The 72,089-nt window shown below is 43.2% G+C and overlaps 1 protein-coding gene across 1 annotated transcript; it reads right to left on the reverse strand.

Annotated features, from left to right (window-relative positions):
* Positions 1 to 11,428: 11,428 nt before the first annotated feature.
* LOC126229247 (uncharacterized) lies at positions 11,429 to 25,369 on the reverse strand. Its single transcript, XM_049942305.1, has 2 exons — positions 24,046 to 25,369; positions 11,429 to 11,734 (listed from the first exon to the last, which is right to left on the reverse strand). Exons 1-2 carry the CDS (start codon positions 25,367 to 25,369, stop codon positions 11,469 to 11,471), a joined length of 1,590 nt encoding a protein of 529 aa, XP_049798262.1. The 3' UTR covers positions 11,429 to 11,468.
* Between the last annotated feature and the right edge of the window lie 46,720 nt (positions 25,370 to 72,089).

Genomic DNA, 72,089 nt, shown 5'->3' on the forward strand with positions numbered 1-72,089 from the left:
AATATTTCCTTTCATAGCAATTAAAAAGAGTGATAAGGCACAAATACAATATTCATGTTATCTATTTTGTTTGTATATCTTCTCTTCCGCAGTCTGTGTTTTACTATTCATATTGAGATATATTCTTTTGCGTCAGTATTAAAAGTATTATTTAGAGAAGAATTTCGACTCGTACGTTGCCGAGCTACTTGATTGTCTGACGCAATTCTTTGCGTCGCTGCTTTGGCAACATCATATTCAATGTATTAGTCGACTGATCTTTGTTTTTTGTTTTAGCAATTATTTGCTGTCCGTTGTGACAACACAAATTGTTTGTGCACTGTCCCTCACTGGCAATATATTTTAGTTTCTATGTTTTATTACGTCCATAATTCAGTTTTGTGTACTTCGCCAACTTTGTTTTAATCAGAACGTTTTAGAAAAAAGCGAAATGACTCTGGTATAAATAAAAGTTTTATTACAGTCGCTAGAAATGGAATATTTCCCAATATTACATAGGACACCTGGTACTTACATTAAATGAGATATTGTTATACAGTAAATTTTATATGAAATTTAGGTATCTTGTCCACATTTCATTCTCAACACTGTGGCAACTAAAATCGACCATATGGATTTTGCACAGAGCAAAACTTAATCATAGCTAACACTTGGTTCAAGAATCATAAAAGAAGGTTGTACACATGGAAGAATCCTGGAAATACTAGAAGGTATCAGATAATATAATGGCAAGACAGAGATTTAGGAACAAGGTATTAAATTGTAAGACATTTCCACTGGCAGATGTGGACTCTGACCACAAGCTATTGGTTATGAACTGTAGATTGAAACTGAAGAAACTGCAGAAAGTGGGAATTTAAGGAGATGGGACCTGGATAAACTGATTAAACCAGAGGTTGTACAGAGTTTTAGGGAGAGCATAAGGGAACAATTGTCACAAATAGGGGAAAGAAATACAGTAGAAGAAGAATGGGTAGCTTTGAGGGATGAAGTAGTGAAGGCAGCACAGGATCAAGTAGGTAAAAAAACGAGGGCTTGGATAACAGAAGAAATATTGAACTTAATTGATGAAAGGAGAAAATATAAAAATGCAGAAAATGAAGCACGCAAAAAGGAATACAAACGTCTCAAAAACGAGATCGATAGGAAGTGCAAAATGGCCAAGCAGGCATGGCTAGAGGACAAATGTAAGGATGTAGAGGCTTATCTCACTAGGGGTAAGATAGATACTGCTTACAGGAAAATTAAAGATACCTTTGGAGAAAAGAGAACCACTTGCATGAATATCAAGAGCTCAGATGGAAAGCCAGTTCTAAGCAAAGAAGGGAAAGCAGAAAGGTGGAAGGAGTACATAGAGTGTCTATACAATGGCGAAGTACTTGAGGACAATATTCTGGAAATGGGAGAGAATGTAGACGAAGACAAAATGGGAGATACAATACTGCGTGAAGAGTTTGACAGAGCACTGAAAGACCTGAGTCGAAACAAGGCCCCGGGAGTAGACAACATTCCATTAGAATTACTGACGGCCTTGGGAGAGCCAGTCCTGACAAAACTCTGCCACCTGGTGAGCAAGATGTATGAGACAGGCGAAATACCCTCAAACTTCAAGAAGAATATAATAATTCCAATCCCAAAGAAAGCAGGCGTTGACAGATGTGAAAATTTCCGAACAATCAGTTTAATAAGCCACAGCTGCAAAATACTAACGCGAATTCTTTACAGACGAATGGAAAAAGTAGTAGAAGCCAATCTTGGGGAAGATCAGTTTGGATTCCGTAGAAATATTGAAACACGTGAGGCAATACTAACCTTACGACTTATCTTAGAAGAAAGATTAAGGAAAGGTAAACCTACATTTCTAGTATTTGTAGACTTATAGAAAGCTTTTGACAATGTTGACTGGAATGCTGTCTTTCAAATTCTAATGGAGACAGGGGTAAAATATAGGGAGCGAAAGACTATTTACAATTTGTACAGAAACCAGATGGCAGTTATAAGAGTCGAGGGACATGAAAGGGAAGCAGCGGTTGGGAAGGGAGTGAGAGAGGGTTGTAGCCTCTCCCCGATGTTATTCTAGCTGTACATTGAGCAAGCAGTAAAGGAAACAAAAGAAAAATTCGGAGTAGGTATCAAAATACATGGAGAAGGAATAAAAACTTTGAGGTTCGCCGATGACATTGTATTTCTGTCTGAGATAGCAAAGGACTTGGAAGAGCAGTTGAACAGAATGGATAGTGTCTTGAAAGGAGGACATAAGATGAACATCAACAAAAGCAAAACGAGTCTAATTAAGTTGGGTGATGCTGAGTGAATTAGATTAGGAAATGAGACACTTAAAGTAGTAAAGGAGTTTTGCTATTTAGGGAGTGAAATAACTGATGATGGTCGAAGTAGAGAGGATATAAAATGTAGACTGGCAATGGCAAGGAAATCGTTTCTGAAGAAGAGAAATTTGTTAACATCGAGTATAGATTTAAGTGTCAGGAAGTCGTTTCTGAAAGTATTTCTATGGAGTGTAGCCATGTATGGAAGTGAAACATGGACGATAACTAGTTTGGACAAGAAGAGAATTGAAGCTTTCGAAATGTTGTGCTACAGAAGAATGCTGAAGATAAGGTGGGTAGATCACGTAACTAATGGGGAGGTATTGAATAGGATTGGGGAGAAGAGAAGTTTGTGGCACAACTTGACTATAAGAAGGGATCGGTTGTTAGGACATGTTTTGAGGCATCAAGGGATCACAAATTTAGCATTGGAGGGCAGCGTGGAGGGTAAAAATCGTAGAGGGAGACCAAGAGATGAATACACTAAGCAGATTCAGAAGGATGTAGGCTGCAGTGCGTACTGGGAGATGAAGAAGCTTGCACAGGATAGAGTAGCATGGAGAGCTGCATCAAACCAGTCTCAGGACTGAAGACCACAACGACAACAACAATGCGACTATTTTCAGCAACTTTTGCAATCAGAATAATTGCTAATTTTGAGGGCATAGAAATTAGTAAGCTAAGATATTTTGCATACTTTCACTCTGTGATATCAAATGGAATAATATTTTGGAGCAACTCAACACTTAGGCAAAAAGTATTCACTGCTCAAAAGAAAGTGCTTTGAATAATGTTTGCGGCTCATAGTCGCACATCTTGTAGGCATATGTTTAAAAGATTAAGAATTATTACAATAGACTCACAGTACATTTACTCAGTAATGAAATTTGTTCTCAACAACATGAACCAGTTTAAAATCAACAGTGACCTTCATGATTATAATACCAGAAGAAAGAAGATTTACACTGTTATCTACTTAACCTATCTTTGACACGAAAAAGGTAAAAATATGCTGCTGTAAAACTTTTCCATAAATTACCAGATGAAATAAAATATCTGACAGACAGCAGTAATAGTTTCAAAAATCTTGTCTCTTTGACAACTCCTCCTATACCATAGATGAATTCTTGAACAGGAATAAATAAATCTATAGGTATAATATACGCTTTTTGTGCCATTTAACAGAATGGGGTAGGCAATAAAAGTTTTAAGCTTAAAAAAAAAGAAACTTGATTCATGTGTGCATTTCTTATGCACTTGATACATTCCGCATCATAACAGTTACTGTGAGATTCCTCACTGGAACTTGACATAAACATTGTGTGTGTTATTAATGTAGTTTCTTATACATATTTTAGGCATGGAAATACTGATAGTTACACTGTTTACATTTTTGATGGACATTTTAAATGTGAAAATAACACTTTGACGCTTGACATAGGCATTGTGTGTGTTTTTATCTTCTTTACTGCTAAAATTATTTATGATCATGTTTACTTTTGTGCGTAGTGCCATTTAGGCATAAGATGAAACATCAGCTGTGTGCTTAGTATCTTATTTAAGTAAAACACATGTGTTTTGTACAGTTGTACATACATGCACAGGTGGAAATAATGTAAGTTAGACACTACATGTTATCAGAGATATTTTAGACATAAATGTTACACATCGTGTCCTTGACATAAATATTGTGTTGCTGATGGATTCTTCACATATGTCTTCGACGTGGAATTATTGTAAGTGACGCCCTTTATGTATTTTAGATGTGGAAAAAACATTGTGAGACCTGACTGACGCATACACTGCGTATGTGTGTTGCTGTCATATATTTTGACATACACTTTAGATGTGGAATGAAAATTGTAACACTTGACAACTGTGTACATGTGTGTTTGTGTGTGTGTGTGTGTGTGTGTGTGTGTGTGTGTGTGTGTGTGTGTGTGTGTGTAAGTGTGTGTGTGTGTGCACTTACATATTTTTGATAAATAATAGGGACAATTTGACATGAATATATTTAATTTGAGGGCTCCATTACACCTTACATCAAGTGTGGTACAAAGGATTGAAATAAGCTTGTTGACAGATGGTGATTAACTTTAAAGTTAGATCACTAGCGCCAAAATGCAGATGTATTGTCAATATCTTTACAATGTTTCTGATAATTAATCGAATGCTTTTGAACATGGGACAAAATACCACTTGTTTGGATACTTTTAATCATTGCACTAAAAGCTGTTCCAATATTTTTCAGCATGACGCCATGGTACACAATTCAGATGAAATTTACATATTTTAGATGCATGATTTGGATGAAATATTATTAAGTAACACCCTTTACATATTTTCAGTAAATAATTCACATCGTTTAGGTACTTTTGAACATGGTGCTAAATTCAGATCGTTTATATACTTTTGAGCATGTAATCATAATGACTGGCAGACAAGTTGTTGTTTTCACTGCCTTAGATTTTTTTTTAATTTCCCACAAGCACAATTGAGCTAGTTCTGCCATTTTGCAATTTTTTGAATTTCCCATCTCACCATTATCTGTTTTTTAATTACCTGCCATGCCGTATTGCAATTTTATTAAATTTCCCATAATGCCACTTAATATTTTTGAATTTCCTACTACTGCCATCTCATATTTTTTTGGCGATTTCGCTATTGGTGGTTGCTTGAACTGTTGAACAGCTTTGCCACAGCCATTCTACTATCAGTGCTTGGTTAAATGGTTAAACGATATGAAGATTCGTTATGAACTATAATGGGTGATTCACGTTAATGAATATCATGGAAGCAATGTTTTATCACACAGATTCTTTAAAGTTCTTATGTTTACTCATCATGGTTGAATTCTCCAGGCTGTAGTGTGTAACTACTTGTAAACTGTTTAGAAGTGAGCTCTCTTATACTTTGGTTGCCCTCAGATGGCTGCTGTTGCAGAGTAATTTTCTTGTTATGGTTGTAATTGATGAAGTGGGGCACTTTCCAAAGAAAAGGTTAACCAACATTTAAATTTATTGTGAAATTTATTCTGATTAACAAGGCATTCTTCTTCAACATTACAAGGTTAGTTTCTTTGGTGTTTTCTCCGTATGTGACATTTTAATAACGCAGTAGCACTGCTGCACTCGAAATCACTTTCATGTCAAGTACCTTATGTTAGAGATGATGACCACTGACGACGGTGCTGTGCACAAATATGCATAGCATGCGATTTTTTAATGCAGCGATGATGATGTATCCACGTCTGTAACTTAGCTAACTACTGTGTTTGTTTAACACTACATCTGATGTCGTTGTAGTACGTTCATGTAGCTCTCTTACCTTAGTATGGTGTGTTGTTGTATTTTTAGATGCAGTTGAGAATTGGCAGTGCGTGAAACTAGTGGTGGAAGTAACATCCTTCTTCGAATAGTATGGGATTGCTTGATTTGAGGGAGCACCATGTTACGTGAGGACCTGTTTATATGGATATCACTGAAATGAAGTCATTGACGATGGTTATGAGGACATTGCGATTTTCCAGTTTCTAGAAGAAGAGCACCGAGCCATTAGATGAGGTATTGTGATTTGATGATGGGTGAGAGTGGGCCCACATTTGGTTAATTGGGATCAGTAAAAGGAAAGACACTGATAGCCTAATAATGATAAACAAAATACATTCCCTAATACTGGTCATGATAAGATATTTACATCATGTAACCCAGTATAAGTGGAAACATATTATTTTCCTTTCAAAATGTTAGGAGGTGCACTATAAATTGATTGTTTTGAAGTCGTAAGGCACATGAATTAGTTGAGATGAAGCGAGGCTAGCGAGAATTTTAGTGATCAGTATTGTGTTTGAAGACAAGCAAAAGGCAGAAGCTGGAGCACTGAGAAAATGTATAAATTATAAAGATTCCTTACATAAGTGATCACCCACTGTGAGCCACCAGTTTGAAGTACCAACATGTGGGTAGAAGACAAGTGAAGGTGTGCAATGTTTTGATGAGTGCAGTATTGTGGTAAATTGCTTGGACTAAGTTTGCTTCTTCGTTGAATATGAGCTAGTTTACTGAAATTTCGAGTGTTTAATTAATGATTTGAAATCAAAGGTGATGATAGATATTTTGCAGATCTTGATTAGTTTCCTGATACTTATCTTCACAGTGATGTCAAATTGCGTTCCTCCATTTACCAGCTATATAATAATCGGGTGTACTGAAATGATAATGCTACAATTTTGTAGGTTTATGCGTAAGTAATAATTTTTTTAGCAGTGTAGTTTGTTTTCTATGGCTATCAAAATATAGATGATACATGTGTCACCTATGTATGGTGTTATATAAATTATTTTGTTACTAAGAACACATTTTGTTGACATACCCAGCGAATACTATGGTACTCTGATATCGCTTGACACTCTCTTATTACGACTAAGAGTCATAGACAGGTGGTGACATTTTTTTAAGTATACTATGTGCTCAATGATTGTTTTCTTCCCGACAGATCGAGGAATGACTCGTTTAATTTGTTCTATTTTACTATACCAGATACAGATTTTTCTTTACAGGCCCTGATCGTTCTAGTGGCTACAGTGAGTAACAATGGGTGTTAGAAGGGTGAACAATGATACTGAAATTGTTTTGTGTAAATAATTATGTAGTTAGCTGTGCTCCACCATTGGTTAGTTTGAATATGTTGAATCACTTCAGATTTCTCTGGGTAATGGCCTCTTGTTAGCTGTGTTGTAAGCATGTTTACAATAAGTGGCACGTAATGCTCGTTCCACGTGTAATATTTAAGCTGTTATTACCTTCCAGTTTTTATTTGGGTACAACAGGAACGAATCATTACAGTGAAACTTGTGAGACAGTTGGCACGTGCACGTTCAGTGATAGTGCCAGGCACAGTCCTACCTTCACTTGTATTTTACTTTATTTCTATTGACCATTTATTACAATATACTAGTGTGAAGCATTGGGACAACATTATTATTACTAAAACTGAGTAATTGCTCTTAATAGTTCTGTTTCTTTGTTGCATGATATGTGGAAGAGGAGAACGAAGGGAAATGAAGAAATGAGAACGAACAAACGCACAACCAGAAGGTACGTTGACGACAACAAACTGAGAACAGTAAATAGCTGATGGACAGGTATTCCTTAGCGAAGCTCCATTCCAGGTATAAGAATGATAACAGTTAGATTGCCTGATGGCGAGTCTAGATACAAGTCCACTCCCAGGCAATCATCAAGCTGTGTTACTGGAACTTGACTTCACAGAGTAACATGTCTTCAGTGTAAGGCATTATGCACAGCCTAGTCTGGATAACAAGTTGCCTCTCTAGTGACATCCCCAGCCATTTAGGAGTCAGAGATGAACCAGTTACACCCTTGTGATGAACAGCCAGGAGCTGTCAAAACAAGACATCAACTAAGAACAGAGACTCCTATGCCATTGGCACATTTGAATCCATCTAACTTCAAGTAGTTGGCTGACGGACTGTCATACGATTCGATTCATCTCCAAGTTACTACTTCAAACCTACATCCTCCTGAATCTGCTTAGTGTATTCATCTCTTGGTCTCCCTGTTTGCATGCTACTGACATGTCATCTCCTGTAAATCATTCAATGGTCCACCTAACGCCATTCTCCACATCCATAATTGGTGGCACCTTCTGTCATCATAATCCCTAAAGTGCCTGTGATGTGTCAGTGCGTATGATGACCCAGTGTGTGTTGAGAGTGAAAGGTAAGTATTCCGCTCGTTCTTAGAAAACCATTTTGATGCTAGGATGTTATATTTTAGATATACCACTTTAAACGGAATTATATAAAACAGATTTTTCCATCAAGTTATCGTATCTCAAACACTGACTTAAAATTATCAACGTAGCTTCCGTTTTATTTAAAATTCCTGTTTGTCGTTCTTATCTTAAGGTTGTTCCTAGGTTATTTCAAGCACTGACTTGGAAATTAGCAGCAGATTCTTTTTCTTTATTGTATCCGACATACCTTGATTCTTTAAAAGATAAGAATGGCGCTTGCCAAGTTATTGGAATGTCGTACACAACATTAAAAAGTAAAATGTTTCACACAATTTCTTTTTAAATGAGAGAGGAAGGGACGAAGTGCGTCTGCTTTTCGAATCGAACCACTAACCAGCTCAAGCAGGTCAAGCTTTTACACTTTCCTCAACACACTACTGACTAATTGTCTCCGCTTCCCCGTACCTCTCATTTTGCAATGATATTAATTTTTCTGGACTCAGCATTTAAAATGAAAAACATCCAAAGGTACAACTTCTTCAGACATGTGTAAGATGCACCTCTTTCAGATAAAAAGAAAAAACACTCCCCCTTCAGACCACGGGTGGCCTACCGGGACCATCCGACCGCCGTGTCATCCGCCAAGGAGGATGCGGATAGGAGGGGCGTGGGGTCAGCACACCGCTCTCCCGGTCGTTATGATGGTATTCTTCACCGAAGCCGCTGCTATTCGGTCGAGTAGCTCCTCAGTTGTCACCACGAGGCTGAGTGCACCCCGAAAAATGGCAACAGCGCATGGTGGCTGGATGGTCACCCAACCAAGTGCCGTCCACGCCCCACAACGCTTAACTTCGGTGATCTCACGGGAACCAGTGTATCCACTGCGGCAAGGCCGTTGCTCCTTTCAGATAACATCAGTAAATTAAATTAAAAAAATACTTAGGTACACTAAGGTGACAAACGTCATGCGGTAGAAATATGCACATATACATTTGGCTGAAGTATCGCGTTCACGAGGTATAAAAGGACAGTGTACTGGGGAGCTATCATGTGTACTCAGGCGATTCGTATGGTTTCCGACGTGATTAGGGCGCGCGACGGTTATTAACAGACTTTGAACGCACAATGTCTTCACTTAACGACCTAGAGCAGCGGTGATTGCGTAGAGTTGTCACTGCTAACACACAACCAGGACTGCGTGACATAACCTCAGAAATCAATGTGAGATCTACGAAGAATGGACCAGTTACGATAGCGTGGCGAAAAGTGTTAATGGTCTATGGCAGCAGACGGCCAACCCACGTGCCTTTGGTAACAGCACGCTTCTCCTGGGCTTTTGGGTATATCAGTTGGATCCTAGACTAGAAAACTGTGGTCTGGTCAGATGAGTCCCGGTTTCAGTTGGTAAGAGCTGATGGTGGGATTACAATGTGGCGCAATTCTCACGAACCCATGGACACAAGTTGTCAACAAGGCACTAGACAAGCTGGTGGTGCCCCCAAAATGGTGTGGGCTATGTTTACAAGGAATGAACTGGGTCCTCTAGTCCAACTGAACCCATCATTAACTGGAAATGGTCATGTTCGGCTACTTGGAGGCCACTTACAACCGTACTTGGACCTCATGTCCCCAAACAATGATGCACAGTGTCACCGGGCCACAACTGTTGGCGATTGGTTTGAAGATCATTCTGGACAGTTCGAGCCTATGATTTGGCCACCTAGATCGCCCGACACGAATCCCATTGAACATTTGTTGGACATAATTGAAAGGTAAGTGCGTGCGCAAAATCCTGCAGCGGTAATACTCTCGCAAATATGGACTGTTACAGAGACAGTTGTTGTTGTTTTGGTCTTCAGTCCAGAAACTGGTTTGATTCAGCTCTCCGAGCTACTACATTCTGTGCAACCCATCATCCTTATGAATCTGCTTAGTGTATTCATCTCTTGGTCTCCCTCCACGCTACCGTCCAATACTAACTGGTGATCCCTTGATGCCTCAGAGCATGTCCTACCTACCGAGCCTTTCATCTAGTCAAGTTGTGCCACAAATTCATCTCCCCAATTCCGTTCAGTACTTCGTCATTAGTTACGTGATCTACCCCTTTAATCTTCAACATTCTTCTATAGAAACACATTTGGAGAGCTTCTATTCTCTTCTTGTCTAAACTATTTATCATCCGTGTTTCATTTTCATGGCTGCACTCCATACAAATACTACCAGAAAAAGACTTCCTCTCACTAAAAACTGTACTCGATGTTAAGAAACTTCTTTTCTTCAGGAACGCTTTCCTTGTCATTGCCAGACTACATGTTATATTCTCTCAACGTCGACCATCATCAGCGGTTATTTTGCTTCCCAAATAGCAAAACTCCTTTACTCCTTTAAGTGTCCCATTCCCTAATGTCATTCCCTCAGCATCACCTGATTTAATTCAACTACATTCTAATATCCACGATTTGCTTTTGTTGATGTTCATCTTATATCCTCCTTTCAAGACACTGTTCAGTTCAACTGCTCTTCCGGGTCCTTTGCTCTCTCCGACAGAATTACAATGTCATCGGCAGACCTATGGCGGTATGGCTCAGTATTCCTGCGGGGACTTCAAACGACTTGTTGACTCCATGCCAGGTCGTGTGGCTGCATTATATCGAGCAAAAGGAGGCCCAATACGGTGTTAGAAGGTAGCCCATGGTTTTTTTCATATCAGTGCGAGCAGGCACGCAAAGAATAATTTCGTTTCAAGTTGGATTTTCATGTCACACAACATTTACAAGAAACTGCCAGAAAAGGGTAATTTCTAGACAGTCGAAGACAGAATCTCAGGTTTCTCCATATACAGTGAGAGAAACCAGATGAGCCATGACTGGGCAATCAGTTATTTACAAAGCCTCAATGTAATTTTAAACGTAAGATAAAAATAGGCGTGCGTTAAAAGCTTCGCAAGAATCTGCAGAAAGGACGAAGTTCTTGTAAGTGTATACTAAGAGTAGATACTGTTGCCTTCACTTTACAGAACGGCACTTAAAGTAATTCGCGGTTAACATTAAGTTCTTGTACTATCTTCGTCTTTGACATAGTCTAATATCACAAAATTTTTCTTGTTTAATTTGTGAAGTGCACGTTAATAAGGTATATATGTGTAAATCTTTCACCTGTTGGGTAGAAGAAATAGAGACTTACATCTTATTTTCATATAGATTTAATTTTATTTATTAATTATTTAATGTCATTGCAGAAATGAAGATCATATTAGAAAATAGGGAAGCAGTTTTACATGAATCACAGTAATTTTGTCAAACCAGCTAGCTTCTACATTGATAACTTATGACAGGGTTTAGCACAACGAAAACAATCCTTGGAAAAAAAAAACCCTTGTGGAGATTACAATGTGGATTCCGCAGCCGCGGCCTGTACATTGACTCTCTTTGCCAGATTTCTCTCGGCAGATGAACACAATTCTTGTCCTGGACCGATGACATCGGGGTTCCACCGTGCTAATAGTCTCTCCCTGAGCAGAGGGAGAGTTGCATTGTTGCAAACGAATAAAACGAAAAGCAGTGGACCCTGTAACATCGTAGCTATATGGACATAGTACACGTACTGCGCTATGCCTTGTGCCTGGTGGAAGCCAATTCTAACAATCGTGCCTATGCCACTTAAAGTGACAGTCTTAACTGACATGTAAAGAATTAGTGTCTTTGAGCCAAACGCCTCTTTACTATAAATTTTGAGCTGCAGCATGGAATTACGAGTACGTCGGTACATGTATCCCACCAGTCCGAGACAAACCATATTGTAAGTTACTGACAGAGAAATTCCCGCGATGAATATTATACGACTGTGCAACAGGTAATATTCGCTCGTTCTTTCCAAAGCAATGGTTGCCGCCAGTACTACGCCCCAGGGTATTAGCGAACACAACAGCTGACGGCGGAATACCTTCCTTACTTCAGCACGTTCTAGGTCGCTAGGAAGCCTGAGGTGACGAACGCATGCGTACATTTGGTAGCAGAACGAGTTGAGCCAGATACAGTTCAGAAGAGTTAGTGCGCTATCGATCTGCACCGTCGTAGATAAGTCGGGGACACCGGCCATACGATACAAGACCTCAGAAAACAAGATCTGGACCATACCTGTTATCTGAAAGGACAAGAATATCTTTCCGGGCAAGTTACGTAAATTGGGAAGATACACGTACACTGCGGCAGTCAAAAATCGGAAGAGAATATTCACTGCTACAAACGTTATTTCTAAAGGTTCTAAGCCCTCGATTTTAAAATCCTTGTACTTCAAGGTGCTACTGTTTAGACTGTCTTTGTAGCTCAGTATTCTGTTTGTCGGCTTGTCTTCGCCCTGTACATAATATCCACAGTATGGTGAGTAAAATCCACGGTGGTCCATGGGGGCGCGACATGCGTCGAGATAACTTGTGGAAGCAAAATCGCGACACTTCAGCAGGAGAATAGCCCTGCAAACAGAGCAGACGGCGTCGGTTGCGTTGATCTGCGGGCAGGGTTGGTCGTCAGGACCACCGAAAACGCAGCGGGCATCGCGCACAGACTGAATCATACTGAAGGGGACATCCTGACAAATGCTGACAGAGTTGACAGTCATCCAGGCGAAGAGGCAGAGGTTGACGTTGGCCCTCTGCGTGTAGGCCAGGTAGCTGGTGACGGGTATGTGGGGCGACCCCTGCGACAGGTCGTGCCACAGCTGCACACGGCACTGCTCGCGCCGCTTAGTGGTTTCCGGAGGCAGGTCTTCCAGTGGGCACGTGGGGTGGTCCAGGGCGTTGGCCAACAGCTGCATGCAGCCAGTGTCCACGGACAGCGTAGCGTTGCTTTTGTCCTCCAGCTGCCACTCCTCGCCTGCAAGATCAATGACAGCAGTTGGGTGGTGGTTCTCGTCGTACGCTGAATGTGCCACAAATGCGGACAACTTTACACCATAAACGGTTATCGTATTATGCATGTCGCTACCAAACAATCACATATATGAGTATCTCAACAAAGCACGTCATTCTTACACTGCCAGCTGGTGTGAATTGAATAAGTGTTCTTCAGTATTCTCAGACACTTACGATGATTATATGAAGCTGGTATCTGTTGCGAAAGAACAGTTACCACTGGTGACCGTGCAGCGTCTCTAGAATAAAATGATAATTAAATCGAAACCCTTAGCTGTCGATAGGTGTTGTTGATATACATCAATGGGGACACCTGAAGATATGTGCTCCGACCAGGAGTCAAACCCGGGATGTCCTGCTTACATTGCAGATGCTCTATCCGTTTGAGCCACCGAGGGCACAGAAGATAGTGCGAATGCAGGGACGTATCCCTTGCACGCTTCCCGTGAGACCCATATTCCCAACTGTCCACAACCTACATTCGTAGTGTTCCTAATATGAGGGTCACTCCAAAAGAAATGCACGCAACTTTTTTTTAAATTCATCTTTTATGCTACATGTCTGAAAGTTTCACAGTGTGTAGATACATTCTTTAGGAACAATATTTTCATTTCTCTACATAATTTACATCCCTCTCAACTGCCTTACGTCATCTTGGAACCAGCGCCTATATACCCGCACGGTAAAATTCTGGACCAACCTGTTGGAGCCACTGTTTGACAGCGTGCACCTTGTTCTACGAAGAGAGTCTTTCAGTTTCCCAAAGAGATGATAGTCACATGGAGCCAGGTCGGGACTGTAGGGCGGGTGTTTCAATGTTGTCCATCCGAGGTTTGTGATCGCTTCCATGGTTTTTTGACTGATATGTGGCCGTGCATTGTCGTGTAACAGCAAAACATACTGCTTTTGCAGGTGTGGTCGAACACGACTCAGTCGAGCTTGAAGTTTCTGCTGTGTCGTGACATGCATCAGAATTTATGGTGGTTCCTCTTTGCATGATGTCCACAAGCAAGAGTCCTTCGGAATCGAAAAACACCGTAGCCAAAATTTTCTAGAAGAAGGTGTGGTTTTAAATTTATTTTTCTTGGGTGAATTTACATCATGCCACTCCAATGATTGCCTCTTGGTCTCTGGTGAAAAATGAGGGAGCCATTTTTCATCGCCTGTCACAATTCTTCCAAGAAATTCATCTCCACCACTCTCGTACCAAAAGTTCGCTGCATAGCGTTTTTCTTGTTTCTTTGTGAGCCACTGTCAACATCCTGGGAACCCACGTGGCACAAATCTTTTTTAACGGCAACACTTTCAGTATTGTGCAAACACTTCCTTCCCCTATCCCAACGTAGCGTGACAATTCGTTCACTGTGATGTGTCTGTCAGCAGTCACCAATTCGTTAACACTCTGCACATTGTCTGGGGTGTGTGCAGTACGAGGCCTGCCGCTGCGAGGACAATCCTCAATGTTGCCGTGCCGGCTTTCATCACCTAACTTGCTTGCCCACCGACTAACTGTACTGCGATCGACAGCAGCATCTCCATACACCTTTCTCAACCTCTTGTGGATGTTTCCAACTGTCTCGTTTTCACAGCACAGGAGTTCTATGGCAGTACGTCGCTTCTGACGAACGTCAAGTGTAGCAGCCATCTTGAAGACATGCTGTGACGGCGCCACTCACGGGAACAGGTTGAACTAAGTTTGAAAACAAAAGTATGTATCTACACACTGTAAAACTTTCACACATGCAGAATGATAACTGTATTTTTACAAAAATAGTGTGCATTTCTTTTGGAGTGACCCTCGTAGATATTTGCCCATTCAGTGGTATCTGTTCTTTCGGGAACATATACCATCTTCATACAGTTAAAGGCTACCCAGCCACTGACCTCCTTCTGTGCAAATGCGCACACTTTGCCCGAACTCTTACGGGACTCGTCAGGCTGGCGCGAGTAATGAGTGAATGGGCAAATACCTATTAGGAACACTACAAATGTAGGTTGTGAACAATTGGGACTGTGGGTCTCACAGGGAGGGTGCAAGGGATAAGTCCCTGCAGTCGCACTCTCCCCCGTGCCCTCGGTGGCTCAGATGGACAGAGCGTCTGCCATGTAAGCAGGAGATCACGGGTTCGAATGCTGGTCGGGCCACACATTTTCAGCTGTCCCCGTTGATGTATATCAACAACACCTGTCGGCAGCTAAGGGTTTCGATTTAATTTTCATTTCATTTGGGTTGAAGTTGTTGTTTGTTGTATTTTGTTACTATCCTGAAACTTTCTACGCTGACAGCGAAAAGGTGACCAGTTTTAAATTAATTTTAATTACAGTGTGGGTATATAAATGTAGACTAAAGAATCAACTTGCTTAAAATAATGAAGGGTAATTATTCAATCACTAGAAAGAAGGAAACTCATCGTCCACATACTATGAGCTATAATTTTGTACCGCCATTTTTGGTCCATTCTTCACAGCTGCAACTGCTAGTTTCAACAATCAATTCTAATTATGCTGCAGTCCTCTTCTAAACTTTACAGCACTTATTAATTCGTACTCTTTCAATATTAATATTTGATAACATGTCATTTAATGTTTCGAATACATCATAATTAATTATTCATGTTTTGTAGTAATAAGCAACATCCTTTGTTTCGTAAATGGCCTCAAAAACTGTAGCTGGTAAGAAAATTACAAGCACAATTGGTGCACGTTCATATTCAAATACTATCACAGAAAAGCTTGCAGAAACTCTTGAACTGATAAGGGCTGTCGAAATCACGTGTTGTTGTTGTGGTCTTCAGTCCAGAGACTGGTTTGATGCAGCTCTCCATGCTACTCTATCCTGTGCAAGCTTCTTCATCTCCCAGTACCTACTGCAACTTACATCCTTCTGAATCTGCTTAGTGTATTCATCTCTTGGTCTCCCTCTACGATTTTTACCCTCCACGGTTCCCTCCAATACTAAATTTGCCATCCCTTGATGTCTCAGAATATGTCCTACCAACCGGTCCCTTTTTCTAGTCATGTTGTGCCACAATCTCCTCTTCTCTCCAATTCTATTCAGTACCTCCTCATTAGTTATGTGATCTACCCATCGAACCTTTAGCATTCTTCTGTAGCACCACATTTCGAAAGCTTCTATTCTCTTATTGTCTAAACTATTTATCGTCCACGTTTCACTTCCATACATGGCTACACTAAATACAAATATTTTCAGAAAAGACTTCCTGACAAATCTATACCCGATGTTAATAAATTTCTCTTCTTCAGAAACGCTTTCCTTGCCATTGCCAGTCTACATTTTATATTCTCTCTATTTCGACCATCTTTGCTCCCCAAATAGCAAAACTCATTCTATAAGTGTCTCATTTCCTAATATAATTCCCTCAGCATCACCCGATTTAATTTGACTACATTCCATTATCCTTGTTTTCCTTTTGTTGATGTTCATCTTATATCCTCCTTTCAAGACACTGTTCAGTTCAACTGCTCTTCCAGGTCCTTTGCTGTATCTGACAGAATTACAATGTCATCGGCCAACCTCAATGTTTTTATTTCTTCTCCATGGATTTTAATTCCTACTCCGAATTTTTCTTTCGTTTCCTTTACTGCTTGCTCAATATACAGATTGAATAAAGTCGGGGATAGACTACAACCCTGTCTCACTCCCTTCCCAACCACTGCTTCCCTTTCATGCCCCTCGACCCTTTTAACTGCCATCTGATTTCTGTACAAATTGTAAATAGCCTTTCGCTCAATGTATTTGACCCCTGACATATTCAGATTTTGAAAGAGAGTATTCCAGTCAACATTGTCAAAAGCTTTCTCTAAGTCTACAAATGCTAGGAACGTAGGTTTGCCTTTTCTTAATCTATTTTCTAAGATAAGTCGTATGGTCAGTATTGCCTCACGTGTTCCAACATTTCTACGGAATCCAAACTGATCTTCCCCGAGGTCGACTTCTACCAGTTTTTCCATTCATCTGTAAAGAATTCTTGTTAGTATTTTGCAGCTGTGGCTTATTAAACTGATCGTTCGGTAATTTTCACATCTGTCAACACCTGCTTTCTTTGGGATTGGAATTATTATATTCTTCGTGAAGTCTGAGGGTATTTCGCCTGTCTCATACATCTTCTTCACTAGATGGTAGAGTTCTGTTACTTCAGAATCTCATAGGGAGTTGTAAATGCACGGAGTGGTCTAATAGGGCACTGATTAAATTATAAATTATAAATTATTCGTAAAAGCGCTGCACACGAAAAAGTATGGTCGCCCTACAGTGTCCTCAGTGCAAGATGAGCTGGCGTTTTACACCACACTGAAGCTGTCAGCCATTTCGCATTTCCTATCGATATATGATTTGAGGTCCATTCTTAAGAACTACGAGGGTTGGAACTTTAATAGAGGCAAATATTTATTTACAACTTACACAAAGCAGACACTTGTTTCGAAGTTTTCCTGTCCTTGTGTATAACCCCTTGCCAGCAATGTGGAAGTCGTAGGGCGCATGCGGCAGCGCCAGATGTGTTGATACACCGAGTGGAGAGGTCTGCTTCCTGACGAATCTCTGTGACAGTTCTGAAACGAATGCCATAAAGAGGTTCCTTCATCTCAGGAATCAAGCCCCATCGATCGACCAAATCAGTCGCAAGCTGTGCCACGCGAGACCGGACATTCTCCTGCAAAATGATGGGCGGATCTGTGCTGAAAGTGTAACCGCTTCTTTGTCTAAGCTGTTCATTTTTGAAACACAGCCTGCAATCCACCGCAGTCACAGGACTTAAGCCCCTGTGATTTCAACTTGATTCCTAACGTGAAGGAAGCACTACTTGGCAATCGTTTCAGACCTGTTACAGAGATTCGGGAAATAGACCGCTCCTCTCGATCTATCAACACAACTGGCACTGCTAAAACTATCCTACAAGTTCCACCTCACTGACAACTGGTTACACACAATTCTGGTGACTACTCTGAAGGACCGTAAAGCTTTGAAACATTTAACAAGTTGGTTTGTGTGTACATCCTGCGTAGCAAGCATATAAATACTTATTTTGTAAATAAAACTGCCTTTTCCTGCTGCTAGTTACTTTATTTATCCCAGACGCGTTTCGCCTTCTCCTGCTCTAAGGCGTCTTCAGTGGTATCTATGACGACACAGTTTTGTTAGTTTTAGATTATGAAACAGATCTCTTCGTGATTTATTGTAAAAAAAAAGTAATTACTTGCGATTTGCTGATCTGCATGTCCTCACATCTAGCATGGAGGTCGCTCTACCACTTTTATCACTGCCGTATAATCACATCTTTGTGTTCTCGCCTTCCACAAACTGTTCACCGTGTTTCTCGCTCTTTTTCGTGGTGGAATATTGTTCTTTTGCCACTCGATACAACTACACTCCTGGAAATTGAAATAAGAACACCGTGAATTCATTGTCCCAGGAAGGGGAAACTTTATTGACACATTCCTGGGGTCAGATACATCACATGATCACACTGACAGAGCCACAGGCACATAGACACAGGCAACAGAGCATGCACAATGTCGGCACTAGTACAGTGTATATCCACCTTTCGCAGCAATGCAGGCTGCTATTCTCCCATGGAGACGATCGTAGAGATGCTGCATGTAGTCCTGTGGAACGGCTTGCCATGCCATTTCCACCTGGCGCCTCAGTTGGACCAGCGTTCGTGCTGGACGTGCAGACCGCGTGAGGCGACGCTTCATCCAGTCCTAAACATGCTCAATGGGGGACAGATCCGGAGATCTTGCTGGCCAAGGTAGTTGACTTACACCTTCTAGAGCACGTTGGGTGTCACGGGATACATGCGGACGTGCATTGTCCTGTTGGAACAGCAAGTTCCCTTGCCGGTCTAGGAATGGTAGAACGATGGGTTCGATGACGGTTTGGATGTACCGTGCACTATTCAGTGTCCCCTCGACGATCACCAGTGGTGTACGGCCAGTGTAGGAGATCGCTCCCCACACCATAATGCCGGGTGTTGGCCCTGTGTGCCTAGGTCGTATGCAGTCCTGATTGTGGCGCTCACCTGCACGGCGCCAAACACGCATACGACCATCATTGGCACCAAGGCAGAAGCGACTCTCATCGCTGAAGACGACACGTCTCCATTCGTCCCTCCATTCACGCCTGTCGCGACACCACTGGAGGCGGGCTGCTCGATGTTGGGGCGTGAGCGGAAGACGGCCTAACGGTGTGCGGGACCGTAGCCCAGCTTCATGGAGACGGTTGCGAATGGTCCTCGCCGATACCCCAGGAGCAACAGTGTCCCTAATTTGCTGGGAAGTGGCGGTGCGGTCCCCTACGGCACTGCGTAGGATCCTACGGTCTTGGGGTGCATCCGTGCGTCGCTGCGGTCCGGTCCCAGGTCGACGGGCACGTGCATCTTACGCCGACCACTGGCGACAACATCGATGTCCTGTGGAGACCTCACGCCCCACGTGTTGAGCAATTCGGCGGTACGTCCACCCGGCCTCCCGCATGCCCACTATACGCCCTCGCTCAAAGTCCGTCAAGTGCACATACGGTTCACGTCCACGCTGTCGCGGCATGCTACCAGTGTTAAAGACTGCGATGGAGCTCCGTATGCCACGGCAAACTGTCTGACACTGACGGCGGCGGTGCACAAATGCTGCGCAGCTAGCGCCATTCGACGGCCAACACCGCGGTTCCTGGTGTGTCCGCTGTGCCGTGCGTGTGATCATTGCTTGTACAGCCCTCTCGCAGTGTCCGGAGCAAGTATGGTGGGTCTGACACACCGGTGTCAATGTGTTCTTTTTTCCATTTCCAGGAGTGTATTTCACTGAAACTGTTGCAGGAGAGCACCTGTTTGCCGAGTGATGTGTGGGAGGGCGTAGTCATGGAGAATGTGTACACCCTTGCTGAACATTCCTCTTCTCCGGTTCTGAATTGCCCGTTTGAGTTTTTTTCAGAGTCTCACAGTACCTTTCAGCATTAAATGTGGTCCCAGCGATTCAGCTCCGACGACGAGGTGAAAGAAGTCCATAACTTTCTAAACAGCGTCTACAAAAAATCATCGACAGAAATGGTGACTATGTCGAAAAATAGCTAAATGTTCAAGCCGTAAACAGATGTAAACCATTGTAGAAATAAACAGGTCTATGTAAAAAATAGGAGACCTTACTTTTGGGATTACTCTCGTAACCTTTAGTCGTTGGCTGACGGACTGTCGTATGATTCGATTTAGCATGGTCTTTGCATGCTACTGACTTATCATCTCCTGCAGATCATTCAATGGCCCACCCAACGCCATTCTCCACATCCATAATTGGCGGCATCTTCTGTCATAATAACCCCAACAGTCCCTGTGATGTGTCAGTGTGTACGATCAAGTGTGTGTTGAGTGTGCAAGGTAAGTATCCCTCTCTTTCTTAGAAAAACGTTTTGATGCTAGGATGCTATATATTCGACATACGACTTTAAACTGAATTATAGCAAACAGTTTTTCCATCAAGTTATCGTATCTCAATCACTGACTTAAAATTATCATCGTAGTTTCCGTTTTATTTAAAATTCCTGTCTGTCATTCTTATCTTAAGGTTGTTCCTAGGTTATTTCAAGCACTGCCTTGAAATTAGCAGCAGATTTTTCTTTCTTTAATATTTCCGACGTATCTTGATTCTTCAAAAGATAAGAATGGCGCTTGCCAAGTTGCTGCAATGTCGTACACAACATAAAAACGTAAAAGGTTTCACACAATTTATTTTTAAATGGGAGAGGAAGGGACTAAGTGCGCCTGCTTTTCGAATCGAACCACTAACCAGCTCAAGCAGGTCAAGCTTTTACACTTTCCTCAACACACTACTGACTAATTGTCTCCGCTTCCCTGTACCTCTCATTTTGCAATGATATTAATTTCTCTGGACTCAGCATTTAAAATGAAAAACATCCACAGGTACAACTTCTTCAGACATGTATAAAATGCGCCTCTTTCAGATAAAAAGAAAAAACACTCCCCCTTCAGACCACGGGTGGCCTAACGGGACCATCCGACCGCCGTGTCATCCGCCAAGGAGGATGCGGATAGGAGGGGCGTGGGGTCAGCACACCGCTCTCCCGGTCGTTATGATGGTATTCTTGACCGAAGCCGCTACTATTCGGTCGAGTAGCTCCTCAATTGGCATCACGAGGCTGAGTGCACCCCGAAAAATGGCAACAGCGCATGGTGGCCGGATGGTCACCCATCCAAGCGCCGTCCACGCCCAACAGCGCTTAACTTCGCTGATCTCACGGGAACCAGTGTATCCACTGCGGCAAGGCCGTTGCTCCTTTCAGGTAACATCGGTAAATTAAATTAAAAAAATACTTAGGTACACTAAGGTGACAAATGTCATGTGGTAGAAATATGCACATATACATTTGGCTGTAGTATAGCGTTCACGAGGTATAAAAGGGCAGTGTACTGGCGGAGCTATCATGTGTACTCAGGCGATTCGTATGGTTTCCGACGTGATTAGGGCGCGCGACGGTTATTAACAGACTCTGAAAGCCGAATGTCTTCACTTAACGACCTAGAGCAGCGGCGATTGCGTAGAGTTGTCACTGCTAACACACAACGAGGACTGCGTGACACAACCTCAGAAATCAATGTGAGATCTACGACGAATGGACCCGTTACGATAGCGTGGCGAAAAGTGTTAATGGGCTATGGCAGCAGACGGCCAACCCACGTGCCTTTGGTAAAAGCACGCTTCTCCTGGGCTTTTGGGTATATCAGTTGGATCCTAGACGACTAGAAAACTGTGGCCTGGTCAGATGAGTCCCGGTTTCAGTTGGTAAGAGCTGATGGTGGGATTACAATGTGGCGCAATTCGCACGAACCCATGGACACACGTTGTCAACAAGGCATTAGACAAGCTGGTGGTGCCCCCAAAATGGTGTGGGCTATGTTTACAAGGAATGAACTGGGTGCTCTAGTCCAACTGAACCCATCATAAACTGGAAATGGTCATGTTCGGCTACTTGGAGGCCACTTACAACCGTACTTGGACCTCATGTCCCCAAACAATGATGCACAGTGTCACCGGGCCACAACTGTTGGCGATTGGTTTGAAGAACATTCTGGACAATTCGAGAATATGATTTGGCCACCTAGATCGCCCGACACGAATCCCATTGAACATTTGTTGGACATAATTGAAAGGTCAGTGCGTGCGCAAAATCCTGCAGCGGTAATACTCTCGCAAATATGGACTGTTATAGAGACAGTCGTTGTTGTTTTGGTCTTCAGTCCAGAAACTGGTTTGATTCAGCTCTCCGAGCTACTCTATTCTGTGCCACCATCATCCTTATGAATCTGCTTAGTGTATTCATCTCTTGGTCTCCCTCCACGCTACCGTCCAATACTAACTGGTGATCGCTTGATGCCTCAGAGCATGTCCTACCTACCGAGCCTTTCATCTAGTCAAGTTGTGCCACAAATTCCTCTCCCCAATTCCGTTCAGTACTTCGTCATTAGTTACGTGATCTACCCCTTTAATCTTCAACATTCTTCTATAGAACCAAATTTGGAGAGCTTCTATTCTCTTCTTGTCTAAACTATTTATCATCCGTGTTTCATTTTCATGGCTGCACTCCATACAAATACTACCAGAAAAGACTTCCTCACACTTAAAACTGTACTCGATGTTAAGAAACTTCTTTTCTTCAGGAACGCTTTCCTTGTCATTGCCAGTCTACATTTTATATTCTCTCAACGTCGACCATCATCAGCGGTTATTTTGCTTCCCAAATAGCAAAACTCCTTTACTCCTTTAAGTGTCCCATTTCCTAATGTCATTCCCTCAGCATCACCTGATTTAATTCAACTACATTCTAATATCCACGATTTGCTTTTGTTGATGTTCATCTTATATCCTCCTTTCAAGACACTGTTCAGTTCAACTGCTCTTCCGGGTCCTTTGCTCTCTCCGACAGAATTACAATGTCATCGGCAGACATATGGCGGTATGGCTCAGTATTCCTGCGGGGACTTCAAACGACTTGTTGACTCGATGCCAGGTCGTGTGGCTGCATTATATCGAGCAAAAGGAGGCCCGATACTGTGTTAGAAGGTATCCCATGGTTTTTTTCATATCAGTGCGAGCAGCCACGCAAAGAATAATTTCGTTTCAAGTTGGATTTTCATGTCACACAACATTTATAAGAAACTGACAGAAAAGGGTAATTTCTAGACAGTCGAAGACAGAATCTCAGGTTTCTCCATATACAGTGAGAGAAATCAGATGAGCCATGACTGGGCAATCAGTTATTTACAAAGCCTCAATGTAATTTTAAACATAAGATAAAAATAGGCATGCGTTAAAAGCTTCGCAAGAATCTGCAGAAAGGACGAAGTTCTTGTAAGTGTATACTAAGAGTAGATTCTGTTGCCTTCACTTTACAGAACGGCACTTAAAGTAATTCGCGGTTAACATTAAGTTCTTGTACTATCTTCGTCTTTGACATAGTCTAATATCACAAAATTTTTCTTGTTTAATTTGTGAAGTGCACGTTAATAAGGTATATATGTGTAAATCTTTCACCTGTTGGGTAGAAGAAATAGAGACTTACATCTTATTTTCATATAGATTTAATTTTATTTATTAATTATTTAATGTCATTGCAGAAATGAAGATCATATTAGAAAATAGGGAAGCAGTTTTACATGAATCACAGTAATTTTGTCAAACCAGCTAGCTTCTACATTGATAACTTATGACAGGGTTTAGCACAACGAAGACAATCCTTGAAAAAAAAAACCACTTGTGGAGATTACAATGTGGATTCCGCAGCCGCGGCCTGTACATTGACTCTCTTTGCCAGATTTCTCTCGGCAGATGAACACAATTCTTGTCCTGGACCGATGACATCGGGGTTCCACCGTGCTAGTAGTCTCTCCCTGAGCAGAGGGAGAGTTGCATTGTTGCAAACGAATAAAACGAAAAGCAGTGGACCCTGTAACATCGTAGCTATATGGACATAGTACACGTACTGCGCTATGCCTTGTGCCTGGTGGAAGCCAATTCTAACAATCGTACCTATGCCACTTAAAGTGACAGTCTTAGCTGACATGTAAAGAATTAGTGTCTTTGAGCCAAACGCCTCTTTACTATAAATTTTGAGCTGCCGCATGGAATTACGAGTACGTCGGTACATGTATCCCACCAGTCCAAGGCAAACCATATTGTAAGTTACTGACAGAGAAATTCCCGCGATGAATATTATACGACTGTGCAACAGGTAATATTCGCTCGTTCTTTCCAAAGCAATGGTTGCCGCCAGTACTACGCCCCAGGGTATTAGCGAACACAACAGCTGACGGCGGAATACCTTCCTTACTTCAGCACGTTCTAGGTCGCTAGGAAGCCTGAGGTGACGAACGCATGCGTACATTTGGTAGCAGAACGAGTTGAGCCAGATACAGTTCAGAAGAGTTAGTGCGCTATCAATCTGCACCGTCGTAGATAAGTCGGGGACACCGGCCATACGGTACAAGACCTCAGAAACCAAGATCTGGATCATACCTGTTATCTGAAAGGACAAGAATATCTTTCCGGGCAAGTTACGTAAATTGGGAAGATACACGTACACTGCGGCAGTCAAAAATCGGAAGAGAATATTCATTGCTACAAACGTTATTTCTAAAGGTTCTAAGCCCTCGATTTTAAAATCCTTGTACTTCAAGGTGCTACTGTTTAGACTGTCTTTGTAGCTCAGTATTCTGTTTGTCGGCTTGTCTTTGCCCTGTACATAATATCCACAGTATGGTGAGTAAAATCCACGGTGGTCCATGGGGGCGCGACATGCCTCGAGATAACTTGTGGAAGCAAAATCGCGACACTTCAGGAGGAGAATAGCCCTGCAAACAGAGCAGACGGCGTCGGTTGCGTTGAGTTGCGGGCAGGGTTGGTCGTCAGGACCACCGAAAACGCAGCGGGCATCGCGCACAGACTGAATCATACTGAAGGGGACGTCCTGGCAAATGCTGACAGAGTTGACAGTCATCCAGGCGAAGAGGCAGAGGTTGACGTTGGCCCTCTGCGTGTAGGCCAGGTAGCTGGTGACGGGTATGTGGGGCGACCCCTGCGACAGGTCGTGCCACAGCTGCACACGGCACTGCTCGCGCCGCTTAATGGTTTCCGGAGGCAGGTCTTCCAGTGGGCACGTGGGGTGGTCCAGGGCGTTGGCCAACAGCTGCATGCAGCCAGTGTCCACGGACAGCGTAGCGTTGCTTTTGTCCTCCAGCTGCCACTCCTCGCCTGCAAGATCAATGACAGCAGTTGGGTGGTGGTTCTCGTCGTACGCTGAATGTGCCACAAATGTGGACAACTTTCCACCATAAACGGTTATCGTAATATGCATGTCGCTACCAAACAATCCCATATATGAGTATCTCAACACGGTGTGTTATTCTTACACTGCCAGCTGGTGTGAATTGAATAAGTTTTCTTCAGTATTCTCAGACACTTACGATGATTATATGAAGCTGGTATCTGTTGCCGAAAGAACAGTTACCACTGATGACCGTGCAGCGTCTCTAGAATAAAATGATAATTAAATCGAAACCCTTAGCTGTCGATAGGTGTTGTTGATATACATCAATGGGGACACCTGAAGATATGTGCTCCGACCAGAAGTAAACCCGGGATGTCCTGCTTACATTGCAGATGCTCTATCCGTTTGAGCCACCGAGGGCACAGAAGATAGTGCGAATGCAGGGACGTATCCCTTGCACGCTTCCCGTGAGACCCATATTCCCAACTGTCCACAACCTACATTCGTAGTGTTCCTAATATGAGGGTCACTCCAAAAGAAATGCACACAACTTTTTTTTAAATCCATCTTTTATGCTACATGTCTGAAAGTTTCACAGTGTGTAGATACATTCTTTAGGAACAATATTTTCATTTCTCTACATAATTTACATCCCTCTCAACTGCCTTACGTCATCTTGGAACCAGCGCCTAAATACCCGCACGGTAAAATTCTGGACCAACCTGTTGCTGCCACTGTTTGACACCGTGCACAAGGGAGTCATCATCTTCAAACCTTGTTCTACGAAGAGAGTCTTTCAGTTTCCCAAAGAGATGATAGTCACATGGAGCCAGGTCAGGACTGTAGGGCAGGTGTTTCAGTGTTGTCCATCCGAGGTTTGTGATCGCTTCCATGGTTTTTTGACATATGTGGCCGTGCATTGTCGTGTAACAGCAAAACATACTGCTTTTGCAGATGTGGTCGAACACGACTCAGTCGAGCTTGAAGTTTCTGCTGTGTCGTCACATGCATCAGAATTTATGGTGGTTCCTCTTTGCATGATGTCCACAAGTAAGAGTCCTTCGGAATCGAAAAACATCGTAGCCAAAATTTTCTAGAAGAAGGTGTGGTTTTAAATTTATTTTTCTTGGGTGAATTTACATCATGCCACTCCAATGATTGCCTCTTGGTCTCTGGTGAAAAATGAGGGAGCCATTTTTCATCGCCTGTCACAATTCTTCCAAGAAATTCATCTCCACCACTCTCGTACCAAAAGTTCGCTGCATAGCGTTTTTCTTGTTTCTTTGTGAGCCACTGTCAACATCCTGGGAACCCACGTGGCACAAATCTTTTTTAACGGCAACACTTTCAGTATTGTGCAAACACTTCCTTCCCCTATCCCAACGTAGCGTGACAATTCGTTCACTGTGATGTGTGTCAGCAGTCACCAATTCGTTAACTCTCTGCACATTGTCGGGTGTGTGCAGTACGAGGCCTGCCGCTGCGAGGACAATCCTCAATGTTGCCGTGCCGGCTTTCATCACCTAACCTGCTTGCCCACCGACTAACTGTACTGCGATCGACAGCAGCATCTCCGTACACCTTTCTCAACCTCTTGTGGATGTTTCCCACTGTCTCGTTTTCACAGCACAGGAGTTCTATGGCAGTACGTCGCTTCTGACGAACGTCAAGTGTAGCAGCCATCTCGAAGACATGCTGTGACGGCGCCACTCACGGGAACAGGTTGAACTAAGTTTGAAAACAAGAGGGAAGGATGTATCTACACACTGTAAAACTTTCACACATGTAGAATGATAACTGTATTTTTACAAAAATAGTGTGCATTTCTTTAGGAGTGACCCTCGTACATATTTGCCCATTCAGTGGTATCTGTTCTTTCGGGAACATATACCATCTTCATACAGTTAAAGGCTACCCGGCCACTGACCTCCTTCTGTGCGAATGCGCACACTTTGCCCGAACTCTTTCGGGACTCGTCAGCTTAGGCTGGCGCGAGTAATCAGTGGATGGGCAAATACGTATTAGGAACACTACGAATGTAGGTTGTGAACAATTGGGACTGTGGGTCTCACAGGAAGGGTGCAAGGGATAAGTCCCTGCAGTCGCACTCTCCCCCGTGCCCTCGGTGGCTCAGATGGACAGAGCGTCTGCCATGTAAGCAGGAGATCACGGGTTCGAATGCTGGTCGGGCCACACATTTTCAGCTGTCCCCGTTGATGTATATCAACAACACCTGTCGGCAGCTAAGGGTTTCGATTTAATTGTCATTTCACTTGGGTTGAAGTTGTTGTTTCTTGTATTTTGTTACTATCCTGAAACTTGCTACGCTGACAGCGAAAAGGTGACCAGTTTTAAATTAATTTTAATTACAGTGTGGGTATATAAATGTAGACTAAAGAATCAACTTGCTTAAAATAATGAAGGGTAATCATTCAATCACTAGAAAGAAGGAAACTCATCGTCCACATACTATGAGCTATAATTTTGTACCGCCATTTTTGGTCCATTCTTCACAGCTGCAACTGCTAGTTTCAACAGTCAATTCTAATTATGCTGCAGTCCTCTTCTAAACTTTACAGCACTTATTAATTCGTACTCTTTCAATATTAATATTTTTTAACATGTCATTTAATGTTTGGAATAAATCATAATTGATTATTCATGTTTTGTAGTAATAAGCAACATCCTTTGTTTCGTACATGGCCTCAAAAACTGTAGCTGGTAAGAAAACTACAAGCACAATTGGTGCACGTTCATATTCAAATACTATCACAGAAAAGCTTGCAGAAACTCTTGAACTGATAAGGGCTGTCGAAATCACGTGTTCTTGTTGTTGTTGTGGTCTTCAGTCCAGAGACTGGTTTGATGCAGCTCTCCATGCTACTCTATCCTGTGCAAGCTTCTTCATCACCCAGTACCTACTGCAACTTACATCCTTCTGAATCTGTTTAGTGTATTCATCTCTTGGTCTCCCTCTACGATTTTTACCCTCCACGCTTCCCTCCAATACTAAATTTGTCATCCCTTGATGTCTCAGAATATGTCCTACCAACCGGTCCCTTCTTCTAGTCATGTTGTGCCACAATCTCCTCTTCTCTCCAATTCTATTCAGTACCTCCTCATTAGTTATGTGATCTACCCATCGAACCTTCAGCATTCTTCTGTAGCACCACATTTCGAAAGCTTCTATTCTCTTATTGTCTAAACTATTTATCGTCCACGTTTCACTTCCATACATGGCTACACTAAATACAAATATTTTCAGAAAAGACTTCCTGACAAATCTATACTCGATGTTAACAAATTTCTCTTCTTCAGAAACGCTTTCCTTGCCATTGCCAGTCTACATTTTATATTCTCTCTATTTCGACCATCATCAGTTATTTTGCTCCCCAAATAGCAAAACTCATTTACTCCTTTAAGTGTCTCATTTCCTAATGTAATTCCCTCAGCATCACCCGATTTAATTTGACTACATTCCATTATCCTCGTTTTCCTTTTGTTGATGTTCATCTTATATCCTCCTTTCAAGACACTGTTCAGTTCAACTGCACTTCCAGGTCCTTTGCTGTCTCTGACAGAATTACAACGTCATCGGCCAACCTCAATGTTTTTATTTCTTCTCCATGGATTTTAATTCCTACTCCGAATTTTTCTTTCGTTTCCTTTACTGCTTGCTCAGGATACAGATTGAATAAAGTCGGGGATAGACTACAACCCTGTCTCACTCCCTTCCCAACCACTGCTTCCCTTTCATGCCCCTCGATCCTTTTAACTGCCATCTGATTTCTGTACAAATTGTAAATAGCCTTTCGCTCAATGTATTTGACCCCTGACATATTCAGATTTTGAAAGAGAGTATTCCAGTCAACATTGTCAAAAGCTTTCTCTAAGTCTACAAATGCTAGAAACGTAGGTTTGCATTTTCTTAATCTATTTTCTAAGATAAGTCGTATGGTGAGTATTGCCTCACGTGTTCCAACATTTCTACGGAATCCAAACTGATCTTCCCCGAGGTCGACTTCTACCAGTTTTTCCATTCATCTGTAAAGAATTCGTGTTAGTATTTTGCAGCTGTGGCTTATTAAACTGATAGTTCGGTAATTTTCACATCTGTCAACACCTGCTTTCTTTGGGATTGGAATTATTATGTTCTTCGTGAAGTCTGAGGGTATTTCGCCTGTCTCATACATCTTCTTCACTAGATGGTAGAGTTCTGTTACTCCAGAATCCCATAGGGAGTTGTAAATGCACAGAGTGGTCTAATAGGGCACAGGTTAAATTATAAATTATTCGTAAAAGCGCTGCACACGAAAAAGTATGGTCGCCCTACAGTGTCCTCAGTACAAGATGAGCTGGCGTTCTTACACCACACTGAAGCTGTCAGCCATTTCGCATTTCCTATCGATATATGATTTGAGGTCCATTCTTAAGAACTACGAGGGTTGGAACTTTAATAGAGGCAAATATTTATTTACAACTTACACAAAGCAGACACATGTTTCGAAGTTTTCCTGTCCTTGTGTATAACCCCTTGCCAGCAATGTGGAAGTCGTAGGGCGCATGCGGCAGCGCCAGATGTGTTGATACACCGAGTGGAGAGGTCTGCTTCCTGACGAATCTCTGTGACAGTTCTGAAACGAATGCCGTAAAGAGGTTCCTTCATCTCAGGAATCAAGCCCCATCGATCGACCAAATCAGTCGCCAGCTGTGCCACACGAGACCGGACATTCTGCTGCAAAATGATGGGCGGATCTGTGCTGAAAGTGTAACCGCTTCTTTGTCTAAGCTGTTCATTTTTGAAACACAGCCTGCAATCCACCGCAGTCACAGGACTTAAGCCCTTGTGATTTCAACTTGATTCGTAACGTGAAGGAAGCACTACTTGGCAATCGTTTCAGACCTGTTACAGAGATTCGGGAAATAGACCGCTCCTCTCGATCTATCAACACACCTGGCGCTGCTAAAACTATCCTACAAGTTCCACCTCACTGACAACTGGTTACACACAATTCTGGTGACTACTCTGAAGGACCGTAAAGCTTTGAAACATTTAACAAGTTGGTTTGTGTGTACATCCTGCGTAGCAAGCATATAAATACTTGTTTTGTAAATAAAACTGCCTTTTCCTGCTGCTAGTTACTTTATTTATCCCAGACGCGTTTCGCCTTCTCCAGTTCTAAGGCGTCTTCAGTGGTATCTATGACGAAACAGTTTTGTTAGTTTTAGATTATTAAACAGATCACTTCGTGATTTATCGTAAAAAAAAGTAATTAAGTGCGATTTGCTGATCTGCATTTCCTCACATCTAGCATGGAGGTCGCTCTACCACTTTTATCACTGCCGTATAATCACATCTTTGTGTTCTCGCCTTCCACAAACTGTTCACCGTGTTTCTCGCTCTTTTTCGTGGTGGAATATTGTTCTTTTGCCACTCGATACAACTACTTCGTCGTACACTGTTTTTCACAACATAAATATTGCGACTCCATTACGTGTTTCATCTTCTTTGGTATGATTACCTATTTGTTGCCAACCTAACGAAGTATGTGTTCGAGACTAACTTCTATTTACGATGTTTATACCGTGTGTGTGTGTATGAGTGAGAGAGACTTTATAACTCACATATAGTCGCTGGGTGCATCCACTTTCCGAATGGAAGGTAACCTGAGAATTGAGGTAATTACTTCTACTGCAAGGGATCGTGGCAGAAAGACAAAACTCTCAATTAAAGCCGGAAAATTTCGACTGAGAAAATAAATGACCATCAAGAGAGACGGCAGAAACAGAAGTAACAAATGAAACTGGCAAAAGTGATCAGAGCGGTTCTAGGCGCTTCAGTCTGGAACCGCGCTACCGCTACGGTCGCAGGTTCGAATCTTGCCTCGCGTATGGATGTGTGTGGTGTCCTTAGGTTAGTTAGGTTTAAGTAGTTCTAAATTCTAGGGGACTGATGACCTCAGATGTTTAAGTCCCATAGTGCTCGGAGCCATTTGAACCATTTGAAAAGAGGTCAGAGCAATTAACAACCAAGAAGTGACATCACATAGCGATGTCGATTTTAAAATAGTACTAGGTGACGAAACCAAAGTCAGTATTGTGTCATCAGGGACTGGAAGTCGATCAGGCTGGCACAGAAACAAAAGTTCATGATCTAAACAAATGTTAATAGGGGCGATTATTTGTCAACTACGATGAATTATACCTTAGCGACGCCGGTTTAAAACTGGTACTCGATGACGAAACCAGAGTCACTATTGTGTCGTCAGCAACCGGCTATCGACCAGGTTGGCTAAAGAAACAAAGGTGTGTGATCTAAAAATTGTTAATAGGGATGATTATTTATCAACTACGGTGAACTATACCTCGGTGTGGTTGCAAGTATCGAGAAAAACAGATCGTAAGTTAATGTATTGGGTAAGTCCTATATGAGCTGGAAGTGACCTGCTGCAGAAGATGAACTTTGATATGACGTTGGAAATGCAGTAGAAGGGATTTCTGAGTCCAAGGAACTATCAACACATGGACTTTGACTGATTCTGTATTGCCAAAATAATTTTTAAAAGCCATATAAGGCAACTGCATCAATACATTAAACGATTACACGTATGAGAAAAAAAAAAAAAAAAAACACGCACCACGAAGGAATTATCCGAATGGGACAGAAATCGGTAGATGTGATATACATGTAAAGATCAGGAAAATTGGGCTATTTATTCAAGAGCAATAGCTTCACAAATTGAGCAAATCAATAACAATCTTTGCTCCTTATGTAAGCATTTATTCGTCTTGGCACTGCACTGACTGTTAGAGTTGTTGGACTGCCCCTGAGGGATATCGTGGCAAATTTTGTCTGATTTGCGCGTTAGATCGTCAAAATTCCGAGATGGTTGGAGGGGCCTGTTGTTGTGGCTGTTTTGTTGATGGAGAATTCGTGTTTTGGGTCTTGAACGTAGTAACCCGAGAGTGTTACTTTATTGTGATAGATCCTAGTGTATATCCACGGAAGATTCGCTTGTTCCTACAGCGATAATACGCCCTAGCGTTTTTTAGATATAGACCACGAACACTGAATGTACCACATAGCTCTCACGTATTGTTGTTCGTCGTGTCGAGTGACCACTCAACCTAGGGACTGTAATGGGACGGCTAATGTCAAAACCCGCAGAACGTGTGAACTTTGAACAAATGTAAAATTGTGTGGTTAAAAGTGATGGTGGCGCCTAGCTCCTTTTTTCCTTCTTTTTTGTTTTGTTTTGTTTTTTAGTGCTGTCCGTCAGTGGTATTGTAAATTTTTTGCTTGTAATCGTACGCTACTACGATTTCGCTTCTACGGCTTATATTTGAAACAAAGAGGAAAGGCGTTAAGTATACAGCAGTTGGAAAAAGTCGTCCTAAGGAAGGCAAAGATAATCAATATTTTCCATATAATTGTAACTGCGATGAAATTGTCACAAAGAGATTAATGAAGTTACGACTGTCTAGTTGTCAAGAGGAAAACTGTTATTCTTAATTGAAACTAAATGAGAAGCATACTTCGGATGTTCTATTCGAATAATTCGTTTATTACAAAAAGTTCTCTTAAACGGGAAGATACACAAAAGTGTAAAAAGTTACTTTTTTTGATCGCAACAGAAAAATAGAAGAAAGCCAGTAAAGGTGGTAAATTACATCGGTGGTCTTAGTTGTAACGTAATCGTGATACAGTATCAAACAGATACAACAGAAGATAGTAGTTTTCGCTGGATCTAACTTTCTTTACGTAACAAGTTTACTTAAGTAAATTTACTATTGGAGCTGACACACGACCGTAGAGCGAAAAGTTTTATTTTCAGTATAGAATCCATTATTAAATTTAAAGGAAATTAGCCTATGTAGACAGCACGATTTATTTATGAAAGTATACGATAGATAATTCACAGTGCAATCAGCTTTAAATAGTTATAAGTTTTGTATATCGGTGCAATTAATTCCAATCAGCTAGAGTTCATGTTACCCACACGTTTCTCTAACGCGAGCGATTCCGTATACATTTTCCCATACTTTGAATTTCACGCATACATATGAGAATTACTTAAGAATTAGGGAATCCCTTATGATAGCAAGACAGTCAGATGCGTCACCTTTAACAGTGCTTATACGTATATTATTTCAGTTAGAAGCTACACTGAAGAGCCAAATAAACTGGTGCACCTGCCTAATATTGGGTAGCACAGCCACGTGAATGCAGAAGTGCAGCAGCACGACGCGGAAGGACTCGACTAATGTCTGCAGTAGTGCTCGAAGGAACTGACTCCATGAATCCTGCAGGGCTGTCCCTAAACCCGTAAGAGTACGAGGGGGAGGAGATCTCTTCTTATCAGCTTCCCAGAAATGCTGAATAATGTTCACGTGTGGGGAATTTGGTGGCCAGCGGAAGTGTTTAAACTCGGAAGTGTTCTTGGAGTCACTGTGTAGCAATTCGGGTTATGTGGGGTGTCGCAGTGCCCTGCTGGAATTGCCCAAGTCTGTCGGAATGCACAATGGACATGAATGGATGCAGGTGATCAGACAGGATGCTTATGTACGTGTCACCTGTCAGAGTCGAATCTAAACGTATCAGGGGTCCCATATCACTCCAACTGCACACGCCCCACACCATTACAAAGCCTACACCAGCTTGAATTCATGAGGTTGTCTCTATGCCTGTACACGTGCATCCGCTCGATACAATTTGAAACGAGACTCGCCCGACCAGGCAACATGTTTACACTCATCAACAGTCCAATATCGTTGTTGACGGTCGAGGCTAGGAGTAAAGCTTTGTGTCGTGTATTCATCAAGGGTACACGAGTGGGCCTTCGGCTCCTAAAGTCCATATCGATGATGATTCGCTGAATGGTTCACATACTGGCACTTGTTGATGGTGCAGCATCGAAATTTGCAGCAATTTGCGAAAGGGTTGCACTTCTGTCACGTTGAACGATTCTCTTCAGTCGTCGTTGGTCCCGTCCTTGGAGGATCTTTTTCCGGCCGCAGCGAAGTCAGAGATTTGATGTTTCACCGGATTCCTGATATTCAAGTTGTTGTGCTGGCAGAAGAGCCAACATCATGTTAGTAGTGGAGGCCGAAATGCACGCGTTTTAGCTCACGCAGGCTGGCGTGAGGAGGGAAGAACTATACTGACGTGAGGTCTGGAACATGACGAGGAATTAGAATTCAGAAAGCGGACGTAATTAGTTTGATACTTAACCTTAATCCATTAATGATGAACGTCGCTCTTGACGGTACATGAGTCACAATATTATCTGTCCAGAAGACATAGTAACTGAATATGGCGTCTTGCTAGGTCGTAGCAAATGACGTAGCTGAAGGCTATGCTAAACTGTCGTCTCTTCAAATGAGAGCGTCTGTATACAGTGAACCATCGCTAGCAAAGTCGGCTGTACACCTGGGGCGAGTGCTAGGGAGTCTCTCTAGACTAGACCTGCCGTGTGGCGGCGCTCGGTCTGCAATCACTGATAGTGGCGACACGCGGGTCCGACGTATACTAACGGACCGCGGCCGATTTAAAGGCTACCACCCAGCAAGTGTGGTGTCTGGCGGTGACACCACACAAGTCAAACTCGTGAAATGGTCATACTAGAAAATCCACAGTTCGTCGCTACCTCTGAGATGACGTGTGCTGTCGCTCGTGCACCGACTATAACACTACGTTCAGACTGACTTAAATTTTGATAACCTACCACCGCTCTAACAACTGCGCCAGACACTTGTCTTTTATAGGCATTGCCGACCGCAGCACCGTACTCTGCCTGTTTACATATCTCTGTAATTGAATACACATGCCTAGACCAGTTTCTTTAGCTCTTCTATGTATTTTCAAGTACCTGGTTGTACAGGGCTAAATGTACACTCCTGGAAATTGAAATAAGAATACCGTGAATTCATTGTCCCAGGAAGGGGAAACTTTATTGACACATTCCTGGGGTCAGATACATCACATGATCACACTGACAGAACCACAGGCACATAGACACAGGCAACAGAGCATGCACAATGTCGGCACTAGTACAGTGTATATCCACCTTTCGCAGCAATGCAGGCTGCTATTCTCCCATGGAGACGATCGTAGAGATGCTGGATGTAGTCCTGTGGAACGGCTTGCCATGCCATTTCCACCTGGCGCCTCAGTTGGACCAGCGTTCGTGCTGGACGTGCAGACCGCGTGAGACGACGCTTCATCCAGTCCCAAACATGCTCAATGGGGGACAGATCCGGAGATCTTGCTGGCCAGGGTAGTTGACTTACACCTTCTAGAGCACGTTGGGTGGCATGGGATACATGCGGACGTGCATTGTCCTGTTGGAACAGCAAGTTCCCTTGCCGGTCTAGGAATGGTAGAACGATGGGTTCGATGACGGTTTGGATGTACCGTGCACTATTCAGTGTCCCCTCGACGATCACCAGAGGTGTACGGCCAGTGTAGGAGATCGCTCCCCACACCATGATCCCGGGTGTTGGCCCTGTGTGCCTCGGTCGTATGCAGTCCTGATTGTGGCGCCCACCTGCACGGCGCCAAGCACGCATACGACCATCATTGGCACCAAGACAGAAGCGACTCTCATAGCTGAAGACGACACGTCTCCATTCGTCCCTCCATTCACGTCTGTCGCGACACCACTGGAGGCGGGCTGCACGACGTTGGGGCGTGAGCGGAAGACGGCCTAACGGTGTGCGGGACCGTAGCCCAGCTTCATGGAGACGGTTGCGAATGGTCCTCGCCGATACCCCAGGAGCAACAGTGTCCCTAATTTGCTGGGAAGTGGCGGTGCGGTCTCCTACGGCACTGCGTAGGATCCTACGGTCTTGGCGTGCATCCGTGCGTCGCTGCGGTCCGGTCCCAGGTCGACGGGCACGTGCACCTTCCGCCGACCACTGGCGACAACATCGATGTACTGTGGAGACCTCACGCCCCACGTGTTGAGCACTTCGGCGGGACGTCCACCCGGCCTCCCGCATGCCCACTATACGCCCTCGCTCAAAGTCCGTCAACTGCACATACGGTTCACGTCCACGCTGTCGCGGCATGCTAGCTGTAACTCTTTGTCAAGCCGTATATTCAATTTCAGAACTGCACCTTAATCCTGTCACTGTAGAAGAAATTCAAAAAATCATCATGTCTCTAAAAAGTACGAATTCTGCAGGGGTTGATAATATATATTTATTGCAATATTCTTGTGTGTGGATAAGGGACATTCTCTGTCATATTTTCAATGCTTCCCTTCAGAAAGGTTCCGAGTAGACTTAAGTATGCCATTGTGAAGCCCCTGTACATAAAGGGTGATAAAGCTTAACTAACTAACTATCGACCTATCTCTTTGCTGACAGCTTTCTCCAAAATTCTAGAAAAGCTAATACATGTAAGAATTACTGATCATCTAATGAAGAATGAAGTTCTCAGTAAGAGCCAGTTTGGCTTTCAAAAGGGCCGTTCAACAGAAGATGCAGTCTACGCACTTGCAAATGAAGTCCTAGAAACTCTTAATGAAAAAATGCTAGCACTTGGTGTCTTCTGTGATTTATCCAAAGCGTTTGACTATGTTTATCACCAGATTCTCTTGCAAAAAGCAAACGTAGTAGGAATAAGTGGTGTTGCAGGCAATTGGCTACAGTCGTACCTCCAAGACAGAAAACAAAAAGTTGTGTTGAATAGCTCGAGTGGAGTATGTGACACTTCCTCAGATTCTGAATGGAGTTCCATTACATGTGGAGTGCCCCAGGGCTCAATTCTTGGGCCACTATTATTCCTGATTTTTATAAATGATCTACCATCAAGTACAAGCCTGCCATGTAAATTTACATTATTTGCTGATGATACCACAATTTTTATGAGCAGTAGAACAGACAACAATCTTGAGGAACTCATTAATCACATACTCTCAGATAAGGTTAATTGGTTCAAGGTGAATGGTCTCATTAAATTCCAGTAAGACCAGCTTTATTCAATTCTGTACAAAAACAGAAAAAGAGAGAGAGATAAGTGTGACATGTGGTAATCAACCAATAGTTAGAATGGAATTAACAAAATTTCTTGGAGTGCACATTGACAAGAAAATGAACTGGTCTTCACATATTATTGATCTCTGTAAGAGGCTTAGCTCTGCTACCTATGCTTTACGGGTTGTCACTACATGTGTTGAACCTAACACTGCAAAAGTGGCATATTATGGCTATTTTCATTGTCTCATTGAGTACGGAATTATTTTTTGGGGCAACCAGCCATTAGCAAGGAAAGTGTTCATTGCACAGAAGCGAGCTTTAAGAATTACATGTGGATTGCCCCCAAGAGACTCTTGTGGAAATAGTTTTCATAATCTTAAAATATACACAACTACATGCCAATATATTTTTTCTCTCGTCTGTTTTGTTTGTAAAAATATAGATATATTTCAACCAAACAGTAATTATCATCAGCATAACACACGGAGGAAGAATGACATACACAGGGAACTCAGAAATTTGAGCTTGGCACAAAAGGGTGTCCACTACACTGCAGCAAAACTCTTCAATGCTCTTCCTCCCGAAATAAAGACAAAGATTCATAACAAGAATGAGTTTAAGAAAGCTCTAAAAATATTTTTGCTAGAAAAAGCTTTTTACAGTCTAGATGAATTTTTAAATAAATAAATTGTAATATTTTAATATTATATAACACAAGTTGACATAATGCCACTATGAATTTTATTTAACCTGAGCTCTGTAACTGTGTGTGCTCCGTGTCTGTTTTCTGTAGTGTTTTAATGATTCTAAGAAGATTCTCGAAATATATCGATATCTCGAAATAAATCGATATTTCGAAATAATTCGATATTTCGTAATAAATCGATACCTCGAATTATATGGATATCACGAAATAAATCGATATATCGAAATAACTTGATATCTCGAAATCGTTCGATATCTCGAAATATATCTATATCTCGAAATATATCGATACCTCGAAATGAAACGAAATCTCGATATAAATTGATATCTCGAAACATATCGATATCTCGAAATGAGACGAAATATCGAAATAAATCGATATCTCGAAACATATCGACATATCGAAATATATCGATCTATCAAAATAAATCGATATCTCGATGTAAATCGATTTCTCGAAATATGTCATATCTCGAAATATACCGACATCTCGAAATATACCGATAACTCAAAATATACCGATATCTCGAAATATATCGATATAGTGAAATTAATCGATATCCCGAAAACGATATCTTGAAACATATCGACATCTCGAAATATATCAACATCTCAAAATATACCGTTATCTCAAAATAAATCGTTATCTCGAAATAAATCGATATCTCGAATTAAACGATATCTCGGATTAAATCGATATTGAGTGTCACATAAATTCCAATTTCTTTTTCCATTGATTACTCCCAGACTAGGTCCCACCGAGTGGAATGAGTGCAAGTGACACAAATCGATATCTCGAAATAAATCGATATTTTGTCGTAAATCGATATATCGAAATATATCGATATCTCGAAATACATCGATATCTCAAAATATATCGGTAACTCGAAATATGTCGATGTCTCGAAATAAATCGACATTTCGAAATAAAACGATGTCTCATTATAAATCGATATTGAATGTCGCATAAAACTCCGATTTCTTTTTCCATTGATTACTCCCAGACTAGGTCCCACCGAGGTGAATGACTGAAAGTGGAATAAATCGATATCTCGAAATAAATCGATATCTCGAAATAAATCATTATTGAGTGTACACATAAATTCCGATTTCTTTTTCCATTGATTACTCCCAGACTAGGTCCCACCGAGTGGAATGATTGCAAGTGAAACAAATGCATATCTCGAAATAAATCGATATCTCGTGATAAACCGATTCCTCGAAATATAACAATATCTCGAAATAAATAGATATCTCGAAATACATCGGTATCTCGAAATAAATCGATAACTCGAAATAAATATATATCTCGAAAAAAACGATATCTCGAAATAAATGGATACCTCGAAATAAATCGATATCTCTAAATAAATAGACATCTCGAAATAAATAGACATCTCGAAATAAATCGATATTGAGTGTCAGTTAAAATTCCGATTTCTTTTTCCATTGATTACTCCCAGACTAGGTCCCACCAAGGTGAATGACTGCAAGTGCAATACCTGGTATCATAACCTACAGCATCATACATATGGTTTCACAAAAAGTCAATCTCACCACTGAGGATATCTCCTTGTAAGTGCTCATCTACTACTGAATACCCTCGATATCTCGAAATAAATCGATATCTCGAAATAAATCGAAATCTAGAAATAAATTGACAACTAGAAATAAATCGATAATTCGAAATAAATCGATACCTCGATTATATCGATATCTAGAAATATAACGACATCTCGAAATATACCGTTATCTCGAAATATATCAATATCTAGAAATATACCGTTATCTCGAATATATCGATATCTCGAAATATATCGATATGTCGCGATATATCGATTCTCGAAACACATCGATATGTCGAAACATATCGTTATCTCGAAATATGACGATATCTCGAAATATGTAGATATCTCGAAATATATCAATACCTCGAAATATAACTATATTACTAAATAAATCGATATCTCGCAATATATCGAAATCTCGAAATAAGTCGATATCTCGGAATAAATCGAAATAAAGGATATAAACCGATAAGGATATAAATCGATATTGAGTGTCACATAAAATTCCGATTTCTTTTTCCATTGATTACTCCCAGACTAGGTCCCACCGAGGTGAATGACGGCAAGTGAAACAAATCGATATATCGATATAATTCGATATCTCGAAATATTTCTATACATCGAAATATACCGATATCTCGAAATAAACGGATATATTGAAATATATCGACACATAGTAATATATTATATTTCGAAATACACCGATATCTCGAAATATATTGTTATCTCGAATTTTAGAGCGTTCTCGAAATATATCGATACCTCAAAATAAATCGATGTTGAGTGTCACATAAAATCCGATTTCTTTTTCCTTTGATTACTCCCAGACTAGGTCCCACTGAGGTGAATGATTGCAAGTGCAATACCTATTATCATAAAATACATCATCATACAAATTGTTTCACTAAATAAATCGATATCTCGAATAAATCGAAATCTCGAACTAAATCGATATCTTGAAATAAATCGGTATCTCGATATAAATCGATATCTCGAAGTAAATCGACACCCCGACATAAAAAGATATCTCGTAATAAATCGACATCTCGATATAAAACTATCTCTCAAAATAAATCGATGTCTCTAAGTAAGTCAATATCTCGAAATATCTCGATATCCTGAAATATATTGTTAACTCGAATTAAATCGATATCTCGAATTAAATCGATAGTTCGAAATAACCGATATCTCGAAATTAATCGATATCTCTAAATAAACCGTTGCCTCGAAATAAATAGATATCTACAAATGAATCGATATCTTTTTCCATTAAATACTCCCAGACTGGGTCCCACCGAGGTGAATGACTGGAAGTGATACAAATCGATATCTCGAAATAAATCGATATCTTGAAATATATCGGTGCATCGAAATAAATCGATATCTCGAATAATATCGATAACTCGAAATATGTAGCATGTCGAAATATATCGATATCTCGAAATATGTTGCAATGTCGAAATATATTGATATATCGAAATACATTGATATCTCCAAAAATATCGAGATCTCGAAATATATCGACACCTCGATATAAGTCACCATCTCTAAATATATCGATATCTCGAAATAAATCGATATCCCGATATAAATCAATATCTCGTAATAAATAGATATCCCGAAATAAATCGATATATCGAAATAAATTGAAATTTCGAAATAAATCGATATTGAGTGTCACATAAAATTCCGATTTCTTTTTCCATTGATTACTCCCAGACTAAGTCCCACCGAGGTGAATGACTGCAAGTGCAATACCTGGTATCATAACCTACATCATCATACATATGGTTTCACAAAAAGTCAATCTCACCACTGAGGATATCTCCTTATAAGTGCTCATTCACTACTGAATGCCCCTATTACACATTGATGGGACACTATTCTTTCTGCTGTTCACTGCACATATCAACTAATTTAATAATGGGCAGTTGTTAAAAAATGCAGTACTCATGCTGACACTTTTCAACTGCTTATGACAAATTTACGCTTATATATCGATACTGCGATACATATCGGTATCTCGAAATAAATCGTAACTCGAAATAAACCGATATATCGAAATCAATCGATATATCGACATAAATCGTTATCTCGAAAATAATCGATGTCTCGAAATAAATTGATATCTCGAAATAAATTGGTATCTCGAAATAAATCGATATTGAGTGTCACATAAAATTCCGATTTCTTTTTCCATTGATTACTCCCAGACTAGGTCCCACCGAGGTGAATGACTGCAAGTGCAATACCTGGTATCATAACCTACATCATCATACATATGGTTTCACAAAACGTCAATCTCACCACTGAGGATATCTCCTTGCATGTGCTCATTCACTACTGAATGCCCCTATTACACAGTGATGGGACACCATTCTTTCTGCTGTTCACTGTACATTTCAACTAATTTAATAATGGGCAGTTGTTTAAAAAATGCAGTACTCATGCTGACACTTTTCAACTGCTTATGATTAATTTACGCTTATATATCGACACCTCGAAATATATCGATATGTCGATATAAATCGATATCTCGTAGTAAATCGACACCTCGGAAAAATCGATACCCCGTAATAAATCGACACATCGAGATAAATCGATATCTCGAAATAGATCGACGACTAGAAATCGATCGCCTTTCTTAAATAAATCGATATCTCGAAATAAATCGATATCTCGAAATAAATCAATATTCAATTTTATGTATCTCGAAATATATCGATAACTCGATATAAATCGATACCTCGAGATAAATGGACATCTCCAAATATATCGATACATTGAAGTAAATCGACATATCGAAATAAATCGATACCTCGAAAAAGTCGATTACTCGAAATTAATCGATATTGATTGTCGCACGAAATTCCGATTTCTCGAAATATATCGATATCTCAAAATATATCGATAAATCGAAATACGTCGATATATCGAAATACGTCGATATCTCGAAATGAATCAATCTCACAAAATAAATCTATATCTCGAAATAAATCGATATCTCGAAATATATCGGTATTTCGAAGCGTATCGATATCCCGAAATAAATCGACAACACAAAATAAATCGATACCTCGAAATAAATCGATATCTGGAAATAAGTCGATTTTGGGTCTCTCATAAAATTCCGATTTCTTTTTCCATTGATTACTCCCAGACTAGGTCCCACCGAGGTGAATGACTGCAAGTGGATTAAATCGATATCTCGAAATAAATCGATATCTCGAAATAAATCGATATCTCGAAATAAATCGATATCTTGATATAAATCGATAAAACGCGAGATACATCGATGTCTCGAAATGTATCGATATCTCGAATTGTATGGATATCTCCAAATATATCGATATCTCGAAACATCGGTATTTCGAAATATGCCGACTCCTAGAAATAAATCGTTACCTCGAAATAAATCGGTAATCGTAATATATCGATATCTCGAAATAAATCGATATCTCGAAATAAATCGTTATTGAGTGTCACATAAAATTCCGATTTCTTTTTCCATTGATTACTCCCAGACTAGGTCCCACCGAGGAGAATGACTGCAAGTGCAATACCTGGTATCATAACCTACATCATCATACATATGGTTTCACATAAAGTCAATCTCACCACTGAGGATATCTCCTTGTAAGTGCTCATCTACTACTGAATGCCCCTATTACACAGTGATGGGACACCATTGTTTCTGCTGTTCACTGTACATTTCAACTAATTTAATAATGGGCAGTTGTTTAAAAAATGGAGTACTCATGCTGACACTTTTCAACTGCTTATGACAAATTTACGGTTATATATCGATATCTCGAAATAAATCGATAGCTCGAAATAGTTCGATATCTCGAAATATATCGATATCTCGAAATAAATCGATATTGAGTGTCTCATAAAATTCCGATTTCTTTTTCCATTGATTACTCCCAGACTAGGTCCCACCGAGGTGAATGACTGCAAGTGAAGCAAATCGATGTTTCGAAGTAAATCGATATCTCGAAATATATAGATAACTCGAAATACGTCGATATCTCGAAATAAATCGATATCTCGAAATATATCGTTATCTCGAATTATATCGATATGTCGAAATGTATCGATTCTCGAAATGTATCGATATCTCGAAATATATTGAGTTCCCAAAATATATCGAAACATCGTTATAATTCGATTTCTCGAAATAATTTCGATGTCTCGAAATAGATCGACAGCCCGAAATAAATCGATATTGAGTGTCACATAAAATTCCAATTTCTTTTTCCATTGATTACTCCCAGACTAGGTCCCACCAAGGTGAATGACTGCAAGTGCAATACCTGGTATCATAACCTACATCATCATACATATGGTTTCACAAAAAGTCAATCTCACCACTGAGGATATCTCCTTGTAAGTGCTCATCTACTACTGAATGCCCCTATTACACTGTGATGGGACACCTTTCTTTCTGCTGTTCACTGTATATTTCAACTAATTTAATAATGGGCAGTTGTTTAAAAAATGCAGTACTCATGCTGACAGTTTTCAACTGCCTATGACAAATTTACGTTTGTGCTGTATAGCCATGGCTACTAACTGAACGTTTGTGGAACATTTACTCTAAGGACAGGGCACTCATCAGTGAAGCCGCAATGTGTGGAGGAATGCAGATAGTCCTTCCATAAGCACCAAGATAACCACGGTAAGCACTGCCCAGAAGGCAAATACCAGCCATAGGGTAAAGCCTCCAGTCCAGCCCTCCACTACCAGTCCATTCTTCATCACCATACACCACAGCACCTCAGGCAGCTCTGGAAAACCATTTCAACATATGGAGTAAGCAATCTACTGGACATAAAAAACTTGAAGGCAAAGGGCAAGAACTTATTGAGAACAATTCACAGCATCTCTATAACAAATTTAAAAAAGGTACAATGAACTGTTTATACTATTCATCCCATGTTGTACAGATTTTATGAAATTATTAAGTATGATAGATAATACTGAACAAAGCACAACACTTCCAATTACAATTATGCCTAAGTTTTCATACTACAGTTTTTGTTTTCACAGTACAGTACTACCATTTGTGGTTCAGTAAGAATGTGTCTTATGTGATTCATATGGGGTGACTTGGGCCTCTGTATAAAAATTACCTAAAATATAAAAAAAACTGTCAGAAATGAATATTTAATTCTTAACTGTGAAAACACCTAACTGCAGAAAGCTGAGCTGTCAGTAGTTCAAAATGACATATTCCATGCTTCATACACATATCACAGTACTGTATTAGTCAATATTCCGACAGGACAGAACTCAAAATCATCCGCGCCGTAATGTGGATGAGGAAGAACAGTCCAATGAAGTTTTGTAACCCCTCTTGGGTGTGCAGACTTGTGTGAGGCCTTACGTTGTCATGCGGAAGGAGAAGTTCGTTGGCTTTTTGTGGCGATGAACGCGGTGAAGTTGTTTTCTTAATTTCCTGAGGGTAGCACTATACGCTTTAGAGTACTTCGTTGCGTCATGGTAGAGGACATCAAACATAATACCAGACCGTCGCCATGACCGGCCGCTGTGGTCGAGAGGTTCTAGGCGTTTCAGTCCCAAACCGCGCTGCTGCGACAGTCGCAGGTTCGAATCCTGCCTCGGGCATGGATGTGTGTGATGTCCTTAGGTTAGTTAGGTTAAGGTAGTTCCAAGTGTAGGGGACTGATGACCTCAGATGTTAAGTCCCATAGTGCTTAGAGCCATTTGAACCATTTTTCAACCGTCGCCATGTCTTGACCAGCTCAGAGTGCAGCTTTGAACTTTTTCTTCGGAGGAGAGGTGGTGTCGCGCCACTCCATGGACTGGTTTGTGCGACTTCGTTGGTATGATGACAACACCTCGCCCCACTGACTGTGGTTTTGTTCACTGCCATGTCTCCCTAGACAGTCTGTGAGCGCCTATGAATATCTAAGATACTCTCGTTTTACACCAAAAGAAACTCAGCTCTCCACTTGGAGCTCACCTCCGTTACAGGCTACGTATAGCGACACCACCTGTCTGAAATCTACACTAATGGCCATTAAAATTGCTACACCAAGAAGAAACGCAAATGATAAACGAGTATTCATTCATTGGACAAATATATTATACTAGAACTGGCATGTGATTACATTTTCACGCAATTTGGATGCATAGATCCTGAGAAATCAGTACCCAGAACAACCATCTCTGGCCGTAATAACGGCCTTGATACGCCTGGGCATTGAGTCAAACAGAGCTTGGATGGCGTGTACAGATACAGCTGCCCATGCAGCTTCAACACGATACCACAGTTCATCAAGAGTAGTGACTGGCGTATTGTGACGAGCCAGTTGCTCGGCCACCATTGACCAGACGTTTTCAATTGCTGAGAGATCTGGCCAGGGCAGCAGTCTAACATTTTCTGTATCCAGAAAGGCCCGTACAGGACCTGCAACATGCGGTCCTGATAAAATGTAGGGTTTCGCAGAGATCGAATGAAGGGTAGAGCCACGGGTCGTAACACATCTTAAATGTTCCGTCCACTGTTCAGAGTCCCGTCAATGTGAACAAGGTGACCGAGACGTGTAACCAGTCAGACCCCATACCATCACGCCGGGTGATACGGCAGTATGGCGATGACGAATACACGCTTCCAATGTGCGTTCACCGCGATGTCGCCAAACACTGATGCGACCATCATGATGCTGTAAACAGAACCTGGATTCATCCGAAAAAATGACGTTTTGCCATTCGTGCACCCAGGTTCGTCGTTGAGTACACCATCGCAGGCGCTCCTGTTTGTGATGCAGCATCAAGGGTAACCGCAGCCATGGTCTCCTAGCTGATAGCCCATGCTGCTGCAAACGTCGTCGAACTGTTCGTGCAGATGGTTGTTGTCTTGCAAACGTCCCAACCTGTTGACTCAGGGATCGAGACATGGCTGCACGATCCGTTAGAGCCATACGGATAAGATGCCTGTCATCTGGACTGCTAGTGATACGAGGCCGTTGGGATCCTGCACGGCGTTCCGTATTACCCTCCTGAACCCACCGATTCCATATTCTGCTAACAGTCATTGGATCTCGACCAACGCGAGCAGCAATGTCGCGATACGATAAACCGCAATCGCGATAGGCTAGAATCCAACCTTTATCAAAGTCGGTAACGTAATGGTACGCTTTTCTCCTCCTTACACGAGGCATCACAACAACGTTTCACCAGGCAACGCTGGTCAACTGCTGTTTGTGTATGAGAAATTAGTTGGCAACTTTCCTCATGTCAGCACGTTGTAGGTGTCACCACCGGCGCCAACCTTGTGTGAATGCTCTGAAAAGCTAATCACAACATCTTCTTCCTGTAGGTTAAATTTCGCGTCTGTAGCACGTCATCTTCGAGGTGTAGCAATTTTAATGGCCAGTAGCGTATATTACTACAGGAACTGAAGCGGGAATGTTCCTCGATTCCCGCTAGAAATTCTGCATTTTTTCAATTGGTAGGGTACCGAAAAAAATATGTTGCATTACGTATTGAATACCCCTCGTAGTATTTTACAAACACAACCTTAGCTCCAGCTAAAATGGAACATACTAAATATATCATTATGTGAAATGTGAGTTACTATATCCAGGACTGAGCTATTAATTCCATTGTTGAAAATAAAACATCTGTGTGATTGCTCTTCGAACCTCAAAATACACTTGGAAAATTCTTAGTAATTGTGATGAAAGAAATTCTGAATGTGAGGCCGTGCTCATGTTCCACCATTTATTACTAGTATCGCGTAGATTGCGTAAATTTATTCTGCTTATGGAAATTAAGACCCAATTAAAAGTTTAACTGCGGTTTCTTAAACTCTTTTTGTAAGTAACTTGATGCACAACAGTATTGTTATTACTATCACCCTCTTTCAAGTTTAGGCCTACATCTTGTTCCTCCTTCAAGCGAAATTATAATTGTAAAAAGCTGTTCAATGTCGTGTGTGTGTGTGTGTGTGTGTGTGTGTGTGTGTGTGTGTGTGTGTGTAGATGGGTTGGTGCGTGGGTGGGGGGGTGCGGGAGGGGGGGGACACTTACGGGAGCCCAACGACGAGGTTATCAGCGCCCGTACACACAATAAAAGAAACAAACGTGGATAAAATAGTGGAATGTTAACATACGCGCTGAGACAACGGAGAAATAGTAAAATGTGCTTTACACTGCCGAAGTGGCCGTGCGGTTCTGGGCGCTACAGTCTTGAACCGAGCGACCGCAACGGTCGCAGGTTCGAATCCTGCCTCGGGCGTGGATGTATGTGATGTCCTTAGGTTAGTTAGGTTTAATTAGTTCTAAGTTCTAGTCCCGCGGTTCCGGACTGCAGCGCCAGAACCGCACGGCCACCGCGGCCGGCTGCTTCATAAGGCTCTGGCCGATGCGAAGACGAGTAAGAAGGGCCCCGTCCCGCCGACGTGGCTGGAAGAAGGTACGCCACGGCCCATTTGTGGACTTTACTTCCCGGAGCTTATTGTAGGTCACTTCCAGCCTCTCGTCTTCCCATCGAAGCATGACTGTGTACCTCAACAGTGAGGTGATAGCTTGAAGGTCACTTCCAGCCTCTCGTCTTCCCATCGAAGCATGACTGTGTACCTCAACAGTGAGGTGATAGCTTGAAGGTCACTTCCAGCCTCTCGTCTTCCCATCGAAGCATGACTGTGTACCTCAACAGTGAGGTGATAGCTTGAAGGTCACTTCCAGCCTCTCGTCTTCCCATCGAAGCATGACTGTGTACCTCAACAGTGAGGTGATAGCTTGAAGGTCACTTCCAGCCTCTCGTCTTCCCATCGAAGCATGACTGTGTACCTCAACAGTGAGGTGATAGCTTGAAGGTCACTTCCAGCCTCTCGTCTTCCCATCGAAGCATGACTGTGTACCTCAACAGTGAGGTGATAGCTTGAAGGTCACTTCCAGCCTCTCGTCTTCCCATCGAAGCATGACTGTGTACCTCAACAGTGAGGTGATAGCTTGAAGGTCACTTCCAGCCTCTCGTCTTCCCATCGAAGCATGACTGTGTACCTCAACAGTGAGGTGATAGCTTGAAGGTCACTTCCAGCCTCTCGTCTTCCCATCGAAGCATGACTGTGTACCTCAACAGTGAGGTGATAGCTTGAAGGTCACTTCCAGCCTCTCGTCTTCCCATCGAAGCATGACTGTGTACCTCAACAGTGAGGTGATAGCTTGAAGGTCACTTCCAGCCTCTCGTCTTCCCATCGAAGCATGACTGTGTACCTCAACAGTGAGGTGATAGCTTGAAGGTCACTTCCAGCCTCTCGTCTTCCCATCGAAGCATGACTGTGTACCTCAACAGTGAGGTGATAGCTTGAAGGTCACTTCCAGCCTCTCGTCTTCCCATCGAAGCATGACTGTGTACCTCAACAGTGAGGTGATAGCTTGAAGGTCACTTCCAGCCTCTCGTCTTCCCATCGAAGCATGACTGTGTACCTCAACAGTGAGGTGATAGCTTGAAGGTCACTTCCAGCCTCTCGTCTTCCCATCGAAGCATGACTGTGTACCTCAACAGTGAGGTGATAGCTTGAAGGTCACTTCCAGCCTCTCGTCTTCCCATCGAAGCATGACTGTGTACCTCAACAGTGAGGTGATAGCTTGAAGGTCACTTCCAGCCTCTCGTCTTCCCATCGAAGCATGACTGTGTACCTCAACAGTGAGGTGATAGCTTGAAGGTCACTTCCAGCCTCTCGTCTTCCCATCGAAGCATGACTGTGTACCTCAACAGTGAGGTGATAGCTTGAAGGGGATGGCACACTCAAAAATCTGAGGATCACCATACGCCTCCCTGGCTGCTAGATCGCGCTTTCGTTCCCCACAATACCGATGTCCCCAGGTACCCAGGAGAAACACACCTCCTTTCCCAGTATTTGTAGTTGGAGGAGGGCATGCTGGATAATACTCACTGTCATCACGTAAGTATTTGGTGTATGCAAAATGTTCTGAAATTTCGTAGACGGCTTTCTCCACGGAAACGAAATTGTGTTAAAGATATTACATAGAAAGTTCTGTTTATACACCTTTCTCATTTTGAGAGACTTCAGATGTCTTAGTTTGTGGGGAAATAATACATAATTTCCGACATGTCCGAAAGAACAGACAGCATATCCATATAAGTTACAACAGTTGTGTACTAGCTTCTCTCATGAAATGATACAATTGCTTTATACCACCCTTGAGAACCAGGCCAGAGGAAGCGCAATGTCGTACCGATAAGTGAGTTCATACTGGTAAGTTCTTTGTAGTTATGGCTAGTCTAGATTTTGTAACCACTGAAATAACATCACACACTTCCTCAGTCTGCGACGTTTCATTTCGTTTCCTCCCTGCCTTCTGCATCCATCTGAGACCTGCGCCCGTAGCTTGATTACTTTACAGCAGATAGATAACGCTGACAGAAATACACCACAGTACACTACGAAATACAAGTCCACTTCGTAAACAGGTTGCTGGAACTGAGCTCTAATCGGTTAAACTGTGTATGTAATTACCACCGGAGACGGGAAGCTGCAGATTTGGACACTGTCATACATTTTCGTTACAAAAAAAAGCAAGTATGCGTGAACTACAGTTGATCAAAATAAAACTGGCCTGGAAAATTTCTCATGCAGCTGAAGTTAGGCAACCCAAATTACATCATCTGTCGCAGGCATGGATGATATGAGTTGGTTTTTCTATCTTAAGATGGATGACATATTTTCTGGGCTAGCTCTTTTCTTCGTCTCCCCCAAAACAAGCCTTCCTTGTGGTGCTCAAAGTGTCAGGCACATGAGAAAAGTTGAACAGAAAACGGCATCATGTGGTCCTCTGGGCTTGTGCTGCGGCTCTAATGAGCTCATCGTCGATTTTACCTTCCATCCTTCCTTCAGATGGGGAGACTCCTATGTAAATTGTTCAATCAGATTGTGAGCGAGAGGAAGTGTGTATCATACATAACTGCTATCTATAAAAAAGGAAACAAGAAGCACCCAAATAATTATAGGGGGATTGGTGTTATGGCGTTTATCAGCAGCCTTTACAGCGCTATACTGACAAATTAGTCGGAGAATATGTGCAGTCCTAAAGGATCGGCTGCACGGCGACCATCGCAGCGTCGCGAAACGGCATCAAGAAAGCGCTGACTCGCGCGCCAATGGATGGAGCGGGCAGCTCCACTCTCTAGGAAGACAGAGATCAGCGCCCCCTGTCAACGCTGACTTAACCAGCGAGTTGTAATACCGTGTATAGTAATTGCACCTAGGAGACACAAGAAGCATCTCAAGCCACATCATAACGAGAAGTTATGTTTCTTTCCTTCTTAGAAATAAGGAATTCTAATAATTTGAAAATGTTATGAACAGATCATTTTAGAAATCCTGCCACCGGCTATTGCAACTTCTCTCCTTCCTTGTTTGCGTCGGTGCTAACTCCCACAGTAGCCGACACAAAACACTGAGATCAAGGGAAATATACGAGAGGGACAAGCAGGTTTCACAGTTGAATGATCTTGTAGGGATGATATGTTTAGTCTTAGACAAATAAGTGAGAAGGCTTATTCCAATGGGGCATCGGCCTTGCCGCAGTGGATACACCTGTTCCCGTCAGATCACCGAAGTTAAGCGCTGTCGGGCGTGGCCGGCAGTTGGAGGGGTGACCGTCCGGGCCGCCATGCGCTGTTGTCATTTTTCGGGGTGCACTCAGCCTCGTGATGTCAATTGAGGAGCTACTCAACCGAATAGTAAAGGCTCCGATCACAGAAAACCATCATAACGACCGGGAGAGCGGTGTGCTAACCTCCTATCCTCATCCTCAGCTGAGGATGACACGGCGGTCGGATGGACCAGTTGTGGCCTGAAGACTGAGTGCTCTTATTCTATAGCTCAGCGAGTACACTTAATATTTGTAGATTTAGAAAAGCATATGATTCCGCTCCCATCACAGCACCATGCGGAGCGATGGAGTACGCAGTTGTAGAAGCACAGCAAATATCCCTGATTCGTAGAATATACCACCAATCGTACGCAGCAGTTATAGCAGGGAGAAAGCTGAGGGAGACACTCCAAACATCGAAATGACTTAGATTGGGCTGCAGTATGTCGCCGACCCTGTTTAAAATATATATGCAGTATATACTGGAACAGTGGAATCAGTTTTGCGAAGGTATGGGAATTCCCTTCCAGCGTGATACTATCTACTCATTACTGTTTGCCGATGATCAAGTACTGATATCACGAAGTAGAGAGGATGTCAAATTTATGAAAAAGAAGTTAATGGGAGCACTTGAACTAGGCGGGCTTAGAATAAATATGATAAAAACAGTAACATCTGATAGTGGGAAGAGATGGAAGGGATATAGTGCTGCCATAAGGAACTATTAAAGCTGTAAAGCAGTTTAAATACTTAGGATCGATGGTCCATTCCTCGGGAAGCTATGAAGAAATGTGGAATGCAGGATCCAGCAGCCAAGAGGAGCAATTAAAATGCTAAATGGAGTTCTGTAAAGCCAGGAAGTATGAAAAGAAACAAAGAAGAGGATTCTGCAAACAATAGTGGGAAGTATACTTACATACGGTGCAGAAGGATGGACCCTGGGGGAGCGGCAAAGAAGCAGAGTACAGGCAGCCGAGATGGATGGAGAACAGCCAGGATATGTAGAACAGGGTAGAGAAGAAATGAGTAAATTAGGCTGACAATGGATATGGAACAACCAGTCGTGCAGAAAATTGAGAGTAGAGCTCTCCAGTGGTATAGCCTTGGGTACGGAGTATGGAGCAAGGACTATGGCCAAAAGCAATCCTGGAATGGTCGTCACCAGGAAGGGGGATGTGTGGACAGTCGAGATTAATATGGAAAACGGGAGTAATTACACTGATAAGGAAGAAAGATCTGAAAGAGAAAGACTGCCATGATCGTGAAGGCTGGTGAATGGGAATACAGGACAACTGCTGACGAATGGGGAAGCCCTTAAAAGTAAAAATGAAATCCTTCCTTCCTGGCACCAAGGGGACTATCGAGCGTAATGTCCCCCATGGACGCCATCAGCTGCACCACATCCTGTGTGATACAGTGCGAAGATATTCAGGGCTTAATCCAGTAAATGTAGGGTACGATAAGGGGAACAAACTTTCGAATTCAACTAGACAAAGGGACGAGCTTTCTTTATAAGTCTATGGAACACATGGACCACTTGCAATGGGTATTGAACACAAATTTTATTTTGCCTAACATTCATAGATTTCTGGAAGGCTCTTGACTCAGTTTCTACAAAACCTGTACCAAAGGCACTTACACAACCAGGCACTAATTCAGGAAACGTGAATATACTGAATAATATGTACAACATTTCTCGTGAACAAAATTCGCTAGATTACCAGGAATTTCAGATTTGATACAGGAATCAGACAAGGGGACCTCGTATCATGAAAACTACACTACTGGCCATAAAAATTGCTAGACCAAGAAGAAATGCAGATGATAAATGGGTATTCATTGGACAAATATATTACACTATAACTGACATGTGATTACATTTTCACGCAATTTGGGTGCATAGATCCTGAGAAATAACCACCTATGATCGTAATAACGGCCTTGATACGCCTGGGCATTGAGTCAAACAGAGCTTGGATGGCGTGTACAGATACAGCTGCCCATGCAGCTTCAACACGATACCACAGTTCATCAAGAGTAGTGACTGGCGTATTGTGACGAGCCAGTTGCTCAGCTACCATTGACCAGACGTTTTCAGTAGGTGAGAGATCTGGAGAATGTGCTGGCCAGGGCAGCAGTCGAACATTTTCTGTATCCAGAAAGGCCCGTACAGGACCTGCAACATGCGGTCGTGCATTATCCTGCTGAACTGTAGGGTTTAGCAGGGATCGTATGAAGGGTAGAGCCACGGGTCGTAACACATCTGAAATGTAACGTCCACTGTTCAAAGTGCCGTCAATGCGAACAAGAGGTGACGGAGGCGTGTAACCAATGGCACCCCGTACCATCACGCCGGGTGATACGCCGGTATGGCGATGACGAATACACGCTTCCAATGTGCGTTCACCGCGATGTCGCCAAACACTGATGCGACCATCATGATGCTGTAAACAGAACCTGGATTCATCCGAAAAAATAACGTTTTGCCATTCGTGCACCGAGGTTCGTCGTCGAGTACACCATCGCAGGCGCTCCTGTCTGTGATGCAGCGTCAAGGGTAACCGCAGCCATGGTCTCCGAGCTGATAGTCCATGCTGCTGCAAACGTCGTCGAACTGTTCGTGCAGATGGTTGTTGTCTTGTAAACGCCCCCATCTGTTGACTCAGGGATCGAGACATGGCTGCACGATCCGTTACAGCCATACGGATAAGATGCCTGTCATCTGGACTGCTAGTGATACGAGGCCTTCGTGATCCAGCACGGCGTTCCGTATTACCCTCCTGAACCCACCGATTCCATATTCTGCTAACAGTCATTGGAACTCGACCAACGCGAGCAGCAATGTCGCGATACGATAAACCACAATCGCGATAGGCTACAATCCGACCTTTATCAAAGTCGGAAACGCGATGGTACGCATTTCTCCTCTTACACGAGGCATCACAACAACGTTTCACCAGGCAACGCCGGTCAACTGCTGTTTGTGTATGAGAAATCGGTTGGAAACATTCCTCACGTCAGCACGTTGTAGGTGTCGCCACCGGCGCCAACCTTGTGTGAATGCTCTGAAAAGCTAATCATTTGCATATCACAGCATCTTCTTCCTGTTAGTTAAATTTCGCGTCTCTAGCACATCATCTTCGTGGTGTAGCTATTTTGATGGCCAGTAGTGTACTTTCAGCAGTCTAGAAGAAGCTTACTTAGCAAAAAACGGCTTGAGATCCAGAAAGGACGAACTATGGAAGTCATGAATGTGGTGAAAACATTTTTAAATCAATTCATTCACGAACAACAGCGGACAATTGAGAGGGTAGTCATATGACTGGCTGATGAATTTTACAATTAAGGGCAGTTAAAGATACTATATAAGAAAAAAGTGGAGAGTTACAACAGCGGACTTACAATATTTCCTTGAGATACTCTGGATGTTACCTTCGCTTCACGTGACGCCTCTCTGTTGAGAATGGCACAGTTGTTTTAGTTAGGAAGTCTTCAATCCAGTCGCTTGTCTTTTCGTATCCGCATGAAACAGTGCGAAAGTGAGCAAGTTGGGTTTCACACGATCGGTTTTATCGGAAATCTAGTTGATTCCTACATGCGAGTTTTTCAAATGGTTCAAAAGGCTCTGAGTACTATGAGACTTAGCTTCTGAGGTCATCAGTCCCCTAGAACTTAGAACTACTTAAACCTAACTAGCCTAAGGATATCGCACACATCTATGCCCGAGGCAGGATTCGAACTTGCGACCATATCGGTCGCGCGGTTCCAGACTGTAGCGCCTAGAACCGCTTGGCCACCCTGGCCGGCAAAAACTCTGCATCTCTTGCATTACAAATACGCTCCATTTTCTAGTCACATGACTTCTTTCAGCGACCTTCGGTATGCTGAAGCATACAAGCGGCCAGTTCCTCCGTATACCTACTTAATTTACAAAAATGCAATGGGCATTGCTGGAGCGTCTGCGGCCTTTTCTCTGTCAAGTAATTCGAGTGGATTTTTAGTTCTACTCTGACATGCTTTTATATTTGTAAATTTTGCTTTCAAACGACGGTATAAGTCGCGATTACTGGTGATTCTTTTTAATGAAGTAGTTTCGGAATACATGATGTAGCACTTCGGTCTCAATTTTATCTGTCTTCTCGTTCAATGAAAATCTGAACAGACAACGTAGTTCCATTTACCGATTTTATGAGGCCCGCTGGAAAATAATGCCTCCAAATTTTTCAAGTGAAAGTTATTAACGTATTATAAATAAAACAAACGATATTAACATTCTACGTCTTTATTCTTCATGCCTACATATCTGCAGCTGCCTGCCGCTAGAGAGTCTCTGACATGGCGGTGTGTAACGTAACTGAGTGCGTGAGAAACAGCGTGCTGTGACCAAGTTTCGAATTCGAAGAATTCGACCACACACCCAGTAACCTCCCCTTCGCCCGCCCGGTTGCCCGTGAGGTCTCACGCACGGCTTTCCGGGCGGGAAGGAGCGCCGGTCCCTGGCACGAATTCGCCCGGCGGATTTGTGTCGAGGGTCGGTGAGCTGGCCAGTCTGTGGATGGTCTTTAGGCGATCTGCCTCGGCAAATGCGGGCTGGTTCCCGTTATTCCACCTCAGCTACGCTATGTCGGCGATTGCTGCGCAAACAAGTTCTCAAATTAAAACTGTGTGCCCGACCGAGACTCGAACTCGGGACCTTTGCCTTTCGCGGGGAAGTGCTCTACCATCTGAGCTACTGAAGCACGACTCACGCCCGGTCCTCACAGCTTTACTTCTGCCAGTATCTCGTCTCCTACCTTCCAACCTTTACAGAAGCTCTCCTGCGAACCTTGCAAGGGGGGTCCACCGGGGGCCGAACCACACAATAACCCGTGGTTCGGTGTGGGGCGGCTGAGGGGTGAAGTGTACTGCGGTAGTCGTCGTGGGGTTGTGGACCACTGTGGCTGTGGCAGGGACGGAGCCTCTCCGTCGTTTCTAGGTCCCCGGTTAACATAACACAACCTTCCCTTCAGCTTGACAATGCCATACGACACACGAGCGCTGCGACATCTCCAACAATCCGACGCCTTGAGTTCACTGTCATCGATCAGTTTCCAAAACTAATAGGACACTTTCGAGGACTTCACTTTGATAGTGATGAAGCGGTGCAAGCAGAGGTGATGTTGTGACTCCGTCAAACATTCAACAGTGACAATATCAAAAAATGACCACTACTTGGGGTACATGCGTCGCCAGGACGCCTATGTTGAGAAATAAAAATGTAAACGTGAAGAATATAGATGCAGAATATTAATAATGTTTTCTTTCATTTAAAAAACTTTAAGAGTTTTGACATATTCGGGGGCATCACTTTTCAGCACACCTTCGTACATTGCACTGAAGCTCTTCTGCCAACTCAGCAGATAAGATTCACTGAATGGTTCTTCCACAGCTGATCTTCCGTTTGCTTTGGTCATTTTTAGTGACCTCATTCTGTAGTTTGTCTCCGCTATTCAAAATATCATTGTATGTATGTGCTAGAGAAAAGTATGGACATTTTGCCAGTTATTAGCTGTGTGCGCACAATGCCTAACCGCACTACTACAAAAGAAACTTGAGTATAAATCAGTAAATGAAACAGAACATTCTAAAATCTTGTGGTAAGCTACTATGGGACCAAACTACTTAATCTAATTTAAACTAACTTACACTACGGACAACACACACACCCATGCCCGAGGGCGGACTCGAAACTCCGACGGGAGGAGCCGCGCGAACCGTGGCAAGACGCCTTGGAACGCGCGACTACCCTGCGCGTCTCTGAATTCTTCGGTGTGTATATTAATAGGAACTTGAAGTCAGGCGTTCGATATTTTCTTAAACGTCTAAACTGTGCAAAAAAAAATGGTTCACATGGCTCTGAGCACTATTGGACTTAACTTCTAAGGTCATCAGTCCCCTAGAACCTAGAACTACTTAAACCTGACTAAGCTAAGGACATCACACACATCCATGCCCGAGGCAAGATTCGAACCTACAACCGTAGCGGTCGCGCGGTTCCAGACTGTAGCGGCTCTAACCGCTCGGCCACCCCGGCCGGCAAAAACTCTGCATCTCTTGCATTACAAACAATATTACATTATTTTACTTGAAAATATGAAAACGTTGACTTGCTTTTCCACTTTTCATTCTCCTAATGTGGGTACCGTACTGAGGTAAGTCGTCACCGAGCAAACAGTAATAAGGATAATATATAGTGTTCACTGTGAAATCCATTCCAAATTGGTCTTTAAACAGTACATTTACTCCACTATGTAGTTTATCAACGAATAATCACAGTTTCTAAAATAACCGTGTCATTCTTAAATATGATTAAGGGAGAAGAAAGAACGTGATTATTCAGCACTCAGTCTTAGCTTAGCACAGAAAGAAGTGAATAAATAAATTAACAGATAATAAAATTAACTTTAATTAATAATTAGCTAAAAAAACACGAACTGAAATCGTGTCTGCGTGACAACTCCTGTTACTTCATAGAATTCCTGAATGTATAATGAAATGGTGTGTGTGTGTGTGTGTGTGAGTGTGTGAGTGTGTGAGTGTGTGAGTGTGAGAGAGAGAGAGAGAGAGAGAGAGAGAGAGAGAGAGACAAAGAGAGAGTGAACTTATTAAAGTACGAACTACTGTATGGTATAGCTGTATACACCGCAGACGAAAGTTTCGCGAACACCGATCGCTGGGACCTTTTACTAGATGTATGACGGTGTTCTCCCTCTGATATGTAATAAATGTGAGTTGTAAAAGGGCCCTGAAGATAGTGAAGGTATCATCGAAACCGCTCGCAAATATGGAAAAACTAAAATGCATAGCTTAAGGTATTACAATTACTGCACATAAATATATAAGAGTCGAGGGACATGAAAGGGAAGCAGTGGTTGGGAAGGGAGTAAGACAGGGTTGTAGCCTCTCCCCGATGTTATTCAATCTGTATATTGAGCAAGCAGTAAAGGAAACAAAAGAAAAATTCGGAGTAGGTATTAAAATCCATGGAGAAGAAATAAAAACTTTGAGGTTCGCCGATGACATTGTAATTCTGTCAGAGACAGCAAAGGACTTGGAAGAGCAGTTGAACGGAATGGATGGTGTCTTGAAGGAAGGATATAAGATGAACATCAACAAAAGCAAAACGAGGATAATGGAATGTAGTCGAATCAAGTCGGGTGATGCTAAGGGAATTAGATTAGGAAATGAGACACTTAAAGTAGTAAAGGAGTTTTGCTATTTGGGGAGCAAAATAACTGATGATGGTCGAAGTAGAGAGGATATAAAATGTAGACTGGCAATGGCAAGGAAAGCGTTTCTGAAGAAGAGAAATTTGTTAACATCGAGTATAGATTTAAGTGTCAGGTAGTCGTTTCTGAAAGTATTTGTATGGAGTGTAGCCATGTATGGAAGTGAAACATGGACGGTAAATAGTTTGGACAAGAAGAGAATAGAAGCTTTCGAAATGTGGTGCTACAGAAGAATGCTGAAGATTAGATGGGTAGATCACATAACTAATGAGGAGGTACTGAATAGGATTGGGGATAAGAGGAGTTTGTGGCACAACTTGACCAGAAGAAGGGATCGGTTGGTAGGACATGTTCTGAGGCATCAAGGGATCACCAATTTAGTATTGGAGGGCAGCGTGGAGGGTAAAAATCGTAGGGAGAGACCAAGAGATGAATACACTAAGCAGATTCAGAAGGATGTAGGTTGCAGTAGGTACTGGGAGATGAAGAAGCTTGCACAGGATAGAGTAGCATGGAGAGCTGCATCAAACCAGTCTCAGGACTGAAGACCACAACAACAACAAATATACATCTGCTGTCCGTGTTGCGATCAGAAAATGGATGTATGGAAATTGTCATGAGAATGGTTATTACGTAACCATGTCTTACAATGAGAGAGTCCACTGTAATTTTGAGACACTCGTTCCGTATTACAGTGAGAGACTTTGGAACTAAATTAAGCCAAAGTAAACCAAGATTGTGAGCCAAGGAGCTAAACTAAACGGATCATCTTACAGCTGCTGTGTCTTCTTCAGTTTTTACATACTTATAGGATCTTAAGCTTGGTGCCTGGGTATCAGTTACATAAAGCAGTACTACACAATTCTTTAAATAAATTGTCTTTCAGGATCAGAAAATTAATTTTAAAACATTTCGACACAATTGATATTTTGGCCGGTGGCTGAGTGCATTTTCTGGTAGCTGAGTGCTTAACGTAAACATCTAGTAATCATAAAGTCTTTCTTCCTGTTGTGTCTAGACCATACAGCCTAGACACAATGCTGTAGCCGATAGGGCACGCAAGGCTAATGCAGACGGGCGTGAAGTACTGGAACAGGAGACTTATTAATGAATAAGAAGAAAAGTACGTAGATGCTTGTTACTTAACTTTCAATTAGTCCTTGGAATACATCTCTCTTGAATACTCGTAAGCTATAGGCACTGATACAAATGGCGCCTTGCTAGGTGGTCGCCAGTTAACTTAGCAAAGGGCTATTCTACTGTCTATCTCTCGGCAAATGAGAGCAAGGCTTAGCACGTCCAATCGCTAGCTATGTTGTCCGTACAACTGGGACGAGGTCTCCTCAGTCTCTCGAGACCTGCCTTGTGGTGGCGCTAGGTTTGCGATCCCACAGTGGCGACACGCGGGTCCGACATGTACTACAGGACCGCGGCCGATTTAAGTTACCACCTAGCAAGTGTGGTGTCTAGCGGTGACACCACACTTCCAATCTCACTGGTAGCGCGTAGTGTGAAAATCTTGGAAACGTGATATCGACGGTACGAATCTCACAAGTTCCCGCGTTTTTCTTCCTTTTCAATTACATTCTGTATTTATTATCAAATGAAAATATTAAGTGACATTGCATCAAAAATTTTTAGTAGAATTTACATTTTTATTTTATTTTTAGTTACTAGTTGTTCGAAAATAAATTAAAATTTAGTACAGACATACGATATGTCTTATTGTTAAATGAAAAAATTATATAGCCTAAATCAAAAATACGTTCCATCTCTGGAAACAAAAAGTATTTCATTTTCTACTTTATGTTTCGTATTTTTGTATCAATTTCAGTTTCTTGTAATGTGATCAGTATCTAAGGACAACGCAGTAGCTGGAGAGTGCAGAAAAATAGTCTACCTCAGGGAAGCGTCTTGGCTCCACTTCTATTCAACATTTATACCAACGACCAGCCATTGACCCCGGGCACAAGGAGATTCTTATATGCAAATGACCTAACCCTTGCTACGCAGAGCACATGCTTTGAAGCAGTGGAAAGAAACCTGACAACTGCACTCAGAACACTGTCAAGCCACTACAATCGGAACTAACTCAGACCAAACCCTTCGAACACTCAAGTGTTTGCCTTTCATTTAAGGAACAGGGAAGCTAATCGTGAGCTACATGTTGAATGGTAAGGCCTCCAATTGCAGCATCATCACGCCCCTAAATATTTGGGAGTCACTATCGACAGAACTCTGACATTCAATACTCGCTGCAAGAACACCAGAATGAAAATCTCCACTCGAAACAACCTAATTCGCAAACTAGTGGGGACGCAGTGGGGCTCACATCCACAAACTATTCGCTCTTCTGCAACGGAACTGCGCTTTTCTACTGCCGAATATGCTTCCCCAGTCTGCTACAGGTCATCTCATGCCAGACATGCTCTCAACGAAACCTGCAGGTTGATCACAGGTCGCTTAAGACCTGCCCCAACTGATAAGCTCTACTACCTGGCTGGAATAGCGCCACCATAGGTATGCAGAGCAGTGGCTGCCAACAAGCAGAGACTGAAAGTGGAACATAATCCACCACAGCAACGGCTGAGCTCGCGAAAGAAAATTCGAGAAGCTCACCATTTCACCAGAGAAGTCAAGGCTGGAGTTTTGGAAGAAGTCGACGCCTCACCTGCACGGATGGATGCCAGAAGCTGAAGAACTACCACCTGGACACAATGTAATCTGGCTGGTGTGGAAATCTGTAAACAGATCACAATCAGGAGTTGGACGATCCAGAGACAACCTGAAGAGATGGGGCTTCATAACAGAAGATACGTCCTGTGATTGTGGACAAGGACAAACCACAAGCCACATGTTTCAGTGCCCTTTGTGCCCTATATTCTGCACGAAGAATGGTCTCCTGAAAGCCACTCCAAGCGGCACATGTAATATAAATACAATTTGTATGTGTATATGTGTGTATGGCTACTGTATATTTGTATGTTTCTGACTCGAGAATATATATAGTAACCAAAAATAAAAAGATGTATTTTTTGTTAAATGTTAAGTTTCAGTATATCTTATTTTCCATTTCCATTTGTTAGTGAATATGGAACTGTAATAAAAGTGAGAAAAGTTTGTTGCAGGTGAGATTCGAACCACTTTCATACAATTACAAGACTTGTACGCTACGCACCTTTTTCCCAGTGTGTGGCTTTCGTCTACTTTCTGACATAGACTAGCAGTCATGTTAAGAATTGCAGCATATATAAATTATTTATAACAAATAGCATCGACTATTGCCGATAATACTTTTATTAAATTAATAACAAAGACCCAGAATCTCTTAGAAAACAAAGGATGGAAAAACGAGAATTGGAGTTAGATAGATGTGAACCTGCTACCTTTCGCTTGAATGTTTACGACACTTCTTTTTCCTGATCGCTTTCTTTACGTAAAAATATATAAATAAAAAAGCTGCAGAATGCAACTATGAGTCGAACACAGACCCTCCGTCCCACATGTAAACGTCCTTTTCTGATACAAAAACTCAAGCATAAACTGTATCTCCAAAAAACACAGCAAGTCAGCAGAAAACGTCAGAAAATGTAAATGGGGAAAACTGACCGTTCCTTGTTGGCGGACGATGGGAGATGAACGCATGCGGGGCGGTGCCTCCGGCTTGCTGACAGGGTGGGGCGTGGGGCGGGGGGGGGGGGGGGGAATTGTCAGGGGTCGACTACACGAGACCTGGCCATAGCGTCTCCAATCGGAAGCCGACAAGAACGGACAGTCGTGGAAGGAGATAGTGACAATCGTGAAATTCCATCATGTATCACAGCAGTAGTAGGTAATGGAGATGGGGAAACGCGGAAAACAAAGACAATGCGGTAGCATGCGTTGCGCCAGACAGGAGCTTCAAGTAATGTGAGAGAGTGGTAGAAGTGACCCTCTACAGCAGCCGGGCTAACTGCGCCAGGCATACATCGCGCAAGTAATTCGAGGGATAGGCGCGGTAGCGTGGAGGTCTTTCAATCACCACATGTGCATTCTGTAGGTGGGTCCCAAGACCGATCCACGATTTGACCCCGTCACACAGCTATGAGCGACTATGTCATTTAGTTCGAATTGTTTCGTACTTAACAGCATTTGGAAATCTTCTAATCTTCAAAGGCGATTTTGTGTGAGATTTTTGTGAATTGCGTCGTTCTGCTTTAGGAAATTTACTACCGACACAGCTCCAAATGTTATAAATTTGGAGAAAAGCGAAGAAATTCCTTTGAAAGAACTCCTCGGCAGGAGGTGAGGCGCAGCGCCGGACAGCGAGACGCACCGGAAGACATCCTCCGTGCCCTCGCTGAGGTCCTCCGCGTGAAGCAGCGCCTCCCCTCTCAGCTCCCGCAGTAGCGCGTCCACTTTGGGTCTCGCCAAGTAGAATTGCACCATCTGTCAACACACACATATTCGCAAAAATGGTTCAAATGGCTCTGAGCACAATGGGACTTAACATCTGAGGTCATCAGTCGGCTAGAACTTAGAACTACTTAAACCTAACTAACCTAAGGACATCACACACATCCATGCCCGAGGCAGGATTCGAACCTGCGATCGTAGCAGTAGCGCGGTTCCAGGGTGAAGCGCCTAGAACCGCACGGTCACAGCGGCCGGCCACACATTCGCACACCTACTATTTAGCAAAGAGAATGTTTCCAGCATCTTACCTGCTTGGAGCGCTGTCATAATAGACGGTGCATTGTTAACTACGAGAGGTGGTCAATAAGTAAAGCTACACTTTTTTTCTCGGAAAATTTCGGTTGAAAAAATGCGGAATTTTTTTTGGGACATCGTGGAATATTCCCGTTTCAGCCCCTCCAATTTCATGAAGTTCCGATAGGCGCTGTACGTAGCCTTCAGAGTGGTTTCTGTAACGGAGGTGAGTTCCGAGTAGAGAGCTGTCATTGAGTTTCTTTTGACAGATAACCAAAGCATCGCAGATATTCATAGACTCTTGCAGAATGTCTACGGAGACCTGGAGGTAAACAAAAACACGGTGAGACGTTGATGGAGACGTCTGTCATCATCGCAAAGAGGTCACGCAAACTTGTCCGTCTCCCGCGTGGTGGCCGGCCGCACAGAGCTGTGAACATTGAAACGTGCGGACACTCTTATTCGAGCTGACTGATGAAACGCAATCAGACACCTTTTTTCACTCCTAGATGTTTCTGTTGGTACTACTGACACACTCGTCCATCAGTTGGAGTATCCAAATGTGTGTATCCTCTGGTTTCCTCGCTGCCTAACAGAAGACTATAAAAAGCAACGAAGGACCATCCGTGCGGAGTGCTGGCGCGTTAAGAGGCTGGTTGTGACAATTTTTTGTTGATCATCGTCAGAGGTGAGTAAAATGGAAATGAGCGTATGGCGTCGTTGGCCGGGAGTTCCCACACGGGAAATTCGGCTGCCAAGTGCAAGTCTTATTGAGTGCGACGCCACATTGGGCGACTTGCGCGTCGACAATGGGGATGAAATGATGCTGAGGACAGCACAACACCCAGTCCTTGCGGGGAGAAAATTTCCCTCCCCAGTCGGGAACCGAACCCGGGCCCCCGTGTCTGGCATTCCAACGCGCTGACCGTTCAGCTATTGGGGCGGATAGAAGCGAGTAAACATGCGTTCATCACTTCGAACCGGAAACAAAACGGCAGTCCATGGGGTGGTGCCACACCATCTCTCCTCCGAAGAAAAAGTTCAAAGCCGCACCATCAGCTGTAAAGAAATGGCCACGGTCTTCTGGAACTGAAGGAATTATTCTGTATGATGTCCTCCCATGGTGCAGCGATCAACCCTCAAGCATATAGAGCTGCCCTCAGGAAACAGGAGAAACGACTTCGCCGTCTTCGTTGCCACAAAAATGCAAACGAACTTCTCCTTTTCCATGCCAACCAGAGGAGCTCACAAAATTTCATTGGCCTGTTCTTCTCATCCACCCTACAGTCTGGATCTCGCACCTTCCGACTTCCATGTTTACGGCTCAATGGAGGATGCACCCCGCAGTAAGCAGTACATAGGGATGGGGCGAGTTGGCAGGGGTCGACGCCATGAAGCTTGGTCACAGCATGTCCAACACTACCAATCAACCAGAAGCCGACAAGAAGGTACAGTGAGAGAATTGATGCAGCAAGATTTTGGCTCCCACGTCGACCAATAGGATGGGGCCATGTGGGCATACAGGCTCCCCCCAGTAAGGTGACGTAAGGCCGTCGCGTTGAACGGAGCTTATGTTGAATAACAGGGTTTTGTAGACAAAAGACTTGGGAATAATTTGCTGTATTGGAATCCTGAATAAAACCACGCCACTTTCAGGAAAAAAGTATTGCATTACTCACTGAAAGCTCCTCGTAGATATACTATTTGATCAACCGTATCTGGACGTCCCTATCTAATACAAAATTAACCACTAGATGTCACGCCTGGCGGACCTGCCAGTACAAAAGCACGCGGGGGGGTACTGTCAGTAGAGAAGCAGTAACAAAGGAATAGCTCGGCCAGGAGAACTCGGTGACTCCGAACGTGGATGTCACCTGAGTAACAAACCCATCACGGACATTTCAAGCCCTCTAAAGCTGCCCAAGTCGACTGTTGCTGATGTGGTCGTGAAGTGGAATCGCGAAGCACCAGCTGAATAAAGACTAGGCAGACCTCGTGTATTGACGGACATGGACGGTCGAGCATTGCGGAGGGTGGTTCCAAAAAATAGCATGAAACCAGCGGAAGGTTCAAATGGTTCAAATGGCTCTGAGCACTATGGGACTCAACTGCTGTGGTTATCAGTCCCCTAGAACTTAGAACTACTTAAACCAAACTAACCTAAGGACATCACACACATCCATGCCCGAGGCAGGATTCGAACCTGCGACCGTAGCGGTCGCACGGTTCCGGACTGCGCGCCTAGAACCGCGAGACCACCGCGGCCGGCAAACCAGCGGAAGGAATCACTCGTGAGTTCCAAGCTGCTTCCATTGGTTCAACTGTCACAATGACTGTACTTAGGTAGTTAAAAATAATGGGCTAAAATTATCGAGCAGCTCCTCATAAGACATATAAGGAGCGTTCAAAAAGAAACGAGCTGGAGGTATAATTACAGAAACCAGTACCTGTATGTTAGAAATCTCGACCCTGGCTGTTGAGAAACTTGTCCCACTGTGACACAAGGCGGTGAATGGCTGTCTCATAAAATTCCCGGGGCTGCGATGTTAACCAGTTCTGCACGTACAGCTGGACGTCGTCGTCCGACGTGAATCGTTTGCCCCTCAGAGCCTTTTTAAGGGGACCAAAAATGGTGTAATCACAGGGAGAGAGGTCCCGACTGTATGGTGGGTGGCCGAGAACCTCACATTTGAATTTCTGCAGGAATACTGCGACTGTGTTGGCCGTATGGGGCTTTGCATTGTCGTGGAGCAGAACGACCCCGCGGGTGAGATTGCCTGGTCGTTTTGATTTGATCGCTTGACGAAGGGTGGTCAAGGTTTGCGAGTAACGCTGGGCATTCACTGTTGTGGCGTGCTGTAGAAGTGAATCGGAAGGCGGCCATCTTGCTCAAAGAAGAACGTCAGTATAACCTTTCATGCACTCGTGTGGACGAAGACGTCCAGCTGTACGTGCGGTACTGGTTAACATCGCAGTCCCGGGAATTTTATGAGTCAGCCATTCACCGCCTTGTGTCACTGTGGGACAAGTGTCTCAACAGCCAGGGTCAAGACTTCTAACATACAAGTTCTAAAGTGAAATGATAATTAAGTCGAAACCCTTAGCTGATGACAGGTGTTGATATACATCAATGGGGACAGTTAAAAATGTGTGCTCCAACCAGGACTCGAACCCAGGATCTCCTGCAGACGCTCTATCCATGTGAGCCGCCGAGAGCACAGAGGATAGTGCGACTGCAGGGACTCAACAGCTTAGTCTGCCGCGAGTAATGAGTTAAGGGGCAAATATCTATTAGCAGCACTATGAATATAGGTTGTGGACAGTTGGGAATGTGGGTCTCACGGGAAGCGTGCGAGGTACAAGTGCCCTCGGTGGCTCAGATGGATAGAGCGTCTGCCTTGTAAGCAGGAGATCCCGGGTTCGAGTCGTGGTCGGGGCACACATTTTCAACTGTCCCCATTGATGTATATCAATATCTGTCAGCAGCTAAGGGTTTCGATTTAATTATCATTTCATTCTAGAAAAGCTGCACAGTCATCAATGGTATCTGTTCTTTCGTGAACAGATACTATCTTCACATACAGGTACTGGCTTATGTAATTATGCCTCTGGCTCGTTTCATTTTGAACGCCCCTTATATATTTCTGTAGTTAGTGCTCCGTGAGGCATGAGGCAGTGCAAAGGGCGACGCCACAGGACTGCGGATGATTGGAAACGAGTGATCTGGAATGATGAATCACATTATACTCTGTGGCAATCCGATGGAGGTATTTCGATTTGATGGATACCTGGGAAAGTTTGCCTCCCCTCATGTATAGCGCCGATAACGAAATATGGAGGAGATGCTGTTACGGTAAGTGGGTGTCTTCTATGGTGAGGGTGTGGTCCCCTTAATCTGCTTAAGACGACGGTAAATGAACACATTTTACGCAGTTGTGTACTGCGTACAATAGGGGAATAATTCGGAGACGATAATGCAGACTCTCCCAAATACCACCTCTACATACACTCCTGGAAATGTAAAAAAGAACACATTGACACCGGTGTGTCAGACCCACCATACTTGCTCCGGACACTGCGAGAGGGCTGTACAAGCAATGATCACACGCACGGCACAGCGGACACACCAGGAACCGCGGTGTTGGCCGTCGAATGGCGCTAGCTGCGCAGCATTTGTGCACCGCCGCCGTCAGTGTCAGCCAGTTTGCCGTGGCATACGGAGCTCCATCGCAGTCTTTAACACTGGTAGCATGCCGCGACAGCGTGGACGTGAACCGTATGTGCAGTTGACGGACTTTGAGCGAGGGCGTATAGTGGGCATGCGGGAGGCCGGGTGGACGTACCGCCGAATTGCTCAACACGTGGAGCGTGAGGTCTCCACAGTACATCGATGTTGTCGCCAGTGGTCGGCGGAAGGTGAACGTGCCCGTCGACCTGGGACCGGACCGCAGCGACGAACGGATGCACGCCAAGACCGTAGGATCCTACGCAGTGCCGTAGGGGACCGCACCGCCACTTCCCAGCAAATTAGGGACACTGTTGCTCCTGGGGTATCGGCGAGGACCATTCGCAACCGTCTCCATGAAGCTGGGCTACGGTCCCGCACACCGTTAGGCCGTCTTCCGCTCACGCCCCAACATCGTGCAGCCCGCCTCCAGTGGTGTCGCGACAGGCGTGAATGGAGGGACGAATGGAGACGTGTCGTCTTCAGCGATGAGAGTCGCTTCTGCCTTGGTGCCAATGATGGTCGTATGCGCCGTGCAGGTGAGCGCCACAATCAGGACTGCATACGACCGAGGCACACAGGGCCAACACCCGGCATCATGGTGTGGGGAGCGATCTCCTACACTGGCCGTACACCACTGGTGATCGTCGAGGGGACACTGAATAGTGCACGGTACATCCAAACCGTCATCGAACCCATCGTTCTACCATTCCTAGACCGGCAAGGGAACTTGCTGTTCCAACAGGACAATGCACGTCCGCATGTATCCCGTGCCACCCAACGTGCTCTAGAAGGTGTAAGTCAACTACCCTGGCCAGCAAGATCTCCGGATCTGTCCCCCATTGAGCATGTTTGGGACTGGATGAAGTGTCGTCTCACGCGGTCTGCACGTCCAGCACGAACGCTGGTCCAACTGAGGCGCCAGGTGGAAATGGCATGGCAAGCCGTTCCACAGGACTACATCCAGCATCTCTACGATCGTCTCCATGGGAGAATAGCAGCCTGCATTGCTGCGAAAGGTGGATATACACTGTACTAGTGCCGACATTGTGCATGCTCTGTTGCCTGTGTCTATGTGCCTGTGGTTCTGTCAGTGTGATCATGTGATGTATCTGACCCTGGGAATGTGTCAATAAAGTTTCCCCTTCCTGGGACAATGAATTCACGGTGTTCTTATTTCAATTTCCAGGAGTGTATAAATCCATAGTCTGTGCAATATATTAGGGTTTCTTTCATTTCCATGGAGCACAGGAAGACTGACTACTTAAATGTCTCTATGAACGGGATGATCAGTCTAATACTGTCTTCGCAGTCCCTCCTGCGTTTTCGTGTTATGCGTCAATGGGAAGAGGAGTGGCTGGCAGTCGGTGACAATAAGCTGCTTCTGGTCAATGCCACCACGCGGCCATGGCGTGCGTCCTACCAGTCATGCAGGCGGGATGAGGTTCTCCTCACTCGCCTCCGCATCGGGCACAGTCCCTTCACACATGGTTTTTTACTCCGGCGGGAGGAGCCCCCAATCTGCAGTGCTTGTGGCGTCCAGATTACTGTCCGCCACATTTTACTTGACTCTTTTATTCTCTGACCAGAGGGCGGTGGTTTCTTTGCCACCGGATTTGCCCTCTATTTTGCAAGACGACGCAACGTCTGTGGTTAAGGTATTACGGTTTTGTGTCCTGTCCAATTTGTTGCCTCGGATTTTAGGGAGAGGGTTTTAATGTGCCGCTGGATGACTGGCTCACCCAGATTTTAGGTAAGAGGTCCGCCAGTCACGAATACCTCCATGTTTCCCTTCGGTTTCTGTCCTCCCTTCCTTGTGTTTCCTTTCCTTTTTTAGTGCATTCCTTCTTCTCTTGTTTTGCCTCTGTATGTGAGGATTTGGAACTGCATCAGGTCTGTGTCTTTTGTGGTGTCACAGCCAGACACCACACTTGCTAGGTGGTAACTTAAATCGGCCGCGGTCCTTAGTACATGTCGGACGCGCGTGTCGCCACTGTGGGATCGCAAACCTAGCGCCACCACATGGCAGGTCTCGAGAGACTGAGGAGACCTCGCCCCAGTTGTACGGACGACATTGCTTGCGACTGGACGTACGGGGCCTTCCTCTCATTTGCCGAGAGACGGATGGAATAGCCTTCAGCTTGGTCCATGGCTGCGACCTGGCAAGGCGCCATTAGACTTACAGTGATTGTAATTAAAGTCTCCTTTGTGTGATGTACCACAACACCAGATTAAAGTTAAGTATATTATTCCAGCTACGTACTTTTCTTCATATCAGTAATACGTATCCTGTTCCAGTACTTCACGCCCGTCTGCGTTAGTTTAGCGTGCACCTAGCCACTTCGATCTACCAGGTGTTGGCCCAGCGGCCGACACATCATCTTTTAGCTGTTCCCCTTGTTCGCTGTCCGTCTTAGTCCCTTCACTGCATGTGTTCCTGTTTTTATGCGTTTGGGCGCTGATGACCCCGCTGTTTAGCTCTCGTAAACCTCAACACACACACACACACACACACACACACACACACACACACACACACACACACACACACACACAGTCCCTCTGGGAGTGATGCATAGTGGTTTGTAGAATTCGTCACTTAATACCATCTCTTCAGACGTTGTAAGAGGATGTAATGGGATAGTTGCCATCTGTCCTGAAGTACCTGCCAGTTCAAGTTTTTCTGCATTTCTGCGAAGCTCTTCGGTGTCCTACCAACCTGTGACCATTGATGCTACCCTTCTTTTCACACGTTCAACACCCCCTTGTTAATCCAATCTGCAATGGGCCTCAGACACTTGAACAATATTCTAGAGTGGGAAGCACGAGTTTTTTGGAAGGAGGTGGTAGATATAGTTCCCTTCGACCCCTACTCACAAGGGAACCTCCCCATCGCACCCCCTCAGATTTAGTTATAAATTGGCACAGTGGATAGGCCTTGAAAAACTGAACACAGATCAATCGAGAAAACAGGAAGAAGTTGTGTGGAACTATGAAAAAATAAACAAAATATACAAACTGAATAGTCCACGCGCAAGACAGGCAACATCAAGGATAATGTAAGCATAGGAGCGCCGTGGTCCCGTGGTTCAACTCTTCCCTCGACTGATAAGTTTATTTTCTTTATTTTCGTAAAGTTATGATCTGTCAACGTTCGTTCATTGACGTCTCTGTTCACTGTAATAAGTTTAGTGTCTGTGTTTTGCGACCGCACCGCAAAACCGTGCCTCTTCAATGGGAACCGACAACATTTGATCGCAAGGTCATAGGTCAACCGATTCCTCCACAGGAAAACAGTCTGATATATTCTATACGACACTGGTGACGGGATATGCGTCACATGACGGGAATATGTTGTCGACCCACCTAACTTGTACACTTGGCGAATGGGCAAAAATATTCTTCTACCTTGCCCGATTCAGGTTTTCTTGTGGATGTGATAATCACTCCCAAAAAAGTAATGAAAACATAAGAGTTTGTGACATAAACTGAAAATAAAAAATTAAACTTTTCGCTCGAGGGTGGACTTGAACCAACGACCTCTCGCTCCGCCTCTGCTCACGCTAATCACGGGACCATGGCGCTCCTACGCTCCGCCTCCCCTTGATTGTTGCCTATGTTGCACATGGACTACTCAGTTTGTGTATTTTGCTTATTTTTTCAGAGTTCCACACAACTTCTTCCTGTTTTCTCGATTGATCTGTGTTCAGTTTTTCAAGGCCTATCCACTGTGCCAACTTATAATTAAATCTGAGGGGGGTGCGATGGGGAGGTTCCCTTGTCAGTTCCGACTTACATTGGAAGGATGACGCGCGCAAAGCTGCAGGGATGGTAGCGCAGAGTCTGAAGGGGCAGTTGCAGGATGCCTTGGGGCTACCTAAAACGAGGCGGGAATTTTACTGTAGCAGATAGGTTCGAGAAAGGTGACTCGTTTCGAGATATGAGAGAGCCTGAAATATGATTCACTTGTGGCTGTAATCATGAAAAGACTTCTCCATAGGATCCAATGCATGTATGTGGTTGAATGGAACGACTTGATTCCAAATCATAGACATCATTTCTAGCGGATAGCGTAGCACTAGAGATCTGAAAAGCTAGTGAACATTTCTTACGACCTCAAACAGCACAACATCTACTACTATTTGTGATCCTTCTCAATCAGTCATCGCCTATAATTCAGTGGATATATTGCAGAATCTCTGGCACGGTATCGAGACAGAATACGTTACAAATACTGGAGAAATATCTAGTGGCAGCGGCGTGAGTGGGTTGCAGATACTGGTTTCATACCACATTCCTTAGCCGAATCACTATCAAAATTCAGCGATTTTACGACGAGGTTGCATCGTGGGCTACGTGTAACCGGACTGCTGGGCTGATAATATACACTACGGCGATCACCGTTTCGGTATTTGTCTGGAAAAACCACGTGATTCATAGGTAATGCCATACATGGATTTATAAAGCAGATATAGCTTTTAACATGGATAATTGTGTGAACATGTAGAACTAAGACCGCTTGTGGCAGTAACATACAATAGTTGTTGGGATCGGTTTTTTTTAACATCTGCCAGTTTTTAAGACGATTAAACCTCTCGTTCTAAGACACAGTGGTAGCACTCGCAAGAAAAACTTATGAGACATGTCCACCCATCGTTGATTTTCGGTCAGTATCATTTCGTATCGCCAGCGATTAGTTATTAACGAAGTATTATA

Source organism: Schistocerca nitens, unplaced genomic scaffold (genome assembly GCF_023898315.1).
Source record: "Schistocerca nitens isolate TAMUIC-IGC-003100 unplaced genomic scaffold, iqSchNite1.1 HiC_scaffold_368, whole genome shotgun sequence".
NCBI lineage: Eukaryota > Metazoa > Arthropoda > Insecta > Orthoptera > Acrididae > Schistocerca > Schistocerca nitens.

What these genes read in the sequence shown, in the direction of transcription:
- LOC126229247 (XM_049942305.1), bottom strand. Translation starts at nt 25,369, where the DNA reads ATGCATATTACGATAACCGTTTATGGTGGAAAGTTGTCCACATTTGTG. An exon ending in TGTCACTTTAAGTGGCATAG is followed by an intron (nt 11,735 to 24,045) that starts GTACGATTGTTA and finishes TAAGTGGCATAG; the next exon opens with GCACGATTGTTAGAATTGGC.